This window comes from Microcebus murinus, chromosome 2 (genome assembly GCF_040939455.1).
Source record: "Microcebus murinus isolate Inina chromosome 2, M.murinus_Inina_mat1.0, whole genome shotgun sequence".
Lineage (NCBI taxonomy): Eukaryota > Metazoa > Chordata > Mammalia > Primates > Cheirogaleidae > Microcebus > Microcebus murinus.
The window spans coordinates 107,314,934-107,387,022 of NC_134105.1; the positions used below are offsets into that span (position 1 = coordinate 107,314,934).

A 72,089-nucleotide genomic window follows, 5' to 3' on the forward strand; every position below is an offset into this window, starting at 1 on the left:
CATAAAAGATAATTATAACAACAATGCATATGAGCAAGAAAATCATTCTTATCAAATTTGCAACTTGAACAGGTGAAAAGAAACACTTGTGATTTCATACTCCTGACTAAATGAAAATTTAATTACTAATAAAAACAATGAGAATGAAAAAGAAAATTATTCAAATCAAAACTGCAATTTGGAAACATCAAATGCAATTTTGACCTGCCCATTGAAAGAAGAAGAGAGTTAAAGATATTTGAAAATGGCCGTCACATCATTTTGACATCATACGATTAGTTTAAGCAAAACAAAATTCAATTCAAATTAATGTATTTATGCCAGAATTTTAGTAAAAAACTCAGCAGGCTTTTTTGGTGCCGTAACATTGAATAGTTTGAATTTATCACTAAAAGACATAGACCCGGCTGTGCAAATGAATATGGCATTCTTTGGAACAATTCAAAGATCATATACAATATTTTTTAGATCTTCCAAAGATGGAATATTTGATGAAAGGCATACCAAATTTGATCTTACAACCACTGTTGGACACGTGATAGGAATGCCAACCAAATGGTGTTTAAAAACTATTGAATTTAGATTAAACAAGGTGAGAGAAATAAGAGAAGATCCTTACATAAACAGAGAAACATTGTCCTCAGTAGCAAATAAAATTAAGCTTAATTTGTGTTATCCACACACGGTCATGTTAAGCAACGTTACTTGCCATTAATACTGTTTGCAAAAGCTTATGAACAACACCGCCAACATCAGACAAATAATTCTTTAAAAGAGGAAAGAAATATTGCTCAAAATGTTAGAGAAAATATCTTTCCTAAGTTAAAAGATACTGCACGTGAGATATGCAACAAAAACGATATTCCAATAACACAGAAGAAATTCAAGAAAGGAAAAAAGCATTTTCCTAACTCTGAAGGAAATGATGCATACATAAACATTTATGGTATTAATTTCTAAACAGACTATTTTTAAGTCCATTAGAAGTATTGGTACAATCTCAAAGAGAGATAACTAGATATTGCCATTTTTGGTTTTCTTTATAATAGTCCAGCACTGAAATTTTTAAAGAAGAACTTAAGTAATACTGTGTTACTAGATACTGCTTCTAGAGACAGTAAATAATTGTGATATAGGTGATAGTAATTTATATGATGAAATTTAAATATTTTGTAACATGCTCTGTGATAAAGATAATTTCTTATATTTTACTCCATTACAATGTTTGAATGTAACATGTAAAATTTATGTTATGGTTCATTTCCAACTTTAAACATTACTTTTAACATTTTCTTGTCAGCTCCAATTGCTACTGCCACAGAAAAGCAAATTTTCTACAAACTGAAAATAACAAAAACTATTCAAAAACCACAATAACTCAAGAGAAATTACCTAATTTGGCATTGCTCTCAATAAGAAAAATATTATGTGAAAGTATCGATTAAAAGAACACAGCTAGTGATTTTTCTGAAATGAAGGCAAGAAAAATAAACTTCTTGGAATAAACATATATTTTATGAATTATGTGTCCATTTTATTTCTTATCCAAACATAACCAATTTATAAACAGAATAGTAAGACATATGAAATAATAGATAATTTCAGACATCTTTGATGTTTTGCCAACTTTCAGTCCTATCAAAACCATAACTTTATACATATTTTTAGTTTTGATACTATGAAGACATATTTGCCTAGGTAAGATTTTTGACCATATTATTATTTACCATTTTTTTTCTCTTGATTTACAACTTTTATTTATTGGTTCAAACATGCTTCATTTGTGCCTTCCCACAATTCTCACTTGTCATTGCTGGTATAACCAAGTATTTAGCTGGGGTAACACGTCTTTCAAAAAAATGTTCTCAACCTCCATCTAACAACTTAAAAGCCTGCCCATGATTTCTTTGAATTCTCAGTGGTTTATAGTCTTATACCTTTGGCTCCTGCTGCATCACTTCAGTTTCTAGATTGCTTCATGTCCTACACATGCTTCCTCATTCATGTGTTCCTCTTGGTGTGGCATCTGCATTTTTTCTGCTTAAAATTTCTTCCATGTGGTGTACATCAACCTTTACTAAGTGAAGTTTGAAATGATGATGTGGAGGGGTGTGAGATACAGAAGTCACTGCAGAGATGTGCCCTTACAAATGAATGCTGTCACCCCTGCCCTGCGTTATTGTAGCCACACTCCCATGAAGTGCTTCAGCTTTGTGGCACCTAATAGACTACACAGGTTTCTGGTCATCTTCTTGGCTGCTTTGCCCTCTCGTCTTTCTTCCCATCTTTTCCTCGCGCCCACTTCTCTCCCATATCCACTCACTCCCTGTGAACTCTGAATCCTTTTCATACTATAATACAGAACAAAGCTCTCTCCAGTCCTTACTCCAAAGCTCAATTCCAGGCCCCATTGACTGCACCAAAATCCATTAAGGTGCTTGGCAAAGGGGCAAACTAAGTACATTATCAGCACAAAACCATGCAGAGTCCCTGAGATTATTTTTAACAAGATTGATCCCCTACTCCTCTTTAAAGGCAGCTGTTGTTTTAAATAGCAATATTCTTTTCTTTCTTTCTTTCCTTTTTTTTTTTTTTTTTTTTTTAGTTTCAACAAAAATAGTTTCATAATAGCAAAAGAATATAGGCCTGTGACCCATCAGGACCTAAGCATCACAGCATGGCTGCTGCTGGTGGGTGTTGTATTCATTCAGCATCACACAATAATTAGACGGATAGCATAGCTTTATTTAGAGTGAAACCTAGCACAGAAGAATGATCAAAACTAAAATAGAGGTACTATTGTGGATCTGAAAAACAGCTTTTTGGGGCCAGTCCCTGGGAAATAGCCACCAGGAGGGGGCGCACTGACTCAAGTGTTAGAGCAGTGCGACTCTTCATTTCGTCCCAGGGGGCTGCTAAAGATAAGGACTTGGGTGAGGGAGAAGCTAATTGCCTCAACTTACTAAGTGTATCTCCATGAAGGAACACCTGGCTACTGGCAGACAAGATTACCGTGGAAACAACAGGTCTCCCCCACTCATCCACACAATCGCTAGGAAAGGCTGGAATTAGCTGGGGACCATGCATCTGTCCTGCTATCCCCTCCGTCATCAACAAGACTCTAACTTGCCCTCGTATTAAAGTGCTCCCTTGCTCTTGGTGCAGAAAGGCCTCTGTAGTTATTTGTTCCTGGTATCCTCTGGTTCCTGCTCACCCTCAGGAGTCAGAGTCGGGAGCTAGTCAGTAGTTCATGCAAGGCCTCAGTATGGCCCAGCCAGTGCATGCTTCTGAGGAGCTCTTCTCCTACTATGTTATGGATCCCATGACCTTCCCAACCCTGAGCACAAGGGGTGCTCCAAGGAAGCTGGGTGGTCCAAGGAAGTGGTGCAAGTGCAGCATCAAAAGACTGGCCAATCACCTTTTTACCCTTCGTACTCAACCAGTCCTGAGACCTAACAATTACATTTTCTAAATATTTCTCCCTCCTTTCTGTTCTCTTTTCTTCTTTCTCATTGCCCCATCATCTCTTACTTAGATTGTTAGAACAGCTCAATAGCTAGTCACTTTATGTCAAGGGTTACTCCTCTTCTCTCAGCTGTTAACAGAGTGATATTTCCAAAATGCCAATTGGATCATGTTATTTCCATGGTTGAAAGCCTCCAGTGTCTTCTCTCCTGGGACATTTAGGGTAAAGTTCACACTTATTGACATGATGAAAATGTCTTAATAAACTGGACCCTGGTTATCCTTAAGACATTATCTTTCTGTATTTCTAGCAGATCCTCCCCACTTACCCTTCATCCTATATTCTACACTCCAGTTATTCCAAACTACTTTCTGTTTTCTAAACACTATAGAATCTCTCTAGCCTTTTGTACATATTATCCCTTTCGTGTGTGTAACAAGGACTCACCATAATCACCCTGATGACAAATTCTTCATTTTCACTTGTTTCTCATTTTGGGTGTTATTTCCTACCAGAAGCTTTTCCGACCCACTAGACTGGATTAAATGCTTCTTCAATGTGTTCACATAATTCTTAACTTGTCTCTCTTGATGGGCTATAAGTTCTCCACAGAAACAGTATATTTTTGCTCCCTTTATCCCCAAAGTCTTGCTGAAGACCTAGCACACAGGGAGTGCTCATTAAATCTTTTTTTAAATTGATTTTTATTAGCTATTGACTAATTAACATGTCCATCACCTTAAATACTTATTCCTCCTGTCTAACAAATATTGCTCCCTTTGACCATTGCCCCCTCTCCCCAGCCTCTGGTAACCACTACTCTGCTTTCTGCTTCTATATGTTTGATCTTTTCTAAGTTTTTCTTATGAATAAGAACATGTGGTAATTTGTCTTTTGGTGCCTGGCTTATTTCACTTAGCATAATGTACTGAAGGTTCATCCATGTTGTTGCAAATGATACTTTTCCTCTTTGTAAAGGCTAAATAGTATTCCATTGTGTATATAGACGACATTTTCTTCATCCGTTCATTCATTGATGGACACTTAGATTGAGTCCATATCTCAGCTATTGTGAACAATGCTGCAATAAACACAAGAGTACAGATATCTCTACAACATACTGATTTCAAATCCTTTGAATATATTACCAGAAGTGATATTACTAGATAACATGGTAACTCCATTTTTAGTTTCAAAGGAACCTCCATATCATTTTCTGTAATGGCTGGAAATAATGTATTAGGCTACATTCCTACCAACAGTGTACTAGGGTTTCCTTTTCTCTACATGCTGTCCAACATTTATCATCTCTCATTGTTCTGAAAATAGCCATTCTGACAGGGGTGAGGTTATATCTCACTGTGGTTTTAATTGGAATTTCCCTAGTGACTTGTGTTTAGTATTTTTTTTTTTTTTATGTATCTGTTGGCCATATCTATGTCTCCTTTGGAGAAATGTCTAAAATCAGATTATTTTCTTGCTATTGGGTTGTTTGAGTTCCTTATGTATTTTAAAAATTAACCCCTTATCAGATGTATGGCTTGCAACTATTTTCTCTCATTCTATAGGTTGCCTCTTTATTAATTGTTTACTTTTCTGTGCAGAATCTTTTTAGCTTTTTAGCTCTCTTTTAGCTTTGTTGCCTAAGTTTTTGGGGTCATATTCAAAAAATCATTGCCTAGACAAATGCTATGTAGTTCCCTCCACTCCACACTTTCTTCTAGTAGTTTTAGAGTTTTGAGTCTTACATTTAAGTCTTTAATTCATTTTGATGTGATTTTTGTATATGGTGTGAGATGATGGTCCAATTTTATTCTTTTGCATATGGATATCCAGTTTTCTCAATACCCTTTATTGAAGAGACTGTCCTTTTTTACATTGTGTATTCTTGGCACCTTTGTGAAAAATCAATTGGCTGTAAATGCATGGATTGATTTTTGGGCTGTTTATTCTGTACTATTGGTTGATGTGTTTATTTTTATGACAGTATCATGCTATTTTAATTACTATAGCTTTGTAATATAGCTTGAAACCTGGTAGTGTGATGCCTCTAGCTTTGTTCTTTTTGTGCAAGATTGCTATTTGTGAATGTTTTGTGATTTAAACAATTTTAGGATTTTTTTTTCTATTTCTGTGAAAAATGACTTTGGAATTTTGATAGAGAGTACATTAAATCTGTAGATCACTATGGGTAATATAGAGATTTTAATAACATTAATTCTTCCAATCCATGTCTTTCCATTTATTTGTGTCCTATTCAATTTCTTGCTTCAAAGTTTTGTAAATTACAATGTACAGAACTTTTACGTCAATAATTTAATTTATTACTAAGTGTTATATTTTTTGTAGCTACTATACATGGGTTTGTTTTCTTCATTTCTTTTTCAGATAGTTTGTTGTTAGTGTATAGAAGTGCATTGAATTTTGTGTGCTGATTTTGTGTCTTGCAACTTTACTGTATTTGTTTATTACAATTAAAAATTGTAACAATTTTTTTGTAGAGTTTTCTATATTTTGTAGAGTTTTCTATATATAAAATTATGTCATCAACAGTGACAACTTCCTTTCCAATTTGGTTGCTTTTTCTTTCTCTTACCTAATTGCTCTGGCAAAGACTTCCAGTACTACATTAAATAGAAATGGTGAGAGTGAACATCCTAATTTTATTCCTGATCTTAGAGGAGAAGTTTTTCACTTTCACTGTTGAGTACAATGTTAAGTGTTGGCTTGTAATTTATAGCTTTATTGTGTTGAGGCGCATTCTTTCTATATCTAATCTTTTGAGGGTTTTTATTATGAAAGGATGTTGAATTTTCTTTCACTACTGCTGTCTTATGTTTTGATTTTGCAGTTTTTATAAGTTTTTCTTGTCTATCGATATTTGCTAGTTGAACTTTCTGTGGGGATTAGTGGAGCCTAGAACCTCCTATTATGCCATCTTGCTGGTGTTAGCAGCTAAACCATTATTAAATAAGTGAAATAATCCATGAATTAACATATGAAGGGCTAGAAAAGGGGTAATCAAGCAGAAAGTAGGTAGCAAGGGGAAAAGCAGAGATGGAGGAGTTTAGTCACTTACATGGAGGACTTGCAGAACTCCTATTAGTTCATTGCACCTAGTTTGAAATGAATACATTTATTGATATATTTTGATCTGATAATGAATGATGTGCCAGCCAAAGTCTGGCTGCTTTGCCCTCTCCACCTTCCTTCCCATCTAGTACAATAAACCTCTATAAACTGTGGTGACTTGGGCATAACTCTGTCTTGAAAACCTAATGGAGCCTCACTAACACCAAAATAAAAGAAAAAAATAATAATACAAATCCTGGACTATCCTAAGCATTTAATTTAATATTTCACATATGCTTAATATACACTCATGATAGCACAACTAGAGATATAATAGTTGTATAAAATATTTCCCTTCCCATAAAAAAGCTTATATTTAAAGAGGCACTTGATCCATCTAAAAAAAAAAAATCATACATCACTAGGAAGTTTGTAAGTGCAAATTGAGAGAAAAAGACAAAAAATAAAAAAAGGATTTAGATTCAAATAAAGTTGAGCTCAGTGTGAGCTGAAAGCTTTAAATAAAGCTTCAAGAAAGGTATAATATTAAAAAAAACCTCTGAAATATTTGTTTTATTCTTATGGACTTGATATTTCTACTTAGTGTTCATCCTGAAAAAAAGTCAGCCTGTGCCAACCACCCTTTTTAAGGGTGCCCTTAAAAAGCTGGTAAGAAAAAATCTAGTCTTTAAAATTAGATTAGATGGTTTTCAGTTCCAACATATAAAGAGCTTAGAAGTTATCACTCCCATTCTGACAACAAAATAATAAACAAACAAAAGTAACAACTTTTCCCGGATGCATCAGAGTCATGAGATTGCAGAGCAAACTGTTACTCCCAAATCTGGAAAAACAGGTGAATCCAGAGAGTCACATGCAGATAAATCTGCTTACTATTGGAGAAGCCCTGAAGCCATAAAGTGGAACACTTAAATGATAATTTTTTATGAATTTCAGGAGGTTGAATGAGGACTATCCTGAGAGTGAGAAACCCCTAGAGGCTGCAGTCTTAGACCCCTACCTACCCCACCTCATCCCGACTTCTGTGGGTTTTACCTCCAGGCACTACACAGTGTTCTTACAGAAGTCCTAGACAGCATCTTCTTCCAATATAAGGCTATTTTGTCCACACTGAAAATCTGTTTAGTGTAGCCACCCTCATCAATTATCTTAGCTAAATTTTCTGGATAACTTGCTGCAGCTTCTACATGAGCACTTGTTGCTTCACCTTGCCCTTTTGTGTCGTGGAGAGGGCTTCTTTCTTTAAACTTCATAAACCAACCTCTGCTAGCTTCAGACTTTTCTTCTGCAGTTTCCTCACCTATCTCAGCCTTCACAGAATTGAAGAGAGTTAGGGCTTTGCTCTGGATCAGGATTTGGAGCAAGGGAGTGTTGTGACTCGTTTGATCTATGCCGACCACTGAAAGTTTCTTTATATTGTCAGTAAATTGCTTTTTTTTTTTTTTTTATCATTTGTATGTTCTCTGAAGTAGCATTTTTGATTTGCTTAAGGAACTTTTTCTTTGCATTCACAACTTAGCTGGTTGGCATGAGAGGCATGGCTTTTGGCCTTCTTGACTTTCAAAAATGCCTTCTTCACTAAGCTAAATCATTTTTAGCTTTTGATTTACAGTGAGAGATGTGTAGCTCTTCCTTTCACTTGAACACTTAGAAGCCATTGTAGGGTTATCAATTGGCCTAATTTCAATATCATTGTGTCTTGGGGAATAGGAAGGCCAAAGAAGGAGGAGAGAGACGAGGGAATAGCCATTTGGGGGAACAGTCAGAACACAACATTTATTAAGTTTGCTGTCTTATGTAGGCACATTTTGTGGTGCCTCAAAACAATTACAATAGTAAACATCAAAAATCACCGATCACAGATCACCATAACAGATGTAATAATAAGAACAATGAAAAAATTTGAAATATTGTGGGAATTACCAAAACGTGACACAGAGACAGCAAGTGAGCACACACTGTTGGAAAAATGGCACTGATAGACTTACTCAATGGGATGCCATAAACCTTTAATTTGTAAAAAAAAAAAATACAGTATCTGCAAGGCGAACACAATAAAGCAAAGTATGCCTATAATAAATAGGGCCCTTTTCTAAAGGTAATAAAGATCCTAATCTAGTAAGCATATTATCTATATTTTGCTACCAACAGTTAATGCCTAACTCTTGTCAGTCTAAGCAAATAGAAGGGAACTCCCACTAAAACAAACAGGCACCTCATATAATGGGAGTCGCTTTATCTCAACTGCAAACATGAATGGAAGAATGTGTGTTTAATCAGCACTTACTAGGAATTTTGTTCTTACATATGGGAAGCCATAAGCAGTGTGCTCATTTTGGATAGTCTCTGATCCTTTTCATTACTCTACCCAACCAAAGCCAATGAACTCATTTGAAGCAAAAAATTGGGTTAGGAGTTCTGGATATTCGAGAGAAATAGTTATCTCCAAGGTTTGGTACACCTCTCCTTCAATGGCACTTGATGGCAACAGGTATTTCTACTTAGGCCTTAATTAGGATGAAGAATCAGCCAGGCATGGTGCCTCACACCTGTAATCCTAGCACTTTGGGAGGCCAAGGCAGGAGGATCGCTTGAGGCCAGTTCAAGACCAACATGGGTGACACAGTGAGACCCTGTTTCTACAAAAAATTTTTAAAAAAAATTAGCCAGGTGTAGTGGCACATGGCTATAGTCCTAGCTATTTGGGAGGCTGAGGCAGGAGGATCTCTTGAGCCCAGGAGTTCGAGGCTACAGAGGCTGCTGTGACCTGTGCACTCCAGCCTGGGCAACAGAACAAGACCTTGTCTCTAGGGAAAAAAAGACCATCAAGAAGATCCTGAAGAATGATTATTCTGTCTGGATAGAGAGGAAAGTCCTGTTGAGGGTAATCAAGGAGAATTCTATTCAGGGAAGAAAGACAATATTTTGTGAATGACAAAAAAAGTGAGTGTCATATGCAGTCAGGAAGCCATACCTATGATCAAAAGCACTTGTTGATGACTGAGAAATAATAGACCATCTACCCAAAGCAAAATAAAATAGAAGAAAAATGATGTCCTATAAGAAAGAGAAACGGGAGGGCTCAGTTCTAAAGGACTGGCCAGCATTTGAGAAATCCTGGTTTGAATGGCTTGTATGTAAAGAATTTAAAAAATAAACTGCTTCCCAGAGTCACGTTGAATTAAAGGAAGAGCTGGCACTTGAAGCAAGGTTCCCCAGCTCTTTGCCTGGCTCTCCTTACACTGCCCATTCCCTTGCTCCATGCTGTGGCCACTTTCTATCCTTCTCAGGAGGAAGACCATTTAGTGGCACATATAGATTCAGGATTATGAGCTTCTCTTACCTCTAGTGGTCACTGGTTTCTTCTCCAATCCCCCAGGAAAGGTAATCTCGACACCTACGACACCTTCTGGTTGTCAAATGTCTCTTTCACCTAGTCATCTTGGATGTCAGTTGGGATCAGCCTGTCTGTTGACACACACATATAATTGCTTAAAATTGGTTCAAACCTATTTTATGTCTGATGGGAAGTCCAACACCCTCCCTCTTATAATTTTTGCAAATTCACTAGAATTTTTATTTTTATGCTTGTTTCTAATTCTGATTTCTTGATTCTACTTCATCTCCCTTGACCTTACTCTCTGTGGCTATTGTCATTTCTTGATCCCACATCAACATAATAGAGTAACTCAGCCCATTTTGCTTGTTTGCCTCAAAGTAGCAGTGAGTCAGACACTTGTTTTTAATGCCAGAACTTGCAGTAGGAAGGAATGGAGAAAGGTAATATTATAGCGCCACACTGCAAACTATTTCAGTGTTAATCTCTGATAATCTTCTTAGATAAATTCTTCAACTATCTCTATTCATTATCTCTCATTGCACCACATTTCTTCACAGGTTGTCCCTATGCCAGTTTGCTCAGCCTCTTTATACACCTTCTTCTCTATTCTCTCCACTACTTCCAGAGCACCACCAAAAACTAGATTTTTTTATGCAAAGCAGCTTAAAATCTCTTTGCTTATTTATCCCTCTACAGACAATGGTTTTGGGTGTGCAGGAAGGAAGAAGTGAGAGCTCAACATTGTGACTCGGTTGCCTAAAAAGACATTTTGTTACAGAAAAGACCGTTTGCTCCAGAGAAGATAGAGATGTGGCTGAAGAGAGAAATTGCTTCAGATGGCATTGCTTTCATGACATGTTTTATTTGCTATATGTTATATTTGCTATATGTCATAAAATTCTGAGACAAGAGCCAGAGATGAGATCCTAAAACCACAATATTTTTTTTTTTCTCATCAAGTGAAATAGGCAGACCAGAATTTGAGTTCAGTTCTCTGTACAAGTACATAACTAGGGGCAAATTCAGGTTTTGAATATGTGAAAATGAATGTTTAGTTAGAATGAGAAAAGATGGTTTTTTTTATAAGGGTTCTGTGCAAATGAGAGAGAAGCTTAAGTTTCATTAGCTTCTCAGTAAATCCACCTCTGAGCTTCACCAGAACCTTAATGCTATAAGCTCTTCCCAGTTTGTTTAGGGCCCAGCCAGGAACAGACACTTAACTGTAATAGAAAGAAGGTGTCTTCTAAACTGGCCTAACCCAGGGCACCCAAATGCCCTATTTTACTTACAGAAAACTATTGTGCGTGCAGCTTTGACATTCACTAATTTTTTACAAAAATAATAATAAATTAAAAGTTGGCATAGTTGGAATAGAATTCAATATTAGTGCCAACTTCCTCCCTATGCTGGCCTTGCTTTTCTTTTTTATGAGACAGGGTCTTGCTCTGTCTCCCTGGGTAGAGTGGAATGGCGTCACACAGCTCACCGCAACCTCAAACTCCTGGGCTCAAGCGATCCTTTTGCCTGAACCTCCTGAGTAGCTGGGACCACAGTCCCATGCCACAATACCCAGCTAATTTTTCTATTTTTAGTAGAGATGGGGTCTTGCTCTTGCTCAGGTTGGTCTCAAACTCCTGAGCTCAAGTGATCCTCCTGCCTCGGCCTCCCAGACTGCTAGGATTATAGGCATGAGCCACCGTGCCCGGCCATATGCTGCTTTTGATTTTATTGATGTTTCCTTTACTGTGCTGAAGGTTTTTACATTTTTTGTAGTCTCACTTGTTTATACTTTCTTTTGTTGCCTATACTTTTGACGTGATACCAAAACATCATTGCCAAGGCCAATATCAAGGAGCTTTTCCCTGTGTTTTCTTCTAGGAGTTTTATGTTTTCATATTTAGGAATTTAACCATTTTGAGTTGATTTTTGACTATGATGTAAGCTAAGGGCCCAGTCTCATTCTTCTGTATGTGGAGATCCAGTTATCCTAACAACAGTCATAGTAAGATTCTTAAGGATACTCCTTATATAAAGATGAAACCAGCTCCTCTTATCTCCCAAAACTAGATCATCATGAGTGGGATTTTCAGAGCACTCTATTTTTTATGTTACTAATTATTTCTTCATAGATTTTTGTGCTCTGGTTAGAACTCACATTTGAAGGAAAGCCAGAAAATGTGGTTGTTTTGGGAAACTTACTATGAGGGAGGAGAGTAGCTCATTTCTGAGATGATAGTACAGAAATATTAAAAACTATTTTTATAACATTTTAAATATTGAATCTTAGAACCAATCTCATTAGATATTTATAACAACTCTATGAGGTACCTAATATTTGTTAAAATTCCCATTTTACAAATGAGGAAATTGAGGCTCATGAGAGTATATAACCTCCTGAAGATCACATAACTAGAAAGTGGCTAGCCAAGGCTGTTACCCCACCACATCTTCTTTGCTTCTAGAAAATAGGCCTCAGACCATTTCCCATTCTCTTGAATGAAAGGTGGTGGTATTCCCATCAAAGTGCCCAAGCCAGCTCTTCTTTCTTTGGCCCTAGAGATCCTTGGCATGTGAAAAATCATTTCCACCACTCTTTCCTATTCCCACCCTAACTCTCTCCTTCTGTAAATAATCCTCTAGTCTACTTCTACCCCTGTTTTCTTAGGTTAAGAGCTTCCACCTAACTGTAATCAGTACCTACTTGGCTGTGCCATCCCTCTCAAGTGAGTATGGACAGCTCAGAGGATCCTCAGGGACTGCAGAAGTCTAAGTGAGGAAGAAACACTCACTGCCTGGCTTTCTACACTCTTCTTTCAAGGCAAAGTCTTTGTTCCAGCTAGCAGGGTTCAAGTTTAGATGATAATTATATATAGAAATGAATAGAAATGCCTTTTCCTCCTTGAGGTCTTGTTTCAAGAGTTATGACTACCCCATTTCCTACTTCCTCCTGAGGGAGGCTCTGGGCTCTATGTCTTCATGAGAATACAGCCTCTCTGACACTTACTATCTGTATTTTTGGGTTTGGGGAAAGTGTGGAAATATGAAGGATTAATATCTTATTAGAAAACTAACATCATCCACTATGTAGGTCAACTATAGGCTTTGAAATGGAGGAAAAAGAGAAGGGCCTCCATTTCTTGACCTTGTTCCTTTAAAATGGAACCTAACAAAGACCTCCAAGTAAATATCAGTGAACAATCTGTTACTGGCGATCAGAAGCACCTGCCCATAACTCAGCCACTCGGAGAGTTTATCACAGCAAAGCAGTTTTGATCATTATACTATTTTACATGGTTTTTATTTCTAATCATACACTTATTTTGTATATATGCATAATAAGTCACTGGTTAAGATATGGCTCAATCATGAGGAGCATTCATGTTGAAATATAATAAGTCAATGAGGAACAGAAAATGATCACTCAGAAAATCCATGTGAAGGTTATTTTTAAAATTAAAAGTAATAATTGCGAAAAATTTTAATTGACAAAAAAAGTACTCAAAAGTTCTAAAGTTATATCTCAAATACCATATATTTGCCAGGCCATATTCATCATAACTGTTTTCTACCTCTTTGTTATAAGTAGTAATATTTATCAATATAGCCAGTATATTTATCAATATACCAATATACCCCTTCCTCTCCCCTTCCTTATTTCCTCCTTTCTCAGAAATAACCACTGTACTAAGTGTATGTGGATTATTCTTTTGCATGTTTATACCTTAGTACATATGTCTGTGTCTATAAATATATGATATTATCTTACATTTACTTATGTATTCTATTTTTGAAACATAACCATAATGATTGTCAAAAATATTCTAATTTACTAAATATTCTTTAGTACATCAAGATGTCTTTAACACTTAACTAAGCCCTTGGAAAGTAAACACTTGAAAACTAAGCATGAATATTATTTTTTTTAAAGTTACTTTTTGAGGGCTCTAAATGTCAAAACAGATATTATTAATAAAATCCTCAAAGAAATTTTTGTATATTTCTGATGTAGTAAAAAGTACTTAAATTTTAATATTAATTTTAATCCATATATTTTTATCCTCAAACTAAATGTGATATGTAAAATATCATTTTGAATCTGCCCATAAATTATGCTCTTTCTTTCATAATTAATTTAAAGTTAATTCAACATTGTTTATGTTATTTAATGTAGATAAAGTCAAATTTTTCTTTTTAGATATGTACTATGAATATTATTTAAGGCTTTAACAAAATTAACTTACAATATAATCTTTAATTGTAATATGTTGAACTAAAGTAACATTTTATGGAAAATAACATTTTTACTCTATTATGCAAAAACATACTGTGAAAAAATTATTTTCAAAATTCTTTAGGGAATTCTTAATAGTATTTGGTACTATGAATGCAGTTTTTGGAATTAAAAGGGAGAAAGCATGATTGATTTGGATCAATTTAAAATTATAAAAACAAGACAACGTCCTTAAAATGCTTTAATTCTAATCACCTCATTCCTGACTCATATGCTATTATTATTATATGAGCTCACTTCCTGCTAATTAACCAGCTAAGACCAAAAGAGTTACTAAACCCAAATCACCAACCCACAGTCATGAATTAAATAAATGTTTATTGTTTTAAAAACCATATTTTAATGTGTTTTTTTGCACAGCATAATTAAGTAGAAATAGGCTGTTACAACTAACTATAGTGGCTTCTGTCGTTTGCAACTGAGTGCCTTAACTCATATAACATTTTAAAATTCTTAAAGTTGTTCATTCCTCATGTATTAATAGTTTTAGGGCTTTTATTATAAGTTTATCCATAGTGATAAGAGCAGGAAATTGAGCTGTGGAGGAAAACATACATGATCAATATGTTCTAGGATTTTAAAGTTTTATAATGTGTGATAAATAAAAATAGGAGAATAAATAAAACAACTTACAAAATATTTTTATTGAATACAAGGAAACAAATGCCAGGATAAAGCATTTGTAAATAGGCTTGTAAATCACAGATTTAGATCATACCATAATTACATTATTTCCAGTATACAAGCACTAACTATTCCATGCCATCTTGAGATAAGCTCAGTCTGTCCAACTTCACAGACACCAAATGTGAGTCCCTGATTTCCTAGCTGATGGCCTAATTCCAGGGGAAGAGCACCATTTCAATACTCAGCAACCAGGAATTCCCTTATTGCCAACTTCTTCATCAGAACCACAAGAGCTAGATCTCCGTTCTGCCATGAGCCAAGGGGTCCCCATCTCACAACTATGTTGAACTCTGCAGCCATTGAATCAGTGAATGTCCTTATTCAACTGGTGATACACTACCCTCTAAACACATGATGGTTTGGAGGACAGGGGAAGCATTCCTTTTGCCTGAAAGTTTCACTGAAAAATCAACTCACAATAAGGCAGATTAATAAGACAAAGAGATTTATGTACCAAGCACACAGGAAGAATCACAGAGCGATAACCCAGTATCCCAATGGGGTCTACAAATTTATATTACCCTTGTTTTAGAGGGAGATGGGAGAAGAAGGATATAGGTAATTTAGCTAAGGGGCAATAAATGGTTACCAGGGAGGATGGATAGATACCTGGGAGAATGAATGAATGAGGGAAACAGATTGACTTGTAAATTATTTTCTCTGGAAATTAAATTAACCCAAGAGACAGGTGTTACCATTAAAATGATTTGGGCCAGGTCTGGTTGCATTCTTGATTTTCTTTTCTGTAATATATTGAGATAATATGGAGGGGAAGGGAATTCAATTGTTCTTTTTGATGGTTCCTTTTGGTTTTATGCGGATAGAGGGAAAGCCCCTTCCAACACCCATTGATCTCTATGGGCCTTAAATTTAAAATACTCTTTATATATAAAAAAAAAAAACCGAAACAAAACAAAATACTCTTTATACCATGAAAGTCATATTTTGGGGTGTAATTTCCTGAGCTCCTTCATTACCCCTGTCTGGAACTTCCCTAGATGGTTCACACATTTAAAAGCCGAGTCAGTGGCTGTGAAGAGAGAGATTGGGTGAGTAGCCAAGTAAACAAAAGATTTGAAAAGAGAGAGGACATAGATTTGAATAAATAAGAATAAATAAGTACAAAAGAAGAGATCTAAGCACATTTCCCCATACCCCATTAAGCCACTCTCCCATTCCTGGGAATAGTCAGACCAACAGACTGGTTTGACTTCATTAATCTGATGTAGAATATTTATCTTGTCTTTTCAGTGGTCTGGATCAGTCTCTACTTGCCCTGAGTAGTTTACATAGAAGTAACGTTTTTGATGAATAATTGCATAAGGTCCTCCCTTTGGGGATGTCACAGCATCCAGGAGGCAAAAGTTTTGAAATACATACAACTGAGTAACCTCAGTAGGCTATTGACCTCTAAATGAAGTGCTCCAACTGGTGGTATTGAACTCTTTTACCATGGAGAGAGTCAAAACTGACTTTTCAATCTCATGAGTTCCAAATGCTGGGGAGAGTCCTGAGCACCAAAAATAACTTAGAATTGTGAAGCACAAGTTTGTTTGTTTGTTTGTTTTCTTTAATAAAATTCCATCTAATACATTTGTGTAATATCACTTTATGAACAAAAGAGCCCAAATTTGTAATTTGGCTGGCAATTGAAATGGAGTACCTGGTAACAGAGGGTGTCAGATAACCATGTCTACACTGTCCTGACCACCTAGGTGGAAACCATTTGTATACCTTATTGCCACACACGACAAAAATACCAGTGTTATTCACAGAAAGGATCAAGTTGCAATCTATGACCTCCCAGCCTAGAGTTTTCTGTGTCTTTTCTTCCTCATTGGGACTTGCACATCTCCTGTTTCCATGTGCCCCTGCCATTTTGTGGGAACAGAACAGGTTGTGAAATATTTGATATAAATGTTTGTTATAATATTTGATATCTTATCTCTTCCTGGAAGTTATAGGGCTTAGTTTTGTCACCTAACCAGGTCAGTCCAGACTTTTGGTCTATCCATATGTTATCTTTAGTGTGTGGCAACATGACAAAGGGAACAAGTCAGCTACCCCAAGTCACACAGGCCTGGCTTGTGAGCCGTCCATGACAGCTGGTGATTTGACAAGTGTTGACACCATGAAGGTTACCGTCAGCACCATCTAAGAAGTGTGAGAATGTTATCTGTGGAATCAAACCATAAGGTTTGATCGCAGTATTGCCCTAGTATGACACTCACTAAAGATAAAAGATAAAAATTTTCTTTGTAGTAACTTTACCTGAGCAAGAGACAGTTCTTAAGCTTCCACAGAGAGGTTTTTCTGTGTCCAGTTGACTCACCAACAGGAGAAGCATCACGGTGTTTTTTGTCTGGCTGTGGGTGCCACGTCTTGTCACACACCCATCTTCTGGACTGGTTCCACCAGGCACTCACATTTGCAGAAACAAAAATGAGTCCAGGTTCCTTTGCACGCTCTAGATGTTTGCATAACCAGCAATTGGATTGATTAGTTAATGGGGCCAGATTTGAAAGACTGGTGCAAAGGGATGCTGATCTGTGCCTGACCTGCTTGTAAAACATTAAGGGTTAATAAAAGCATGGCATAGTTTGCAAGAAGAGTCAAAATGGAAGATTAAAAGAGAAATGGGATAGATTAAGGTAGTCTTCGGTCTGCTTGCAATGTGTAGTCTTCAAAGGGGGAGACTTAAAAGAGGAAGTGTTTAAAAAGGGCCCTTTTTGGGAAGAGAAAAAGGGGAAAAATACAAAAAGGAATTTTTAGATGAAAAATGGGATTTCTTAATCCACAATGTTGGGAAACTGTCTACTTCATCAATATGTCTGCTTCAGGTGCCTGAGAACGGGCCTTGGAAATCCTTACTTTCAGGTCTCCTGCAGCAGCGGTTCTCCAATTGTCTCAGTGTGGTTTGGCTTGGCTCACATCAATCTAGGAGGAAGACATAGATGAACCCATTTTGAAATAGTTTTCAGTCACCTCATGCCTACTGATACCTCTAAACCTCCTATTCCTGGGCTTACTGAACATCACGAGGATTTAAGTAAACGATTCAGTGCCATCACTAGCTACATGCAGATGTTAACTAATATGCTTAGAGTGTATCATTAACAGGATGATAGGAGCATGGCCTTGGCCAACTGACAAGACTTGCTACCCTTTTTGACCAAGAGATCTCATGTGTACATCAAAGTTTTTAGGAGAAATATGTTGTCACCTCGCTGGGAAGGCCTTTCTAAAGTACTGTTTTAACCACATACGGTGCCATCAAAACAAGGAATAGTCTCAGTTGCTAATTTCTTTACCACTATTATACTATCAGCACCCCTAGTTGGATAGCATCAGTCCATCCACTAAACATGCAAGCAATAACTACAGAGTGAGAAGAGCCTAAAACTGAAAGTAAATTTATAAAATCAATTTTGAATGCCTGAAGGGGCATTTGGGGGCTTCCTGTAGAGTGTTGGTTTTCTCCAGACATTTGGTGAGATTTATAAACAGTGCACTGGGAAATAATTTGGTTAGGGATTTTGTAGATCCCAGGGCAGTACTGACTATCTATCTATCTAATATATTTAATTATTCCTCATTCCTCATTCCACGTCTCATCTGATGGAAGACAAGTTTAAGTAAAAAAAAGTTAAAAGAAAAGAGGCAAGGAGTTTGTTTAGCTCAATATATAATCTGTCTTATAACTGCTTAGCACCCTTTTGCATCCACTTATCCTTTTTCCACTGTGGGGCAATTAGCCTGATGATCAATAATATCAGACAGGGATAAGAACAGTGTAATAAATTGAGTGGAAAAAGAATAGGGAGGGCCACTTTGACCACATATTGAGCAGCCTTATCTGTTCCATCATTTCCTAGGGATACAGTATTTATTTCTTTAGTGTGGGCTGGGCAATGAACAATAGCAATCTTGGAAGGAAAGTGAATAGCTTTTAATAGGACAGCAATTATACGCCTATTGGCAATAGGAGTGTTAGCAGAAGTTAAGAAACTGAGATTTCCAACTTGTGCCAACTGCGTGGCAGACTCAAAAGGCATATTTGGAGTCTGTGTAAATAGTGGCAGCTTTTCCTTTTGCCAATGTGCAAGCTCTAGTGAAAGCTATGACAAAATTGACTCAAGGAGTTTTGGGGTGAGCTTTGGAGTGCCCTAAGACATTTTGTGTCCCAAGTAAGTAACAGTTGTTTGTACCCACTGGAGTTCACACCTAGAAGCTTTATGACCTCATTCAGCTAGAGTCTTTAAAAAAATAATGGAGTCTAAGAGGGCACCCTGTTCACAGAGCAAAAGATCATCAACATATGAATAAGAGTCGATCCTTGAGTAAGGATTATAGAGTTTAAATCAGCTTTGAGAATTTCAGAACATGCTCACAGTATTTCTGAGATATGTGGATCCATGTTAATTGACCCTTCTGAAGATGAATGTAAAGAGAAACTGTAAATCAGGGTGCAACAGAATCAAAAAGAAAGTTGAGCAGAGGTCATTACTTTATTATTAAAGCTACATGAGCTAAAAGGCATTTGTGTTAGTTTCTATCTTCTTGATAAAATATTTGATTTAAGCACTTATTTCTTAAGCTAATCAATTAATATTATATATTTTGGTGGTGAAATATCACATACACATGACATATATAGAAACATAGACATAGAGACAAACAGACAGAAGCAAATCTGATAGCTCTTATAAATATTTTTTATTTGCTGGCTTTTAAATATTATTATTTTCTTTTATTCAGATTATCAGTCTTTTAATTACCTATTGTATTGTTTTAAGCAATTATTAACTAGGCAAGAATTTGCCTGTAGTAAGATCTTGCCATTTCTATAAGCATTTGCTGTTTCCAGGGCCTAATATTTATACATGTATAGGTAGTCGTAGCCAGAAAGTACTCAGTTCTTCAGAAATTAAGGATACTATTTTTACTTTGAATCTTGGCTTTGGCTATCAGATTTCCAGGATCAACTTAGGCAATAATTTTTCCTTACTCAAGCACACAAAAAAGGGAACAAAGGGATAGAACACAGAAATCTCTGTGAATTACTGGAAGCTGGAATTCATACTCCCTGCAGTATTGCCATTTACTGTTAGTTCTTGTCTGGCCCAGTCTGAAATTTCAGGTCTCTAATTGAATATAAGCTTGTTAATTATGGGATCCACAACCTAGTTTAGTTCCTGTCATTACTTCTGAACTCAGTTAGGATCAAAACTTTGCACAAACTCAGAGAATGAAAAACACAAATCTGCAGAGCTTTGGAATCTGAGACAGAACTTACTCATGACTCCCAGTTGTGATAAAAGAGCAATGGACACAATGTGCCCAGTGAGTAACTCACTTGGATTCTCAGTGCCCCTAGGGGTCTCCAGGAACTCTATTTTGGAATCCATGGACAAATGAAATTTAACAGAGTTTAGCTGAGCAAAGAGTGATTCACAAATTGGGCAGCTGAACCAGAACAGAGAGAGACTTTAACACTGCCACGTGGTTGAAGAGGGTTCACGGACAGAAAAGAGAAAATGATGTTCAGAAAACAGAAGTGAGGTTTAGAAACAGCTGGATTCGTTCGTTACAGCTCAGTTTTTGTTACACTGAAACACAGTTGGAGCAGTTGGCCAACTTTGATTGGTCAAAACTCCATGATTGGCAAAAAAGGAAGGAACAGGGAGAAGTGACCATGAATGGAGAAGACTTTAGCCGAGACCAACAGCTGACATTTTTGCTTTTGAACTTTTTATTTAAAGTACCCTTTTAAGTGAAACCAATAAGCCTTAACCAAGGTTATAACTTAAGGAAGCAAGAGGTGTCTCCAAATATGTGGAGGGCAGTTTTTACGAGATCCAAAACAGCCACAGAAACAGCTCAAAGAAAGTCTCAATAGCCATAAACAAGGTTGAACCCACATTTTTGGTCCAGTCATATTTTCTAGGGCTCCAGCTTTCGAGCTGACCATGTATGCATAAATGTCTAAAAGCTCCATGTGCCCCCACAGAATACAGGAAGTCAAAAGCTGTGCATGGAAGGAAAAAGAATCAATAAATGGTGAAAGTTGCACAAATATCAAACCAGAACAAGCATTACCTGCCTGGAATCAAAGCTAGGCTGTTGAGGTAAAAGCATAGAACATTAACCAGTAGGCTACAAAGTGAATTCGCCTTTTTTTTTCCTCCAGAGAAAGTGGATTTTATTATAAGTTGAGTATCTTTTTTTCTTTAATATTCAAAATTAAGTGAAATGTATTTCTTCATTATTAATTATTGCTCCTTCTGGAGAAGTATATAGTGATTTTTTTTTCCCTTTTAGGTAATATTTTACTCTTTAATTTTGTCAAGAGAATTTTTAAAGCTACCCACAACATGTGTCTTTCTTTTAATCTAATTCCTCTATTAATACAAATAAGACAACTGTTTAGAAGAAGAGATCTCTAAAATTTATTTTTTTTTAAAATATAGAAGACTTTTCATTTAAAGGTCCATCTTTTGATCATTAATAATTAGAATTCTCAATGGTATATTTATTCCAAAAGTGACTCAGTCCAATATCCTTCTTCATAGGAATCCCAGCTGCTAATTTTTCAGGTTCAGTACACAGAAGGCAGTTTGGCAGTTCCCATGATTCCCAAAAATTCACCCACAGAAACAGACTTTAGAGACACAAAGAGGCTAGGACCTTTTAAGACAAAGACTCTCCAGAGCTTGAACCATTCGGTACAAAGAGTGTGCTGCTTAGAATCTGACATGTCTCAGACCCCCAATCTTTTCAGATGGGCTGCCTGGTGTGTTCCTAAAAAGCACACCTTCTGGATGGTGGAAACTGAGGCGAAAATTCCCCCTCATTCACAAGACAAGTTCAGGGACATGTAACAGGATGAGAGGGGAATATCATACTTTTTTTTTTTCCAGGGACCTACACAGCAAAGTTTGCCTTTAATGGATGCTATTCTAGTTTCAGCCATAAAACTGGCAAGCCTGCAGGGCTGGCTGGAAGAGTGGGCTTACATGGGAGCTTATATGGGACATGTTCTACCCTCTGGTAACCCTCTTTATAACAGAATGACACAGAAAGACAATGACAAAGAAAAGCAACAACAAAAGGTTATTTCTGAGAGGAGAGGGGTCGGACAATATAAAGAGTCATGGCACAAAAAGTACCAAATAAATGAATAAGTAAATAAATAAAACCAGAGTCACTATACCAAGACTAGACACTTATGAAAAAATTTTCTCTCATTAAATTTAAAATTGGAAAGGCAAAATAGATAATAATATTTATTGTCTGCTTAACCAGAGACCACAGAGAGACAGAGGAGAGTCAGGAATCTAACTGGTATGTAAGGTATCTTACCATGTCATCAGCTGGTCAGAGTCCAGATTCTCTTCACTGCAGCTTGCAAAAGAGCAGAGTGGCTTTGAAAATTCCGCTGACTGTCCCACACTGTGGGGATGACGAGAAATTTCCCCTTTACACTGGAAGGTTTGCTGAAAGATCAACTCACAATAATGCAGATTAATAAGACTAAGAGATTTATTTACTGTGCCACAGGGAGAATCACAGAGTGATTATTCAATATGCCAACGAGGTCCAGAAATTTATATTACCCTCATTTTAGAGGGGAGTGGGAAATGAAAAATATAGGTACTTCAGCTTAGGGGCAATAAATGGTTATTAGGGAAGATAGATACTTGGGAGTATAAATACATGGAAGAAACAGGTTGATTTGTAAATGATTCTTTTTGGAAATTAAATTAACCTGAGAGACAAGTGTTATCATTAAAATGACTCTGGTCAAGTCTGGTTGCATTCGTTTGTTTTTATTTCAAATTAATATATTGGGGGTACAAATATTTTTGGTTCTATGGATCACTTTTAAAATGCTTGAGTCATGCTTATAAGTGTGCCCAACACCCAGATAGTGTTCATTGTACCATTCTTGATCTTCTTTCCTATAATATATTGAAATAACATAGAAGGGAAGGGAATTTGATTGTTCTTTTTGATGGGTACTCCAGGCTTTATGCAGATAGAGGGAAATCCCCTTTGAATACCTATTGATATCTAGGGGCCTTAAGTTTAAAATACTCTTTATACCAAGGAGTCATATATGGGGGTATAATTTTCTGAGCTCCTTCATTACCCCCGTCTGGAACTTCTCTAGATGTTTCACACATTTAAAAGCTGAGTCAGTGGCTGTGGAGAGAGAGGTTGAGTTAGTAGCCAAGTAGCAAAAGATCTGAAAAGGGAAAGAAGAACATAGATTTGCATAAGAAGATATAAGAACAAAGAACCGATCTAAGAAAATTTCCCCATACCCCATTAAGCCACTCTCCCATTCCTGGCAATAGTCGGACCAACAGACTAGTTTGACTTCATTAATCTGATGGAGAATATTTATCGTGTCTTTTCAGTGGTGTACATCAATCTCTACTTGCCCTGAGCATTTTGCATAGAAGTAGCATTTTTGACCAATTGCACAAGCTCCTCCCTTTTGGGGTGTCAGAGCACCCAAGAGGCAGAAGTTTTGAAATACATATAACCAAAGCTAGGCTGTTGACTTCTAACAGAAGTGCTCCAAATGCTTGCAGGGTGATATTGAACTCTTGTTCTATTACCATGGAAAGAGTTAAAACTGGCTTTTCAATCTCATGAGTTCCAAATGCTGGGAAAAGAATCCTGAACATCAAAAAGAACTTAGAATTGTGATACACAAGTGTTTTCTTTTGTTTTTAATAAAATTCCATCTTGTACATTTGTGTAGTACCACTTTATGAACAAAAGAGCCCAGCGTTGTTATTTAGCTGGTAACAGAGGGTGTCAGATAACCAAGTCCGCATTGTCCTGACTATCTAGGTGGGACCCACTTGTATACTTTATTGCCACATGTGATAAAAAGACCAGTGCTATTTACAGATAGGATCAAGTTGCAACCCATGGCCTCCCAGCCTGGAGTTTTCGGTGTCTTTTCTTCCTCATTGGGACTTGCCCATCTCCTGTTTCCGTATGCCCCTGCCATTTTGTGGGAACAGAACAGGTTGTGAAATATTTGATATAAATTTTTGTTATAATATTTGATATCTTATCTCTTCCTGGAAGTTATAGGGCTTAGTTTTGTCACCTAACCAGGTCAGTCCAGACCTTTGGTCTATCCATATGTCATCTTTAGTATATGGCAACATGACAAAGGGAACAAGTCAGCTACCCCAAGTCACACAGGCCTGGCTTGTGAGCCGTCCATAACAGCTGGTGATTTGACAAGTGTTGACATCATGAGGGTTACCGTCAGCACCATCTAAGAAGTGTGAGAATGTCATCTGTGGAATCAAGCCATAGGGTTTGATCACAGTAGTGCCCTAGTATGACACTCACTAAAGATAAAAGATAAAAATTTTCTTTGTAGTAACTTTACCTGAGCAAGAGACAGTTCTTAAGCTTCCACAGAGAGGTTTTTCTGTGTCCAGTTGACTCACCAACAGGAGAAGCAGCACGGTGTTTTTTGTCTGGCTGTGGGTGCCACGTCTCGTCACACATCCATCTTCTGGACTGGTTCCACCAGGCACTCACATTTGCAGAAACAAAAATGAGTCCAGGTTCCTTTTGCATGCTCTAGATGTTTGCATAACCAGCAATTGGATTGGTTAGTTAATGGGGTCAGGATTTGAAAGACTGGTGCAAAGGGATGCTGATCTGTGCCTGACCTGCTTGCAAAACATTAAGGGTTAATAAAAGCATGGCATAGTTTGCGAGAAGAGTCATAGTGTAACACTAAAAGAGAATGTGTCACCATCTAATTGGTATTAACTGATCAACACTTAAGTGCACATGTAGCAATAACATTCATCAGGTGTCGGGCAGATGGGAGGGGGTGGAGGGGACGGGTATATACACACCTAATGGGTGCAGTGCGTACTCTCTGGGGGATGGACACGCTTGAAGCTCTGATTCTGGTGGGACAAGGGCAATATATCTAGCCTAAACATTTGTACCCCTGTAATATGCTTAAATAAAAAAAATTTTAAAAAGAGAGAATGTAGGGGTGAGGGAAAATTTCCTCGTTGCCCCAGAAGTTTCACTGAAAAATCAACACAAAATTAAGGCAGATTAATAAAGGAAAGAGATTTATTTACTGTGGGCATGGGGAGAATCATAGAGTGATTATCCAATATCCCATTGGGGTCCAGAAATTTGTATACTCTCATTTTATAGGGGAAGGGGAGATGAGAAATATAGGTAATTCTTTCTAGAAGCAATAAATAGTTATGAGGGAGGATGGATAGATATAATATTTAAGAGAATGGATGAGGGAAACAGAATGACTTGTAAATTATTATCTTTGGAAATTAAATTAACCTGAGAGACAGGTATTATCTTTAAAATTATTTGGGCCAGGTCTGGTTGCATTCTTGATCTTCTTTCCTATAATATATTGAGATAACATGAATGGGAAGGGAAGTCAACTGTTCTTTATGATGGGTCCTTCTTTTTTTTTTTTTTTTTTGCAGAAAGAGAGAATATTCCTTCCAACACCTCTTGATCTTTATGGAATTTTAATTCAAAATACTCTTTATAACAGAGTAATATTTTGGGGTGAAATATCCTGAGCTCCTTTAATAGAGAATGCTTCCTCAGGCAGATCTACAAGTATGCTCATTTTATAGTCCTGACATTAGACTGCCACAATATCCTTACATAGATAAGGTAATAAAATTTCCCTTGACAAGGAAATAGAGTCTCTTTCCTTGGAAAAGTAGGGGAGGACTTGCACAAGATAGCTCAGCAGGAGATAGAACAGTTAGAAGGAAAAAACTCAATAACACAAACAATAGGTTGAAAAGTAAACAAATTAGTTTTTAAACTACTTCCTGGATCAGTTAATATTTACCATTTGCAACTTTTTTTTTCTATCGGTAGAACAGAGGCTTTGCCCCTAAGAGCACGATATAAGGAGCCAAATACCCAGCATCTCTCCATTGTGACAACTGCAGCTTTCCTTGTCACTACTCTGGAAGTCTCAAGGAGAGCATGATGGAGAAGATTCTTCTGGGTGTCCTACTCCTTACCACTGTCACAGGAAGCGTGACCCGTAATTCAGGTAGGTGTTGAGCCTAACTGGGAGGTTTCCCGCAAGTTTCAGGGGAACTAGAGTATACCACATTTTAGTGTTTTTTCTGTTGCTGCTACTGCCGGTGTTTCAGGAAGGTACGAGTGTGTAAGGATGGTGTATACGTTATCCACTCCTGCACAGCAAGCAATCTGCCTCAAAACTCAGCAGCTTGAAGCGGCAAACGTTTATTGACTTGTACTCTCTGGGTATCAAGAAATAGGGAGTGGCTAAGATGGTGGTTCCGACCCAGAGTCTCCGATGAGGTTGAAGTCACTCAGTCAGGACTGTAGTCTCTTCTGAAGGCTCGGCTTAGAAGAGGATCTGCTCCTAAGCTCACTTCCACGGTTACTGTCAGGATTCAGCTCCTTACAGGTGAGGGCCTTGGTTCCTCACTGGCTATTGGCCATACCTCCCTTAGCTCCCTGCCGTGTGGCCCACAACTTGGCAGTGCTGTCTTCCCCAGAAGTGAGTGATGTGACACGGGGAGAGAAAGGGCCCAGTGCAGATGCCACAGCCCTATTCATAATCTATTCTTAGGAATAGCACGCTTCACACCTGCTGTATTCTATTCATTAGGAGTGAGTCAGGTCACACCCAAGGGGAGGAGAATTATTTTGGGGCGTATTTTTAAAACCACCACAGATGCTGATGAATAAGGATATACCTAGCGTAAGGAAGTCTTAGGGCTAGAGAACAGACTTTGCTTGTTGAAGAGAAACATCGTTCCCTCTCACCTGAGAGAATAAGAAGTGATGTGTGGTTTTTGCTAGAAAAAGAGCAGTCGTTACAAGGGTTGGGGTGTTCTCTCCCTGATACCCTTCAAGCCCTTTGTCTCCGTAACATGAGAGAAAATAAGAAATCTTGGAAGTAGCTTGGACTTTAAACCAAACCTGTGAACCTTAAATCAAACCTGTGAACCTGTTTCTCCCAACCTAATTGAATTACTTTTGTGAAGTTGCACAACTCTGATCCTCAGTTTCTTCATCTGTACAATGGGGATAAAAACAACATTTATCTAGCAAAGAGTTGCTATGAAGATCGCGTGAGATCAGTGAAAGGCAATATGTACTTTGTGATGTGTAACTGTTACAAAAAAAAATTTTTTTTTAAATTAGCCATAAAAAAAATTAATGTTTTGGCACCATCTTTTTCCTTGTTATCACTGCCACTAAGGACAGTCTCATCTCCTGACTTTCGAGACAGCATTTCTCTGCAGTCTTACCACCAGGAATAAGTTTTTCAAAATCTTACTCTTTTACTAAGCACTCTGTTTTGGTTCAGGTTTGTATACTGACAGGGTTACAAATCACAAATAGGGAGATAATTAGATCACAGGGCATGAATGCATAGTTTACTTTTCTGTCCTCCTAGTTCCTATCGTATTAATTGATGTTCTCTCTCTTTCTCTCTGTATTAAAGTCTGTAATCTCTCCCTTAGTTTCCTCTCCCTAAGTTCCCTGTTTCTATTCTTTGTCCAGGGTGAGCATTTAAGAAGCCCTGAATCTAGGGAACAGGAATTCATGCTGTTTTTCTATTTCCTGCTATGAAGCAAAACTAACTCAATTCAAGACTTCATAGCACTTTTAGGCTATGTCTCCCTTGATTCAGTTAGCCATTATTCTCTAACTTATTTTCCAGACCATAGCATTTATTAAATTTGCTTTCCTAAGCAAGAAAAAATAGTTGATTTTATAATGATTAAACCCTCCCCTTCTCTTGTGGATCTTAAGAAGGAATAAGTCAATGGTAAGTCATACCACGATCCTGATATTGCAGCCACAGGGAAAAAAACAATGGAAAATTGGGATACAATTTAAGAGCAATTGGCACCCCTGCAAAAAGGGGGCAGAGAGGAAAGCAAGGATGCTATAAAGGTCTGGGCCGTGTGGTTTGCACACTACTCTATTCCTTGGACTTAGCACTAGCCACAATGTTGGTCCATCACAGCTAAGCCAAGGTTCAAGATGAACCATTGAAAGTATACCTAACCTCAGCCACAGATATCTGTCCCCTGGGAGAAATCTCAGAATCTGATCAGTGGTGGGAGGATGAGGTGTTCATGACTGTGTTCTTGGTTTATCTATTACGCTCCATGTGTTAAGCTGTGTTTCATTTTCTGTGACTGGTGCTTGCTATTTTATCTGTATGAAATCTGCAAAAAAAAAAAAAAAAAATGGAGTTGGGGGCTGACATAGGACATATTTAATTTAGCTTTCTAAGAGGACAGCTGAACCAAAGGCCACCTTTTAACATTGACAGTTTGCTTATATGTCACTGAGATAATGTGGTTACAAGCACTTCATAAACTCCGGTGTGCTGTGTATACCCTGTCAGGAGGCGGCCTAGAGTCCACAGTGAGAGCGGATGACATAAGAGGGTTGACCAAATTTTTGCCTCATTATCTTTTCTCCGCAGACATGAGAGGGAAGGTGTTCATTTTTCCTGAAGAATCTGCCACAGCCTACGTGTCCTTGATTCCCAGCGTGAAGAAGCCACTGGAGAACTTCACGCTGTGCCTGAAGGCCTTCACAGACCTCACCCGCTCTTACAGCCTCTTCTCCTACAGCACTCCTTCCAAGGACAATGAAATTCTTCTCTTTGTCAACAAAATGGGAGTGTACTCGTTGTCCATCGGGAATTCTGAGATCATTTTCAATGGCCCCCCATCTCCCTACACCCCAACCCATGCCTGTGCAAGCTGGGAGTCCGCCTCTGGGATTGCTGAGCTCTGGGTGAATGGAAAACTCCTGGGGAGGAAGGGAGTGAGGAAGGGGTACTCTGTGGGGTCAGAGGCTAAGATTATCCTGGGACAAGAGCAGGATTCCTACGGGGGAAATTTTGATGTAAATCAATGCCTTCTTGGGGAGATATGGGATGTTTCCTTGTGGGACCATGTGCTCCCTCTAACGGACATGGGTGACTTGTGTAGCAGTGGCAACATCCTGAGCTGGCGGGCCCTGACTTACAAAGATAACGGCTATGTGGTGACGAAGCCCAAGGTGTGGGCTTAGGTGTCATTCTCTTCGGGCATGATTTATGTTTAGTGATAATCACATACTCTTTGAAATTAAATGCATTGACTCTATTGTCTTTTTCTGGCTCTGTTAAGATGCTGGGAACTACACCAAAAAAAGACAAGGTAGAACGTTGATATACACGATTTATTGTTACAAAAATTTATTGAAACCTTAAAATCTATACCCCCATAATATGTCAAAATAAAAAAAAATTATTTTGGGTGAATTGTGCCACAATTTTCTTTTTCATCAAACTACAGGAACTCAGGGGAACACATTGCTTCAGTATTGGTCACCAATCTTACAGAACCCTGTAGGACTGTGGGAGGCTCTATGGGGGTTCTGCGTATCTAAATCTCCAAATTCAGCAATCGATAAAAATGATGGGACTATTGGCAGAAGCTTTCCAAAATGGGAGAAGCTACTAGAATGAGCAAGAGTTTTCACAAGAACAGGGTTGTGGCAATGTTTCCCTTGTACCTACCCTGCTCTGGGAACACTCAGATAAGGGCAAAGATAAACTGCCCTGGAGTTCCTCTTCACATTCAACTTTCATGTTGCTCTCTTGGAGGGAGCTGCTTTGAGGAGCCAAATCCTTTGTTCTTGAAGGCAAAGTTTCATGAACATAGGGCCCTTCGTGGCTCTTCCATCATTAGGGATTCCCAGGTCCTTTGTTTGACCTGTACTTTCAATGCATTTTCAGTGAGGACACTTGGACAGTTTGGGTGGGTAAGAGATACAGATTGATTTTTATTATTTTTTTTTCAACATCAGCCCTTTATAGACTGGAAGACATTTGGCAATTTCTGCCTCTTTTTTCTGTAGGTCAAACAATTCTAAAATCTTAAACCTTTCTCACAAATCAAGATAGCCTTTCCCTTTAGAAGGCAATAACAATAAGAGTTGGGAGACCCCCAGACTCTTGTTTAGACAAGTGTTTAAACTTAGAGTTTAAACTAGGTACCCAACTATTCACAGAAAATAAGCCCATCAATGTCTAAATCAAAAGGGTACAGGCAAGACATGGGTATCAGGTTATGTTCTACACAGAGAAAAATGAAAGTCATGGGTTAATTTCCAGATATGAGATAATAAGAGTTAGTTGAGAGGTGGTATTAATAAATTTAATTTCAAAAAAATATCTTCATGCATCAATATACTTGTGAATTCAGTATAGCATGTGTTACCCCACAGAGGGCAGATATAAGTGCAGTGAGATTGAGAGGCGAGATGTAACCATGTTATTAACACTGAACATATTGGTCATCGAGACATACTGAGGGAATAGTTTTAATGTGAGCCTCAACAAAACTGGAAAACAACCTCATGGGTCTCCAAGGCAGATGAGAACGTTCAAAGCTAATAACATCTCTTCTGAATGTCAGGATCTGTTGCTTTTGTCACTGCCCAGAGGAGAAAGTGATGACATGTAGAACAGGTAGTTTTGACTGTGTTTCCAATACATCCTGTACACCAACTGTGTCCTTTTTGAAGTTTAGGTTGAACTTTCAACCAATTACTTCAAAATAGGCATTATGCAGTCCACTTTTCTGCCGTCAACAAACCGAGAATAGTCAGCTGCCCCTTTCTTATGATTTCCTGCCAGCTTCCCACCTGCAGGCAGCCTCTGCCCATTCCCGGGTGGTAACCTATGTGATTAGTAGAAGGTTTAGGCGAATGACGGTAAAAACAAGAGTCAAGTAAAGGAGACTCTTGATTCTTTAATGCAGGCTTACCACCAAATTGTGCAACTCTCTCTGGGTGGAGGAAGAATGATAGGATCAAATTTTTTGAGCTTACAAAAAATACCCAGGCTATGATAGGTTATATGTCAAACTGCCAAAGATCCTAGGCAAGAGGTTTTTTGCCAATAGCGCGGTGAAGGGCATCTTGGACCTCCTTGTTCCTCAAAGTGTACACAACAGGATTAAGGAGTGGAGTGAAAATGGTGTAGGTCACAGAGATCAGCTGGTCCTGATCCCTGGTGTTCTCTGACTTGGGCTTGAGGTAGGCAATGGAGGCACAGCCATAGTGGACAATGACCACAGTGAGGTGGGAGGCACAAGTTGCAAAAGCCTTCTTCCGGCCCTCAGCTGAGGCAATCTTGAGGATGGTGGAGATGATAAGAATGTAGGAGATGAAGACCAAAGCCATGGGTACTACAATAACCAGAGAGCTGACAATAAAATTAACTATGTCATGTAGAGTTGTGTCAGCACAGGAGAGTTTCATAACCGGGCGGATGTCACAGAAATAATGGGCCACCTCTCTATCACAAAAAGGCAGCCTGAACACAGATGAAATCTGAATTATGGCCACAAGCAACCCAATGCTACAGGCCCCACATGCTAGCTGGGCACACACCTTCGCATTCATGATGACCGAGTACCTCAAGGGGTTGCAGATGGCTACATACCGGTCATACCCCATTGCCGTGAGCAGGAAGCAGTTGTTGATGGCCAAAGTAATAAAAAAGAACATCTGGGTGGCACAGCCAGCCAAGGAGATGGGTTGGCTTAGACCTATGAGGCTGGAGAGCATTCGTGGTACAATGACTAATGTGTACAGAGTCTCTGAAGTAGAAAGCATACTAAGAAAGAAGTACATGGGGGTGTGCAGGTGACGATCAACGCTGATAATTGTCACGATGATGACATTGCCAGCCAGGGTTAAAAGGTACAAGGTAAGAAATATCACAAAGAGGGTGAGTTTGTGTTCGTGAAAGCTAGAGAAACCCTGGAAAACAAACTCACTCACCGCTGTGTGGTTTTCTTTCTTCATTGAACAAATCCCAGATCAAAAGTATGGAGACTTGGGGCAATCAGTCAGAACACGTCAGTGCCCAATCCTTTGAGCCAGGGAACCCCAGGAGAAAGAGTTGATAAGGATTCTGCTCCTGGATGGATGCCAAGTTGCTGGGGATTACTGTTTACCTATAAGTATAGATAGGAAAACACAATCAGGAAATAATTCCACACAAGGCAGTTTAAGTATGAAGGTATGGAAGAATAGGTAGGGATGGGAAAGGATAGAAAGAAAGTCACTTGCGGCAAATTTGGAAAAGATTTTCTGGTGAGTTAGAACATAGGTGTTAGGGGAAAACTAAGCTAAAGAAATAGGAAATGCAGGGTTAAATTTGAAAGCAATTTTCTTTTAGATTACAGTTTCAGATTTTGTTTACCTAAAACAAATTTTTCAACCACTTCCACTTTGTTTAAACCACAGTTTGGATCTTCTTAAAGATCTTCCTCTCTGGATTTTCAAAGAGGACAATGGTCTCTGCTTACATAGCATAAATGTTTACTTTCTGTCTGTTATACTTGTCATGAACAGTTTTCACAAGTCATTCAATAACTTCAAACCTGACTGTCCCCCCATATTTTTTTAAATCAGGAAATGTTCCCTCCTTCTTCAATACTTGACTCAAGTCTCCTCTGCCTTAGAAAGTTTTCCTTGGACTAAATACAACCTGTCAATCCAAACTCCCTACAGTGTTGCTAAATGTTGCCCAGTAACTTTTTCTCATGGACAGTGTGTATTTCTATGCATTTTCTACCTTGTACTTAGATGTGACTTTTCACAAATACTCTGCTCACTACTAGACTAAACTGTCTTTTCTAATTTCTTCAGAATTACAAACTGGGAAATTTTAGGGAATCCAGTTCACACATCTCTCCCTCTATTCCATATCTTGGGAGTTATTGGGGGATCAAAAGCTCTCAATTTCAAAAAAAGTACAATAATAAAAGTCTCTTATGGCACTTTTTGGTTTATAGAGAGTTTTTATGTATATTATTTAACATCATAACAATCCCACATGTTATTATTATCCCCATTTTACTGAGATATTTAGGGTTAGGTCATTTGCCCAAATTAATTCAATATTTTAATTCCAAGGCTAGTGTGATTTGTCCTACACCACAACTGCCTAAGAAGCATTAGGACCACAAAATCGATGAGGAAGAAGATATATTTGTATTGCTTTTGTTGGAATCAATTAATGTATTTTTCCTTACTCTGGGAATGAGATACATTGGGAAAAAATGAAAAAACTGGAAAAAATTGAGAAAACTTGAAAAATGTTAGAATGTTTCATCTAGATAAATAGAAGAAATATTAGTATATTAGTGACAACCTATGTCCATTCTCATTGGCTTCATATTTCCATTTCTAATTATTTATTTTAAGAAAATAATCAGAGGTATATATCAGGTTGTATGTACAAAGAATATTTCATGATATTATTTATAACAATGAAGATCAGAAAAAATGTAAATTAATAAAGGAATAAATCAATTATAAAATATCCATCTGATGGGAACTATGTAGCCATTATAAATCTAAAAAGTGTTGATATGAAAGAATATGATAGATAACTAGGTAGATGGATTGAGTGATTAATGGATAGGCCCTGATTTTATAAAAAGAAAAAGAAAAGAAATGGAGAAGAGAGTAATAAACAAAGGTAGGAAACACATACAATGACATACTTATCATTAAAAAATTAAATGTACCAAAATGCTAAAAATAAGTTTTCTGGGTAATGTATGGAGAACCTAGCTAGCTAGCTAACATCTTCACTATTATACATAATATTAAAAATACTTTTTTACACACACATTCTGATATGTCATGAATCTAATATTTAATGCATTATTTTAAAAATTAAATTAATGTAAAAATCCATGACAAACCAAATAATATAAGACAAGATCAATGCTGACCATTAATTACTGCAGTGGGATGCACCTACTTGAATAAAGGCAGATTTTGGAATTTTCTTTCTAAAGATTTTGATAAACAGAAAAATATAAAATAATTTCAAAATATTGAGAAAAATGTATTGCAAAATATGTGTTAATTTTCCTTGGAGATGTGGAGATGGGCTAGTCCTTAACCACTCCTATGTAACTGAGATTTACAATGTATTACTCAACCAGATGAAACTCAAATGTTTACGTAACTAGAAAATCAATCCTACCTACACTAAGGAGAATGCAAAACATAAATAAGTTAGGTTATGGAAGGGAAGATTGCACTGAGCTTGTGCATTCCTGCCATTCCATCTCCCCTCTCATCATCTCCTCAGGAAAATGATGCTTCATTAAGATGGCAAAGACCCCCATGAATAACACTAGATTAGTAGGATCATGATAGCTGAAATAAAATGTCCACTGCCTTCTGGGGAATCCTTGTCACTGGGAAAAGCAACATTTTACATCACTTTCTATTTCTTGGATTATGGATCCTTAGCCCAAAATCTCTCTCCACCCCTTAAAAAATTCAAAAAATTTCCTTTCAGAGAAATAATTTTCTGCCTAGACCCGACAACCAATTCTGGGCAAGAAGTTAATCTTTTTCATTTCATTGTTTGAGTCTTTCCGATTGCAGACAAGCTGGAAAAGCTCATGTGCTTGGTAGTTTTTTAAGTCCTTTCAATATAACTGAATCACAGGACCTTACAGTTAAGAAATGATTTTACAAGCACAGCATTCCTTATGAACAGTCCCTCAAATTTTGTTTCAGTGCTTCCAATGATTGAAATTCATTATAAATTAGCATAACCTCTCTCTCTCTTTTTTTTTTTTTTTGGTAAGATACCAACTTCACTAAAAAAAATAAATAAAACTAGTCTTTTTAAATTATGATAATGCTCATGGTAAGGAAAAACCATCTGTACAGAAAGATATAAATTGAAAAGTTAGTTTTCTCCTTTTCTACATTTTCTTGTCTAGAGGTAAACATGATTCATAGTTTGCTGTTGTTGTTTATTTTTGTCCAGAAATTTTCTGTGTACGATCATACATACTTTTGTATCATTTCAATTTTAAATAAATCAAATCAGACTGCACATACCAATTCACCACTAGCTTTTTTCATTTAATATTTTATTTTGAACATTTTCCATAACAGTACTGTAGCTCTCTCATTTTTTTATGTTTCCGATGGTGTATACTATTTCATTATATGGATTCATATAGATGTACTGTCATCGATTCTATTTTTGATTGATTTTAATTCTTATAAAATGTTACTTTCTATTAACTCGGTATCTATCTCCTTGAAACGTACCCCCTCCCCATCATTCCACCTTCTATTTCCTCTTCAACATGATAGTATTTCAAATATTTGAAGACCATTATTATGTCTCTGCTAAATTTCATGTCCTTCAATCCATTACCACAGCAAGACAAGCATGAAGAAATATAATATTAATGGACATGAGATTCAATATGACCAACCACATACTGGAAACCATAGAGGGAAAACAGTAAGATTTTGAAAAATGCACATGGTATTCCATTTTTAATTACCCTACCAACAGCCACTCACTGCTTCTGACCTTGGCAATAGGAAGGAGACAGTTTCCAGATAGTGATCTTTAGAAGGCATTGAAGAAACTGAGTCTTTTCAGAGGAAGCAGGTGAAAAAACCTTGTGTTCAAGAGGCATTTACCAGGGAAGCTAAAACCCACAAAGTGAGGAAAATCCAGCACTCTCTGGTATCAAGAAGAACCTCAAATTATTGCTGTGTTCCTTAAGGCTAGGGACATTGTTTCTTTTGTCCTGGAAAGTAGCCCAGGAACAAAATACAGTCTCTTAAACTGCAGATTTCAGGAGCTCTGGATATTTATTTTCCCCAAGGAGGAGCAAATCCCTTTGTCCCAAGTCTCCTGGGACCATCCCTTTGAGAATTTCTCCAGGGCACTAAGAGCTACGGAAGATAGAACCTGAAAGCTGGTCTCAAAGGCTTCATTAGTAACTTGTGTCACAGATAAAGGATATGTTTTCACTTGTTTACTGACTTTTGAGGTTTGCTGGGGTTTCAGACACTAACACTGTGTTGAGTTTTAGTCAAGTAAACCACATGAATACTGGGTAGGCTTACAAAGGGAAGATCCTAAATTTTAGTTTCTCAGTACTAGAGAGCAGCTAGCTTCCTGAAACGTATTCGAATAAATAAGATCAGGGCAAGCAGAATGTTATAGGGGCCATAGCTTCTCCTGTCCTGCTTCACCTTATAGCCAATTTCCTTATATCTTTTCGACATACATCTCAGCCTTACTCTCCCGTTTAGTGACATGCATCACCCATGCTTGTAAAGGGCAGAAGACAGTCAGAGCCCTTTTTTGTGCTCCCTTTGGTTCATTCTCTGCTGTTCCTGGAGAGAATGAAACAGCAGTGGACCTCCAGTGAGTTTAGGTTCTGGCTCAGCAGGACTCTCTCCATTAAGACAGTCTTTGTACCCATGGGGGACTTTTCAGGGGCCATGCCAGCTACTGTGTAAAACGGGATTACCGTAAGGATCTTCAACCTAGACTAAGAATTTGCTTTCTGAAATAACCCGTTTGTTTTTTTTTTTTCTGATTACCAAAGTAATGCATGTTCATTATAAAACATACAGAAAAGGAAAAATAAGATAACATGTGATTCGCAACTTAGACATCAACACCTTTAACATACTGATGAACAGTTTTCTAATCTTTCTTCTATAAATTTATATGTATGTATCTGTTTACACACACATTTACGGTAGAAGTGAATGATTATTATTTTTGTAGCCATTCCTTTTTAATACTATGAGATCACGGTAGACAAACTTCTTGATGTCATGTTTGTTTTTTTCTCTTAGCAATGTATTGTGAACCTTTCCCATATCAACAAGCATTTTTCCACATTATACTGTTTAAATAGCTACCTTGCCTTCTGTTATTAGAATGCTCTTTATTATGATATGGTCTACTTAAATCAAGATTCAAGTGAGTACACATTGCACTTGATTGTTAAGTCTTTAAAGTCTGTAGGTCTAGACCAGAGTTTCTCAAGAGTGGCACTGTTGACATTTTAGATCTGATAATTCTTTGCTGTATGTAGCAGGTGCGGTGGGAATGAGGAGAGGTTGTCCTGCGTGTTATAAGATGTTTAGCAGCAACCTTGGCCTCTACCCACCAGATGCCCAATGCCAATAGCATTCTTCCCCTTTCCCCCACTGTACTAGAAAAAATTTAAAAATGTTCCTAAACATTACCAAATATTTCCTAAAGAGCAAGAGTATTCCACTATCGCCTCCACACCTTTTTTTAAAAAAAATCTCATTGACATGTTAAAAAACCAGGTCAAAGTCTTATCTTCTGGATGTCATTTATTCATTGTATCATGAAATTTGTTCTATCTCTTGTCTTTCTTATAAATTGGAAGTTAGTTCTAAAAGCTTAATTAGTTTCAGGTTCAACTTGCTAAACTATATGAACCATATTAAAGTAAATACACTACAAGCTGTATTACAGTATATTAAACTATGGACTGTATTAAACTATAATATATATAAACATGCATATATAGAATTGATATATATATATAGATAACTGATATATATCAGTTTTTCTTAATATATATAATAAACCTGAAAAGTAAGATTGTCTGATTTTTAAGTACAGGATACCTAGCTAACTTCGAATTTTAAATAAACAACAAATAATATTTTACAATAAGTAAATCCCAAATATTGCATGGAGAATACTTATACTAAAAATTATTTGTTTATCTGAAATTCAAATTTAACTAGGCATTTTATTTGGCAACCCTAATTAGGAGGCATGTATTGTCTGCTTGTCCTACTCTAAGCAAAGCTAATTTAAAATTATTAAATTGTATTCCATAAATATAAACAATTATTATTTGTCAATTAAATAATAAAATAAAATTCAAATACACACAGAGAAAAGTGCATTGGTCAGTGTTTCAGGTGTTGACAGCCTCATTCTCCATTTAGATTGATCCTATCAACCTTTTATCATTTAATCTGTTGATAACCTTTGTCCAAACCAATTTTTTTATTAGGATCTCAAAACAGTGCTTTATTATCATGTCATTTCTTTTACATTTATTCAATGAAATTGTTTTGTACAGAAGATGTTTCTTTCATCAATTAGGTCAGGGGTGCAAGCTAGGAATGAGTAGAATTGAAATTTAAATCTGGGTTCTCTAATTCTGAGTCTGGTGTAAATTCTATTACATCCAGTGGGGGAAAAAAAAAAAACATTCACTTTTGACTTGTTAATGGTACGTGAATACAAATAGTCATAATCCAGCAAGCCTGTGTCTTCTAATTAATAGAAATGTGAGATAGCAGAAATATGCCATTGGGGGAGGAGGCAGTACTTGCAAACTAAAGGAATTTTATCAATAATTCCCTAAGCAGAAAAAACAAAAGCTCTAGAAATAAGGGGTAAATGATAGTGTGCAGAAGAGGAAAGAATGATGCACAATGAAAGAAATTGCTTGTGGGTTCTAAAGGACTAGTTTTTGTTCGCAAAGACATTGTAAAAGTCAGGGCAAAAAGGACTCTGTCTTCTTCAGCCATGTGACGGGGGTGAAGGGTATCTACAGATAAGAATTTTGTGGCACGAGGAATTTCAGCTTCCTTTTCAATTTGCTGACTTTATTGTACTGTATTTCTAGTTAATTAAATCTATAGTTCAATATCTTGTGGTTAAGATAGTAGAAAGAGAATTAGAAGGCCATATCTTTCCCATATTTTGCATATTCTCAAAAGGCCATCGATCAGAAAAGAAAATATTCTGTGATACTAATTGCCATAGAAATTGATTAAAGAGTATGTCCTAGGTGCTGGTTTTCCTAAGCACAAATGCAAAGACAAGATAGCTGGTTCCCACAACAAATACATAATTGGAGATGAAGAGTTGTCCAGCATTCTCTAGTGCTCTTTAAGATATACATATATATAAATCCAATATATTATATATATAATATATATATTTTGGAAAAACTTACCTCTAAGGAAGGGAAGGATGATATATGAAGCTGCAACATCTTGTTAGAATAATCAATGAGATAATTGCTTATCTACTGCTCTAATAAATACTTATTAAAGATCTAACATGCCCTTTACTATGCTAAGAACCAGGTAAAAAGCAATGAATCAAACACATATTGTCATTGACTTCAATAAGCATGTGACAAGGAATCAGACAAGAAAGGATGCAATTTTCATGTATTGTGATGTATGTTATGATAAAGTAAGAACGGGGTAGTACAGAAACAATAAGTAAACTTCTGGCATGCATTTTGATGTGCTAATTGCTTACATCCACCAGAAAGCAAAAGCCATATGGAAATGACTGGTCTGGTACATTTACCATTATAAATGAATGTGTTAGCATCCTGAGTTATTTTGTGAGTTTGACTAACGTCTCAGAGACTGGTCATCTCTAGCGAGTTTACCATAGAGATCTGGGGCTTGCATGGTGGACACACATACCCTGGTTTATGGGGACCACAACAAGAATTTTCTAGTTACCAGATCCACTGGGCTGTTTTTGGTTCTTTTCCTACTTAATAAGGGGTACATTTAATGCTGTTAATCATTCTTCTTCTTGAAACTAGCTTTAGCTTTGATTTTGTGACTCTACTCTATCCCAGCATTTCTACTAGAAAGGAGCTTACCAGATGTGGTCCTTTAGCATTTAATATACATCTATCAGTCTCTTCTGCAGAGGGATTGGTGAGTGTCATTTAATTTGGTGATTCAGTGAACTTGGGGTTGTCAAGACAGCTTCTACTGCACTGTTATCATTTCAGCATATGATTAACCTAAATATTTAAATTAGCCACCCATTCACTCTTTATCATGTCACTCTAATTTACTTCCTTGTGTGTTACTATCTGGTATGTTTTGTTCAGTCATTTGTTCACTCTTTATTGTCTTTCCCCCCACATTGTACTATATAATCCTTAAAAGTGCTTGGTCTCTCATCCTTTCCTCAGTCCTAAGTCTTCAACCAGAGTGTTGGCATCATCCACAATGGCAACAATAACAGCAACAACAGGAGCTGCATAATTGAGTTCTGCATTTCCCACTGATTAACTGCTCATATATATAATGCACGTAAGCTGTTCTGTGGGGTTAGGTTTCTCAATCCCAAAAATGAAGGAAGTTAAATTGTTTATGTCTAAGAGCCTTTCCTATTTTAAGATTTATCTATACTTTAGGACTTATGATAAAAACTCATTAGGAAACTGGAAATAACTTCTCTCCCCCAAGTCACTTCTAACAAATGTCCCATGGTTACCATCACTCCTACTTTCACTACTCTGCTTTCAATTCCTTTCTTTCTCTGACTTCCACTTTCAAATCTATCACCTCCTGCTGCTTTTTCTTTTCATCTCTGCCAGCTTTGAGTCAGAGGCACAGAAGGCAAGGTTACTGTAGATCCTGAACTGTCAACCTGACAGGCCAGATGGGAGAATGAAGGACTCCTCAAGTGGGCAGCAGGAGTCACTGCTCTTTGGGAACCACCTCAGGGCCAAATTGTTCAAGTAACTGAGCTGTTATCTTCTGGAACTCCTACAATCCTAATTGCCAGAAAATGCTCAGATGTTGGACCTGTAGAGGACCTTAGCGCACATGTAGTCCAACCTTTCCATTTCATACACACCGCTGTTTTGAAAGGAGTCTCAACTTGTGAGGTATAAATGTGAAATCGTCAATTTTTTTAAGGAACTACTACTACTGTGGCTCCATTCTTCTTGGACAGTAGGTTCCTTTAATGACTTCTTAGACCATTTCCATAAACTTTTGATCATTTTGTATTACTAAAAAAGTCTCATTGGAGTTCTTAAACATAATCCTCTTCTTTTCAAAATTTAATTTTATATTCTACTAAAGATTCTCACCAGTCTCCAGCATTCACTATGCCTACACCTGCCGCCTAACATAGAATAGGTTTGTGGCTCAAGTGGCTTAGTGTGTGCTGGGAGGTAAAGGTTGGTGATCTTCTGGTCTCCCGACTTTTGGAACTGTCTATTTAGAACAAATATTTAGATAAAATAAAGACATTTCCAACTAAAACATCTCCAAACTAGAACACTTAGTTTTCCTCCCTAAGTCTGGTACTTCCCCTAGATCTGGTACTTCCTCAATCTTAACCATGTAGTAAGTGGTATCACCATTTACCCAGTTATTAAAGCCAGAAATTTAGGAACCATTTTTATGCTTTCCTTGCCTTCCAATCTTCGTCCTATTAGTACTGTCTGCAATATAGACCGTAAACCCACTGATTTTTCTTTATCTTCACTGGCACCTCTCTAGGCCAGTCCACCAACATATTTTATTGTCTCCTAACCATCTCCCAATATCTAGTCAAAAAATCCATATCCCTCATTGCCGGGATATCCCTCCATATCCCTACAATCCCTGCAAATTGATGTGTGTGTGTGTCATATATAACATACATATACATGTATATACTGTACGCATACATGGTTTGAATGTTTGTCCCCTCCAAAACTCATGTTGAAACTTACTCCCAATGTGGCAGTATTGAAAGGTGGGGCCTTTAAGAGATGATTTGGTCATGAGGGCTCTGGCCTCATAAGTGGATTAATCCATTCATGGGTTAATGGATTAATGGGTTATCATGAGAGTGGGACAGGGGGCTTTATAAGAAGAGAAAGAGAGACCTGAGTTATCACGTTCAGTGCCTCTCACTATGTCATGCCCTGTGCAGCCTTAAGGCTCTGGAGAGGGTGTCCACCAGCAGGAAGTCCCTCTCAAGGTATGGTCCCTTGACTTTGGGCTTCCCAGCCTCCAGAACTATAAGAAATAAATTTCTTTTCTTTATAAATTACACAGTCCCAGGTATTCAGTTATAGCAACAGAAAATGGACTAGGACATACATGAACAGGCTTCAAACTGTTTTAAGAAAGGTGACATACATTTGTGTGGATGTACACACACACATGCACACTGCGCATTCCCTTGCTTGAAACAGTTTGATGGCTTTTCCTTACCCTTCGAATAAATCCCAACACTTTACCATGCTCTACCAGGCCTTCACGGTAGCCTCTATATGCATCTCCAATCTCACTTTATGCTCTATATCTTTTGCTCACTATGCTTCAGTTAGACTTTTCTTCTCTTAATTCCCAGAAGTCTTTCTTATTATGAGGACTTTGACCTTCCCACTGCTTGAAATATTCTTGTCCCAGCTTTCATGCTTTAAATCTCTGTTTAAATATCATTTTCATTGAAAGCCCTTCCTTAACCATCCTATCTAAAATAGGTTACCCTTGTACTTGCATGGAGCAACACTATTTACTTTTTACAAACTTTAGTCAAAAGCTGTTGCTACTCTATTTGTTTACTTATTTATTGTCTGTCTCCTTCAATATAGAGTTTACTGCCCAAGGGAAAAGATCATTGTCTACCTATTTCTCTTGTATGGTTAGCAAATAACAGAGTGCTTGCCACATAAGTACTTGCTGAGCAAATAAATAAATGAATATATATGATGAATAATGCTATTGTGCTGAAAATAAATTTTTGTGTTGGGGTTAATGCTAGAAAAATTAAGTAAGTAGTAGGTCTGTATTTACATTTAAACCATTTTTATATTGGGCCATAATAATTCAAATTCAGGGATTGCCTATTTCAAAAAGTATGCTGTACAGAATGTTATTAATAAACTTCAAGCTTAGATTGTTCATTTTTGAAAAAATTAGGAGATGTAATTAACCAAAACTCTATCAGCAAATTATGTTCAAATGCTAACTTTAATGAGGCAGCCCTTGATAATTCTGTATAGTTCTATTTTTCTTTTAAAGATAATATTAGCATCATGACATTATTGAAATATATAGTTAATTTTTATAAGTCTAATTTAGGAATTGAGAATATGAAAATTGTTTATTTCATATTTACTATTATGTATTTCTTCTAATTAACTATTTTCCCTCAGTCATGTGAAGAGAGGATTTTCTTCATATATCTTTTTGCAACATGACTGTGGGATTAGCTGTGATAAAGATGATGGTTTTGGCCAGGTGCGGTGGCTCACACCTGTAATCCTAGCACTCTGGGTGGCTGAGGCAGTTGGATTGCTAGAGGTCAGGAGTTCCGAAACCAGCCTGAGCAAGAGCGAGACCTCGTCTCTACTATAAATAGAAAGAAATTAATTGGCCAACTAATATATATAGAAAAAAATAGCCGGGCATGGTGGCACATGCCTGTAGTCCCAGCTACTTGGGAGGCTGAGGCAGCAGGAATGCTTGAGCCCAGGAGTTTGAGGTTGCTGTGAGCTAGGCTGACGTCACGGCACTCACTCTAGCCAGGGCAACAAAGCGAGACTCTGTCTCAAAAAAAAAAAAAAAAAAAAGATGATGGTTTTGTGTTTGGCAGCCTGTAGTATGGTGGGCCTTCTTCTCTTCTGAAAGACGGAAATGTAGGTGATGAAATCAAGGGGAAATTTTGGGTTATGAAATGGTCATCTGAATGATCCATAATATTTATATTAGTTTATTTATTTTATCTCCAATGAAATATACACATATTTTCTCATTAAAAAATTTACAAATCCCTGATTATGAGAAACACTGGCCTATAGGAATGACCACCAAAATGTCCTGAATTTTCCTATACTGCATCTATTTCTAATACCCAATCCAATGTTCAAATCACAGACACTCAATTTTCATCTGTTTTCTTGAACATCTATGGCAATCTGCATATGTTGCCTGTTTTGGACGAGGGAAAAGAAATGCTTTGATGACCATCACTGGAAACTGCCTATGTTCAGGGCCCCCCTTTTCCACTTTCCTGTGGTCTTTTTTCCTAATCTAGACCAATGGTTTTCCATCCTGTTAGATCTTATTTGAGAACACACATTTTATTTTATTTTATTTTTTCTTTTAGCGTATTATGGGGGTACAAGTGTTAAGGTTACATATATTGCCCTTGCCCTCCTCCCCCCTCGAGTAAGAGCTTCAAGCATGTCCATCCCCCAAATGTTGCACATCTTACTCGTGATAACACATATTTTATAACACTCTTTACTGTCCTGATAGGAAATCCACAGAGTATGAACTGACTCGGCAGAGATGAAGTAAGGCTGACGAAAGTTGAGTTTCAAAGCTACTCAAATGAAAAGGCTTCTTCAAGACCCTGGAAGAAGTCATATATTTTTGTCAAATTTGCAAAAATAAGAGATTTTAGCCACATTTGGGTGAGACTACTGTCTTTTCTCATTCAGTCCTCTTCTCCCCTTCTCCACTCATCCTTTCTTTCCTATTGGTGGCATGAGAGTAGCTGCAGGCAGTATTTGCGATCTGGCTAAGGAGAATGTCAGTTGAGAATAGTTTACTTGAGGATCAGTTTAGTGCTGGTTTAGTATAATAGATATATGTGGCTTACAGTTGCTTCCAGGTATAGTAAGATACTGCAAGCCATCCTGGGGCAGGAATGGAATCCAGAAAAACTCCACTAAACAGCTGGCTCTCCTGGCTTCGTAATACAAAAGTGAAGGGCCAAAGGACATGTTCGGTATGAATGCATCTTCCAGTGAGTGGCACTGAAAATTTGTAGGCAGTGAAGGAAAACATAGGCTAAAATATCTAGAGTCAGAAGCTAATTTTGTCAAAAATTTGTTTTCAAGTGTCAGATGTGTGTGAAGTTGTTAGCAGAGGATATGGTTTGTTTCCATGTCTAATGAGAATGGAAGTTCTCTCCTATCAGGAATATACACAATAACCCAGAATACAAAGCTATAAACACACCACAGTGTTTTTGCCATTTGTGGTGGGAATCAAACACTTTAAATTTATCAGAATTACTGTGTTTTTAAGGCACAAATCTGTAGTCGTACTCCAAACAGTGAAACTGCATGAAATTGTGTGAAATTGCCTTTTCTATGTATCCCAGCTACCAAAAATAGAAAATAAATACTGATCAACATTGCTAGAGGAAAGAATGAATTATATTTCTAGTTTTTCCATAAAAAAATGATATTACAATATCACCATCTGATGAAGAGGAGATCAAATAGTGTGTAGCAAAGATATGTAGGAAAATATTATGGTGAAGTGTCTGGCAGCAAAGTAATTGTTTTTTCCTAAATTTTATAATGTAATGTCATTGGTCAGCTTTTATACTTTGTAATATTTTGTGATTTATTTCTTTCTAAATAACTAGTCATTCTAATACCTAATGTTGTTTTAATTTAATTAATAATTTTCTATTCAATTTTATTTATTTATTTATTTATTCATTTATTTTTTTGAGACAGAGTCTCACTTTTGTTACCCAGGCTAGAGTGAGTGCCGTGGCGTCAGCCTAGCTCACAGCAACCTCACACTCCTGGGCTCAAGCGATCCTCCTGCCTCAGCCTCCCAAGTAGCTGTTACTACAGGCATGTGCCACCATGCCCGGCTAATTTTTTGTATATATATTTTTAGTTGGTCAATTAATTTCTTTCTATTTTTTAGTAGAGACGGGATCTCGCTCAGGATGGTTTCGAACTCCCAACCTCGAGCAATCCGCCCGCCTCGGCCTCCCAGAGTGCTAGGATTACAGGCGTGAGCCACCTCGCCCGGCCCAATTTTATTTATTTTTTTAGCATATTATGGAGGTACAAAAGATAAGGTTATGTATATTGCCCTTGCCCTCCCACCCCCCTCTATTCAATTTTTAAAGGAAGATCTTTTAAATTATGTAAGTTTCCAGTCCCTGAAACTGGATCCACCTCTGCTACCTACACATACACATATATTTTAAATCAATAACATTGTAATGTAAAAAAGTACAATGAAATTGCTTCATAATAATAAGATATATCCATGATGAGTGTGAGTGTTACAAAAGCAGTCTCATAGGAGGGTGAGGTATTGGCGACACAATTATCAGGAGAAGTGTAACCGTAGGTGATCAGATTTTCCGAAACAGGGAAAAACTCAAGAATGCCGTTCCAGGAAAAGCAAAATATATATATTTATATATATGTATATATATAATATATACTTATATATATATAATTATATATACACATATATATGTATATATATGTGTATATATAAATATATGTATATTTATATATATGTATATATATATATATATACATGGTAGTTTCTTTCCAGTAAAATCCAGTATATATGAAAAGTACAAAAGATATATTTACATTTATTTGTCAGTCATGTTCAAGGCTCAAATAATTATAAAATATCTGGCTAGGCATTCCATGGATGGGCAGAAGCAGGGCAATTCTTTAGTATGTAAGGCTGCCTGGGTACTGTAGGGAGTTTGGTTGCTTGTCCTCACTAAAAATGTCTTTTGTATACCCATCGTTGAAGTAAGAAACCTCACATTGCGTATACACACACACACACACACACAAACACACACAGGCTCTCTCTCTCACTCTCACTTTTCCTAAAGGCCTTCAGCAGGTGCTAACACACACACTGAGTACAATTGGAAAGGTTCAGAAGGACTCCCTCCCCCTTCCCATCTCCCCAACCTCCCCCTACAAACTCACCCTCACCCTCTACAAACACACTGGTCACAGTACTATTTAGCCAGGGTCCTGCAAGATTAGGGCTTCAAAAGTTACCTATTAAAATGCAAATATCCCAGGCAAGGCTAAGACCTCTTGTCCTTATCTGCTAACAGCCTAAAGGGATTCCTTTAAGGGAAAGCTGTTTTCATTTTTTAACTGTGTAATTCCCTAAGGAAGCATAAAATAAACCTGGCCTACACTACCTTTGGCTTAAGGCTGACTCTACAAAACTGGTATTTGTCTAGAACCACACCTAGAAATGATCTTCAAAGCCCCTGGGCTTACTCCTGCAGGGGGATGTGTTCGTGTGAAAGGGAGTCTGTCTCGCTGACTCAATTGCTACTGTGTGATCCAGGATGCCTCCTCTGAGGACAAAGTTGTGCCTTCTGGGCTTGCCAGTGGCCTTTTCAGTTCTTTTCCCAAAGGACAGACCAGGAAAATGGGGAAGGAGGCTCTTTTTCTTCTGTTCTTCAATCTGACCAAAAGCTCTGTGCAAAACAGTCGCAATCACAGTAATAACTAACATATACAGTGCCAAGATCTGTTCTGACCACTGCACCATATTAACTCACTTAACCCTGACAGCCCCCCAGAAGGCAGGGACTACCACCGTCTCCGCTGTACTGGGTGAGGGCGCTGAGGCAGAGAGCCGAGGAGTGCTCTGAGCTGAGACTCAAAACTCCAGAGCCTGTTCACAGCCTGGACTCTTAACCTGGCACTTAATTTCTTTGAAAATATGCATAGCTAAAGGTTTATTTTTATTCTTTTAATTTTTAAAATTTAATATAAATTCTGACATTTTAAAAACCTTTTTTTACACCACCGCTTCCCTTAAGAATCTTCCTCAGCAGGCTTGTAATACTGTTCTCCCCATTCTGAAGAAAAGGTCAGCTCACTTAACACCTGTATCAGCGGGGAGACATGAAGGGAATTCTGAAGCCGGTTGGGTCTCTTGGCTGGGACATGGTGTTTTAAGGTAGAGGTCATGCTCAATTTGCTTGAGGGCACTGATGGTTCAGACTCTGCCTTTACTACAAGATGACAGACACAAACATGCCTCATCTGCAAAGGAGGAGTGGCTGATTGCACATCTGGAAGACAGGCAGCTTGATATCCCGATGCCTACATCTATATATACCCTGCAAAACAGTATAGATTATGCTCAGTCAGTGGTCCAGCCCTGAGAAACTTTAGGGAACTTATAGAAGGGTTTTCACTGTATTTTTATAGTTTTAGGGAATACCCAAGTACTATGACACTGAGGAAATCTTTTCCTAGTCTGTAGAGTTTTTATGTCCACTGAGAAAATGACCATGCACCTGACCCTTTAACCTCTTGGCTTCTACTGACAATGTTTAATTGATATAACTGGTAGGACCCGCTATAAACAGTCTGTAGTATATTAGCCCCGACTATATCAATCTTTTTTTTTTTTTTTTTTTTTTTTTTGAGACAGAGTCTCACTTTGTTGCCCAGGCTAGAGTGAGTGCCGTGGCGTCAGCCTGGCTCACAGCAACCTCAATCTCCTGGGCTCAGCGATCCTACTGCCTCAGCCTCCCGAGTAGCTGGGACTACAGGCATGCGCCACCATGCCCGGCTAATGTTTTGAATATATATATATTTTAGTTGGTCAATTAATTTCTTTCTATTTTTGGTAGAGACGGGGTCTCGCTCAGGCTGGTTTCGAACTCCTGACCTTGAGCGATCCGCCCGCCTCAGCCTCCCAAAGTGCTAGGATTACAGGTGTGAGCCACCGCGCCCGGCTATATCAATCTTTAATATCCAAATAATATAGTCACTGTTAGATTTGAGCAATAGCATTATTTTGATATTAAAATCAAGTGCTAGAAATATATTTTGCAGCTAGTCTCTGTTCAAATTCTATTTCTGAGAAAAAAAATCCACTTGATTCTTCCTTCTGTACTAGAGAGAAATTAGTCTAAAAATGGAAGGGAAAGGATCCTTCTTGGCATTATTTCCTAAAGTCTCATTTTTCTTTTCTAGGGGAAAGAATCTCTGTTCGTATTCAAGGCTACAGCTTGTATAACCCCTGCCTCCATCTCTCTTTCTGAGTATTTTCTTTGGGAGTCCTGGGAGTTTCCATTTATTTCTTTTGGATTTATTTATTTTGGACCCAAGGTAGGTAACCATTCAGGTCAAGACAAGAAGTAAAAAGTATTAAAGCCACTGACTTTATTGTGAAAACCCACCAGGCAGCCAGCACTTGCTACTGAGTGCTCTTTCCTGTGAAGACTCATGTTCAAGGTGGCAGAAGGAAGTACAGAGAGATGGTGCCCTCCTGGCCTTAATAATGTAGAGAAAAAGGGCAAGAATTCCTTTCTCTTCTCTCTTCTTTTTAGGCATGTTTATGAAATACACGTAACTAACATGCAAACAGTGCAAACACTGCCTGGCAGTGGATTGAGAAGTCACCCCCTAAATCAAGAAAAGGAACTTGTAGACTAGGTCGTGGGACTAAATCGATGATTTCCTATTTGTGAATTATGGACTCCTGGGAATGCAAGGAATTTTTGCATGAGGACTATGAATCCATGTGCATTTCAATCACAATGTGTAGGTTAAGTGAATAAAGATATCTCAAAATATATAAAATATACACATATAATACATATAATGTCTATATCAAAATAAATAAGACATGTTGTATACTTAGCCTTGTACCCGGTCCTCAGGGAGAATTCAATATTTTTTAGGTGCATACACACCATGAGCAGACAGGTATTTTGCTCTTTCATTATTTCATATCCAATTTTATATGGACCTTGCCTGGTTTTAGGAAACTTAGAGATTGGAAGAAGCCAATAGATTGATTCTTCCTTCTGCTCTGCAATTTTGGAGAAAGGCACAAAGGCCAATGCACTGTATGGGCTGGGCTCCGATACACCCTCTGCTCGCCATGTCCCAGAGCACTGAAATTCCTGTCAAAAGCCTCTCATTCTGGATCCAGCTTCAGGACACTTCACAGTCCACAGGCCCTATATTTCATGCCTCCCCATTTGAATTTCATTTCCCCATTGCTACAAAGTGAAATACAGATTAAGCCTTCTAAGAACCAATAACAGGTCAAGAATTGGATATAGTGGTGCTGGTTATGTACGGAACATGTGTCCCCAGACTAAAAGCATGTAGTAAAAAGTGAAATTAAGACACATTCTACTGATTTCAGTGAGCACATGTTCTTGATGTAGAGAGGCTAGGTGTAAGAAATTAGTAGCACACCCAAACCTAATAATGGATATAAAACTTGAAGGACTTCCTTTTGAATAAGATAAAAGATATGTGCACTTCAACTGGTGCATCAAGCAGTTCTGCCAGGATGGAGTAGAGCTGTTGTTTAATCCTGGTGTTTTTGTGTTCCTTCTGAATTCTTGTTTTGTTCCTTTGGGTACCTGTAGTTACAGCCTATGAGAATTAGGGTACGGTTTATTCTTTCTGATGTTGATGTTAATGGTGGTGGTCATTTTTTATTTTTTCAGGGAGGGAAGTTAGGTAGGTGGGTGGTTTGGTTTGTTTTTTCAAGCTTTAATGAACTGCTTTGTTGAGCATGCTAAATGTTTGTTGTTACTGCTGCCAAAACACTTCCTTCATTTCAAAGCTGGACCAGTAAGGGAAAGCTTTAGAAATGAAAGTGGCCTCTTTAACTCCAAAGCTCATACTCTCCAAATGAGGACTAGTACCTCTCAGTGAGCCCCACTCCATCTCTCATCTAAGTAGAAGCTACTTAGACAATGTGGAGACTTTTGAAGAAGTCTTTAAATAGACTATTTGAGTCACAGTAAAATGGCTGTCTTTGAAAGACAATTTGATTGTAGTATCATTGTCCTAAGAAAAAAGAAATCAAAATATCCCCTGGACAAACTCTCAACAAAGCAAGAAAGTAGGCTCTGTCCCTATCTCTTCCAGAATCTAGGGATTCAAACATCACCCTCTGACCACACCTCAAAAATTGCATCTTTCCCAATTCCTCCTCCTTCTCTTCCTCGACTTCATTAAACAACTTTCTGTGTTCTTTACTGATTATGCTTTCTTCTTTGTGATTATGGAGAAGATTGAGACAATTATACTAGCATAAGGTACTGGTTATCGAATAAAGCATCCTATGTAGGATGCCAATTGCCTTAACCCAGTTGAAATTCATATTTCTCGTATGTCTTTAATAAGTAATAAAGATGAAAGAAGATATATTTATTGACCATATTTTTACATGCCAGGTGTTATGCAATGCATTTTACCTGTTTATTACCTTATTAAGTCTCTTATAAGCCCATGATATGGATATTATTATTGTCCCTATTTTACAGGTAAACCTCAATCACATAAAGATTAGGAATACTTGAATTCAGATCTCCAAATACAAAATACTTGTACTTTTCAAAATAACTTGCAGCTCCTTTTAAGATGTGAATATAAAACATAGCATGCCCTGGGACAAGTTGCTAATTTTTCTTTTCTGAAACTTTATATTTATGACCCCATTGAGCTCCATATTCTCTAATTCCATGGAAGGCTGGCAGTTTTGGTTAGATTTCCATGTGGAGTGACTCTGTGTTTAATGCAATAGTCTATGAGGAAGAGCACTGCATGACAGAATGGTGCTTCAGACAATTCAGCTGTGAAATGGGTTTAAACACATTGTTCTTGCCTACTTGAGAGTTCTGGCAAAGATAATATATAATACTGCTTATAAAAAATTTTTGTAAATGGCAAACCACTATAGACGTTTATGGAGTTATCTTTTCCAGTATCATCGTCAATTATCAGACACTTGAAGAAGGTAAGCAACCCTGTCCTAGAGCTGAAAAACAGAAGCATTAGTCAAAGGGGTCCTAGAGAGGGGTCCTGATGATTATTTAAAAGAGAAAGCGTGATCATGCTGGTGGATTATAACATTAAAAATGGACAAAAGCTGGGAAACAAAATAAAATAAAATTTATGGTCTAGATCTTTATGAGTGATGGTTTAACATATGCCTTCTTGTGTTCTGAGCCAGAGCAGGGCCCACTAGAGGAAAAGGAGTCTCTGACAATATTTCCAATTTAGTGGGTCAGTTAGTGGATCATCAGCAAATCAGATGAAAATTTGTGAATTAAATCATCAGCAGGAGATGAACAAAAGGATTGGTAGCTCAGGCAAACCCAAGAACTTCAGCAATTGCCGGCCACACTCCTGAACCTGCACAAACAGTATATAAAAATGATTGAGAGTTTGACTCTGGGGTTAGAGTTTATGTATTTGAACCCCAAATTAGTTATTTACTATCTGGTACCCTAAGACAAGTTACTTAACCTTGCTAACATCCAGTTTTCCTATCTATAAAATGTGGATTGTCATGGTACCTACTTCATAAGATTATTGTGAGAAATGAATGAAATATCAAATCTATTTAGCATAGTACTTAGCATACATTAGGTATTCAGTAATTAATTGCTATTGTTTCATTCTGCTCTTGCCTGCATCTCACTTTGAGATGTTGCAAACTAAATAGTTGTAGATTGATTAACAGGTTAATAAAGCCCTGTGACGATGTCTAGACCTATGCCTCTCTCCCACCAGATTCCAGGTATATATATGGAGGTAGAATGAGGGGTGGGGTAAAGGGGTCAACATAAAATTGCCAAGTTTGGCACAACCCTGAATATTATCTCTAGAGAAAGAGGCAAACCCAGGCATAGCTGATGAGTTAATCAGATATGATGTAGAAAACATTTCCTTCTGCTTTTTGGTTTCACATCTATTTTTGAAGCCATAGAGCTCTTGAGCCCAGTCAGTACCTGGAGGCAATGAAGGAGATGCCTACTCCCATGCGAGGCCCTGCCCTGCTGTGGATAGTTTTGCTGCTCTTCAGTAAGTAGAGGTTTAGTTACCCCTCCTGGGGGATCCAAAATGAATCTGAGGAGAACCTGGGGTAGGAATGTTGACAGTTTTGGTGGTGACTTTTTCTAGGACATGTGCAAACCATGTGGCATTTCCCAGACACTCTGTAGTGGAGGCAAGCTGGACAACAGAGGAAACTGGGCTGAGCTACACCTATGGGGAAGCCTGACGAAAAGCCTAGTTTCCTGTAGTCACTCTGGCATCTCCCAGAGTGCAAGATCCCTCCCAAGCAGGGGAGGATAGGGGAGGGGAGAAGCTCCCTCTCCCCCTGGGTCAGATTCTTGAGAAGATGGTTGGTCCTTCAAATTCCACGAATGTAGATCTCATCCCCATACCCAGATCCCAGTTCCCTGAAATTCCGGAAGACTGGGCATAGACACTAACTTACCCTCTCTGGACTTTTGCAGCTCTGGATGGCATGTCAATAGGTGAGTCCTCTGTGTTTGTTCCCTCAGTGTTTCAGTGTGTCTGGGCATTGCTTCCTTCATCCCATCTCTCCTGTTCTCTAATGAGTATGAATCTACTCCTCCCTGGCCAACCTACTTCCTAGCCCCATTTTGCCTTGTCTTCCCTTTCTTTTCTCCAATTCAAAAGTTTCTCACATGTATCATTTTTTTTCAAGTTAGCCCCTCCTCTGTATAAGTCCACATTCATGTCTGTTGCACATATACATGTCTCAGCCTCTCTCCTAGGCACGTTCACCTAATCTCATTAAATTCTTGCATTATTATTATTATTATTACCATTTTATAATTGAGGATGCTGAAAGATTAGTGGTTTGCTGGACATTACACAGATGACAACGGACTGGATTCCAACATAAGTCCCTTGGATTCAAGTCCAGTTCTCTTTTGACTATATTAAAAGTCACTCTTTTGTCATCACCATCTAGACACTTCTCTGGTCTCTGTGCAGATTTTTACCACATCCTTTTGTTCCTGGAAGCCATTTAAGACTATCTTGGTGGTTCTGAGTAGCTTCCAGAATTGACATATATTTTGCACTCTGTGTACACTCACAATTAAAATAGTCAAAATTATTTAGAGCTTGGAAAGACCTCATATTTCATCTTGTTCAATACCTTTATCCATCTATAATTCACTCATTCGTTTACTCAACAAATATTTAATGAACACTTACTATGTACCAGCCATTGTCATGAGCAATGGTTTAGCATGACAGACATCATCACTGCCTAAAAAGAGATTGCAGTCCTCATGGACAGATACTGAAATTGAAGTTGAGAGAATTAGAGTGAATTGTCCCAAATCATATAGTAAATTGGTTTGTTTGTTCATGTTTAAATCTCCTGCATTTGTGTCCTGTCTTTCTCCCTAGGTTGGGAGCTCCCTAGGGCCACAACACTGCTTTGTTCACCCTTTAATCCTTCCCCTAGAAATCAGGACAGGGTCTTATCACCAGTAAAACAGGGATAGACTGGCCATTGATTGTATAAATATTGGTATGTTCGTACTTTTGAACCTGGGCAGTTTTCAATGATTTTTTTTCCCCCTCCACATCTCTTTCCATAATTTTATCTTCTAGGAATCATCCAGAAATCTTCATTGTCCATGACACCCCAGTGGAATAGAATATTTAAAGGAGAAAATGTGACTCTTTCATGTAGCAGGAACAGTCCCTCTAACGTCAACTCCACCAAGTGGACCCACAATGGCACAGTTTCACCAGTGACAACTTCAAGTTGGAATATCGTGAATGCCAACTTTGAGGACAGTGGGGAATATACATGTCAGCACAGAAATCTTGGGCAGAGTAAAACTGTGTACCTGGAAGTCTTCAGTGGTAAGTTCCAGAGACATGGAAATACGGATCTCCCATGTGAGGAATGGCTCATCTGGCGGTGGGAAGAAAGCAGATTATTCCAAGGCTTAGGGCACTAGGATGGGACTCAGGGCCTCTCATTCAAGACCTCTCCACCTCTCTCCTGGTACCCCACTCCTTCTGCCTACACGTGTGCCTTCTTTCAATATCCTGGTCATCTCTCAATATTATTCCTCTATTCTATTTTTCTCTATCTTTTCTTCCTGTATACAGATGCATATTATGTGGTCAAATGACATGATAGATATGTAAACACTGCAAAGTGCATCTGGAATAAGATTAAAAGGTTTGATTTAAAGATTTGCTATGCATAATTCATGTGCTATGATCTGAATATTAGGTTGTACTCTTCATTTTGAAAGATATCTGTGTACATTGCTTGTGTCTTCTGTTGTTACTTAAGAACAAATCTCATGTTTGTTTCACTTTTATCCCCTCTCCTACAGCCAAAAATTAGCACAGCATGCTTAAGCATATAGTGAGTTAATCAGTAAATGCTGAATAAACAAGCTAATGATTTCCAATAGTGTCCAATAGGTCACTGTTATGTGTCATATTTTTCTCTTGAGTGAAAAGAGATGTTTCAACATCCATGTGCAAATTCCAAATACAAACTAAAGCAATATAGATAGAATAGCTTCTTTATCCTCAAGGATTGGTCCTAAATAAAATATGCTTGCCGTATAAGTTAGCCATATTTCCATTCAAAATTCTTGTTTTTTGACTGCTTTTCAATTTTTACAATGGCATTAACCATAGAACCTGATTCTTGTCTTTTATGGATTCATTATTGATGAATATTTGCTGAGTACCTACCAACTCTTAGGTACTGTGTGAAGCACTTGAAATATCGTGTAGAACCAAACGGCCCCTGACCTCCTGGAGCATAGAGCTAAATGGGAAGAGGACATTAAATGAAGAATTACACAGCTAATTAAAATAATTAAGTCAATTAACTTCAATTGTGAGACATGTCTTGAGGAAGTTTTTGAGCCAACTAGGATTGACAGTAGAACTGGGAAGGTCCTGTGAAGAGAGGACAAAATAGACAATCTTCTAAGCAGGGTGTGTTTATTTTCTCATTAGTGACTAGAACTAGCAGGAATAGATCTGAAAGGAATTCTAGGTTTCAGGTCTTCCACATATGGGCTCAGCAGAAAGGTCCAAGAGACTTTATGGCTTCAGACTGGCTTTTTGGGAGAAGAAGTATTTATCAATATAGAAGACAGGCTCTAAGCGTTATTTTGTATTTCCTTTTTATTGACCTTATGAGCCAAGAAGTGGGTTAATGATAATTCATGGTTTCTGGCACACACTCTATGCATTACCCCTTTTATATTAATTTTATCTACCTATGCCTCCCCCCACCCCCATTGATTGTTAAATAACATGATGAATGCTTTTCAGACTGGCTGCTCCTTCAGACTTCTGCAGAGGCTATAGAGGGCAAGTCCCTCCTCCTCAGGTGTCACGGTTGGAAGGACCGGAATGTCTACAAGGTGACCTACTACAAAGATGGCAAAGCCCTCCAGTACTGGTATGAGAACCACAACATCTCCATTCCAAGTGCCACCACTGAAGACAGTGGCATCTATCAATGCAACGGCACCCTTTGGAAACTTCCTTACAACTCTGAGCCCCTCAATATTACAGTTATAAAAGGTGAGTTGGTAAAGGAAAGAGGAAAAGTCCATATGAGGGGAAGGAAAAAGAGGACATCTCACCCTTAAGTGGCTACACCTCGTAGAATAGGAACATGTGATACACTGGAAAGGCTACTAGATTTGCCAGAGAAAAGACTTGGGTTATAGTACCTATCTCTGTCTCTGTCTTAGGGTCCTTATTTATTTATTTGATGGTGACAGTAATACCTGCTCATGCTATAAAATTTTTATGAAGATTAATGTGGCAATATTTGTGAAATGGCTTTGTGAACTGTTAAGCACTACTCGAGCATAACAGATTACGATTACTATTTTGATCCCAAAGTCTTCCGTTGCTTCTGGGGAGAATGCTTACATTTGTCAAATTAAAAGAAAGTTTCAGAGTTGAAAGAACCAAGTGTGTGAACAACTTAAATAGTCTACTCCAGCTTAGGAGGGCTTGAAAGGAAACCAAGTCAGTAAGCTGAGGGCCAGTGTATTGTGGGATGAGGAAATGGGCTTGGTCAGGAGAGGGCAGCCCTCTATGGCCTACTAAAAAACCTGTTCTTTCCAAACTCCATGTGAGACAGGGAGACTTTGTAATATTTGCTCTGCAAGGAGAAAATCAGACCTTTTTTATTGGCTTACTTTGTTCATACTAATGTTTAAAAGAGCATAAGGCCAAAATTTAGAATTAAGCCCTAAATGGCAGTTTTCTGTTAATTAATTTGAGACCAAAATGCTACTTAATTTTCTTTAGAGTTCTAGTATCTTCATCTGTAAAACAGAGAGTTTGGTCTAGACTCCCTTAGAATCACTTCAGGAACTTAACAAACTATTGATGTCCATGTCTCATCTCTTGAGATTCTGATATAATTGGTTTGGAGCATGGCCTGGTCATCAGTGTTTTTTAAAAGCTATTTCAGGTAATGGTAATGTATAGCCAGTGTGAGAACCACTTGTCTTGGTGATCCTAAGTGATTTCGAGTTTTAATATTCTTCTGGTGCTTTATAATTCTAGAATACTCACAAAAAACCAGTACAGTATAAACAGAATAACACAATCACAAAATAATAGAACTGAAAGGCAACTTAGCTGGTCTAATATCTTCATATCACCTAATAGGCATGCAAGAGATGATGATTGATTGAGAAAGAAGGCACTGGTAATCCCCGGGCCTCACTCTGTCTCCTTTCCACACCCAAATCATATGTAGTGCTGGTTTTGTAAGCTTCAAGAAGGGGGCCATCTTCCCTATGACCTTACCCCTTGGGCACACTGGCTAGAGAAACTGCTAGACAGAGATTTTGGGGGAATGCTCAGGACTTCCCAGGGCTCCAGGTAGTGCCAACTGAGGAACTCAATCTGCATGCTCCTGGTTGCCTAACCATGCTACAAATGGAGGACACTTGGTCCTTCCCTTAGGGAGGATGAAGCTCTGAAACTCATTCTTCAAATACTAATATGAATTATGTTTCTTGCTGTATTTGTGTTTCACTGTAGCTCCCCAAAGCCAGTATTACCATCTACAATATTTTATCCCATCGTTGGTGGTGATTCTGTTTGCCTTGGACACATGCTTATTTATCTCCACCCAGCGGCAGTTCACATTTCTCTTGAAGATTAAGAAGATTAAAAAAGAAAAGGCAAAAAATTTCTGAACCCACATCCTAAGCCCAGACCCCAAAAAGGACCGATGTCATTACTCAAGAAACATTTGCAGCATCAATTTTTTTCCAGCATCAGCAATTACTTCTCAATTGTCAAACACAACTTACAACGTACGTAGAAAATCCTGTGCTCAAGGATTTGTAGAACTGCTTCATTAAACCAACTGAAACTGGTTAAGTGGCATGTAATAGTAAGTGCTCAATAAACATTGGTTGAATAAGTGAAAGATTGAATAGATTCATTTAGTAGCTTTTGTAAAAGAGAAGTTCAATTTGAATAAAATAAGTATGAAACCATATAACAGGACATGTCTGCAAATTCAAGGCTAGTTTGTTTTCTTCTAGAGGCATGAACATGAAGTTCTAGATTAGAAATGTCTTCTCTTGAATATTGTAAGTATTGTAGGAATGAGAAGACATGGCATGGTGGCAGTGAGGTTGATAATTTTTATGCTCTCTCTTCACCTTACTATGAGCTTTTGGTTCTTAGCAGAATCAGAGGCAGTCTTGAACCATAGGTCTCTAAAAATGAAGTCTATTCTAGAATTCCCCTATGATTTTTTTCTTCCCTCTAACATCTCCCAAACTTACATCTCAAACTTATATCTTGTATCTCTATATAGCATTGAACTAAGCATTTTAGAGAAATTCCAAAAAATTATAATAATCAGATCCATCATTTTTGAAAAGGGTTAATTTTGGTTTGTGTATTTTCCCCTTTCATTTTATGTTTTCATGACATTCAGGCTTCTATCATGGAGTAAATGGGGTTAAGTTTCTCCTATTATAAAGCCATACATTAGAAAGAGACTCAACCATGCAGAAGAATACATAGGTTCAAATCCCGACTCTCCCACTTTCAAAGTTTGTTGTTTGGAAGAATCTTCCTAAATATCCATTGGCTTTAGTATTTCATTTGTAAAATAAGAATGATAGTACTCATCCTTTCTACCTCCTAAGGTTCTTCTAAGAACGGTAAAAAGCTATATCTAAAAGTTCTTCATAAATTGCAAATATTTATAAACTTTTAGCACCAATATGAGGCCCAGTCTTTGCTACTACTGCCCCCCATGCCCCTGCCAATGGAGGTAGTTATCCTGGGGGCTTAGCTAAAGCACTAGGGAAGAGAGGGAACATATTACCAGTGCTGACCATGAGTTCATGGCAGCCAATGAGAAATCAGAGTGCTCGTGCTTTAGAAGAGTTAATAACCCAAGGAAGTATACCTAGGGAAGAAATTTGTAGATATCCATGAGTTCTATTTTTTCCAAGGAATTTTTCTGGGCCACAAAGCAGAAAGAAATTACTGAAAATTTTCTTTTTATTATATTGTTTTCTTTTCTTTTTGATTTTTAAAAATTGAAACAGGTATGACCCTTCTTCGTACTCTCCTAAATCTTAAAAAAAATTATTTCAAGGAGATGAGAAATGGCCTGATTCCGAGCAAAGAGCCTTGTCACTTACCTTCATGTAGTAAATAAGTCTGATGAATGAAGAGCTTTCTTCAGCAACAGCAGTCCAGGAAAAGTTCCCATAGGATACTCCCTGGTATTGTTCCAGGACACCTCCTCTCCTATCTCCCCGCCGCCTATTTTGGGTTATAGCCTTGGGACCGGTGTTGCCATCACGTTCATTAATCACACCTGACTCCACAGTGTTCTATACGGTGCATCAGCATCACAGGCATCGGGCTAGGGAGCAAATTTCTCTCTTATTTCAGACAAAGGTCTGAGGCCAAATGACTCAGAATGAAGAATGGGTACTTGGCATGGGTAGAAAGTCCAGGCTTTGTCAGCTTGAGATGCATTTTCTGAGAGATTTTCTAGTTTCTTGAGTAACACAATTCACTTTTACCTCCCCATTTATCCTCACTCCAAGCTTGAGGAAGCTACGGATAGAGCACAGATCTGGGAGTTCCAGCTGCTAACTGGCTGTGTGATTGAGCCAAGTTACTTGCCAGTCTCTGAGATTCTATTTCGCAGGTCCCGTGGAGCCCAGGCATTTTGTCATTTATTGCCTTGTCATTCTGTTCCTATGTGGTGATTACCCAGGCACAAAGGCTCAGAATGCTTTCCCCAAGAAGCTCCAGTGTGATGTTTCCTTCATCCTCCATGCATTGTTCTCTCCCTTCACAGTGCTCTTCCATCTTCCATGCATCTAAATTCCATATTTTTTAGACAGAGTCTCACTCTGTCACCCTGGCTAGAGTGCAGTGGCATCAGCACAGCTCACTGCAATGTCAAACTCCTGGGCTCAAGTGATCCTCCTGCCTCAGCCTCCTGAATAGCTGGGACTACAGGCGTGTGCCACCATGCCCAGCTAATTTTTTCTATATATTTTCAGTTGTCCAGCTAATTTCTTTCTATTTTTAGTGGAGACAGGGTCTCACTCTTGCTCAGGCTGGTCTCAAACTCCTAGCCTCAAACAATCCTCCCGCCTCCACCTCCCAGAGTGCTAGAATTACAGGTGCAAGCCACCACACCCAGTCCATAATTTCTTTTTGATAGTCATACATCTCCTGCTCCCAAAGGAATGGGGAACATGAAGTTAGAGCCTGGGTATTTTGTAAATTCCAAAAATATGGCATTTATAAAGATGTCTTTATCTATTAATGTATAGGAAATATTTTCTACTATGTCAGAGGGGGAGTACATATAAAGATGATTGGAATAGAAATAATTCACCCTAGATTCACCCATGAGGATGCCTCCATCGCCTCTGATCTCTTACCAAATTGGTCTAGGCCAGCCCATAGAGCAGATTTTGCTCTAGACATACAAAAATCATCATGAATTTGCAATAGTCAGGGGTCGGTTTTCTGAAAGTCAAGTTAGTAGCTCCATATGGACTTGACAAAGTCCCATGGCCACCTCTAAAGTGAAGGCTCAGATAAATGATCCACCTTTTCAGTATGCTAGGGAGTTGAGAACTTGAAGAAAGGCTCTCCTCTTTCCCTCTTCTCATTAAATGGGAAATGTGACAATAGGAGTGGTTCCTTGAACATAGAGATGGAAGCTTTATGTTGAGGATGTCAGAGGCACCTGCCAGCCTCGGTCCCTAGACAACCTCTGACAGGGGAGCTGTCTTCCTGCCATAGATCATCTGACTAGCTCTAGACAGTTACTCACCAAGCCCAGGTCCCCATCTGGTGCTTCAGCTTTCCCACCACGAACATTTAACTCTATAAATGGGCCCAGGATCACAATCAAATTCACTTGAATATTTCATTTATGGCACCGATTCTCTTTCCCTTCATGAAAATCGGAATGACATAGTCCCCCTTTCAGTCTTTCCTGTTATTTTCAATTTTTCAAATACCACTGACAGTGATCAGCAATCTCACTGCAAGGTAGTGGCATCAGGCTGCAGTGAAACTGAAGTTGTTCACAGAGAAATTTTTGAAGAGAAAAAAGTGATGTCCTGTGGATTCTGAGAGAAATTCAGATTTTAATTTTTTAACCAGTTTCCAAGAAGGTAATACTACACGTCTGCTAAGTAAATTGAGTCACATTAAATACAGCTCAATAAATAGGATGAAACTAATTTTTAAATTAAAATATAGGCCACTGATCTGCCTTTATTAGAATATATCAAGGGTGGAAATTTGGGTTCTCTGCTATGTGAATTGCAGTTCTAGAAATGGGACCTTAAAATGTGGCAGGTTAGAATCCCCAGAAAACAGACTCTGAGACAGAGATTTGAACATGGTAAGTTTATTAAGGAGTGATCTCCCCCCTCCAGCATCTACACCTGTGAGGGAATGAAGGAAGTAGGATTAGGCAGAGAGAGAAGTGGAAATGTGATGCAGTCACAGCAAAAACTGTGACCATCTCACAAATGAGAGCTAGGAAGCTGGGAGAGTCCTTCATAATTATCTTAAAGTGATGCAATAACCTGAAACAGACATATCACTGGAGGCTGTGTATCCCGAGAAAGGGAATGTGACCTTTCCTTTGGAAGAAGCAGCTCTTTATAAGGACAATTCCTGAAGAGGGACTCAACTGAGAGCTGTCAGCCCAAGGCACTCCCAGAAGCTGGGGGAATGGGTGTGGGGGTCCGGAAGGGGTACCATCCAGTGATGTGCCACAGCACCCATGAAGTACAACTTCAGATAAAAGACAGAGTGGCACTGGCTGTCAGACATTTACACAACGGCTTCTACCTAGAACTGCTAAGTACATCTTATAAAATTGTTTTTTTTTTTCTTTCCAGCTTCACGGAAATGCACTGTCACTATCATTTCTAGAAATCTGGACACTAAATCAAAGATATCTTTTATCCCCAGACTTCACATGACAGTGTTTTTTTTGCAAAGCAAGACATGTTAACTTGACCTAAAGGATGTGTTCATTTCCACCGACTTGCCCCACCCTTCAGGCCCCAGCAGACTTCATGACACTCTCACAGAGGTGATATCTTGCCTCTGAAGGATCACTCCATTGGATCGGATGGATTCTGGATACTGCAGGAGCTAGGTTTCAGACTCAGGGCCTGCTTGTTCCTCACTATTGAAGGCCAGAGTGGAGTGAAAAGATGAGAGGGTATCCTTCCTTGCACCAGAACATACACTTTTACCTTTGGTGAGGCTCAGTCATGAAGTGCTGTTTTAAAGCCAAGTGTAGAGTTGGGAGTACACAAGAAGAAATTTCTAAAAATTTAGTCCAACAGCCTTAGGAACTCACTGGAAAATGTTTAAGTCACTCTTCAGACTTCTGTTGATTAAAATTTTTTTCCAGAAGTTGTAGTCAAAGTGCTTATGTTTATAACACTATTTCAGAGAGTATTATGTCTACCCTGCAAAAGGAACTGTACTTTTACTTGGCCCCTTCCAACATCCATCCTCTTCACATTTGTGTTGAATATCTGAGATGTTTTGAGCTTTTCATCATGATCTCTTTTCCAATCTGAGTTTTCTCATCTGGGCATCTCAGAACTGTGGACAACCCACCTCTGTGTTCTCTGTAGCTGATGCTTTTTTGCTCTCCCACTTTTGCATTTCTTATTCCCAACTCAGGTGGGGCAGTTCCATCTATCTGGAAGATGTTCCTCCAGCATTTTAAAGCTCCTCCAAGCTGTGATGGGTCTATTAACAAGCAGCATAGACAGATTACAAGAAAGAGCATCAGTGTCCACAAAAATGTATATGCATGTGTGTGTCTCCTCACTAACTTGTAAAAAGTTGAACAAATTACTCCAAAACCCTTAACAACAACAGAAACGTTTTTCTGAGGTGGTTTTCAAACCCTTTGTTCATTAGCCTTTTAGAACCCTGCTGGACTTTGTGTCTTAATGGACTTGTATGACTCAAAGTATTCTAAGAGTGTGTGTACCTGTGTGCATCTGAGTATGAATGCACCAGGAACACATAACCCAAACATGCATATTTTTTTCTACATTCTTAAGTATATGCCAAGTCATTTTCCAACTGCTCTAGAGGAAGGCACAGAGAAGCATGACTACCTCAAAAGGAAACCTCCAGTTTTGTCACCCAATTTAATTTAGTCTAGTATTCTATCCTGCATTTAAAAGCATCATTGAAACGGCATTAAAAAGTAATACATATTTATAAACTCAAGGAAAAAGCCTTCACAACCTCTCTTCATTAAGGGGAGAGGGGCTTTTGCCCCATGGCTCTGCGCAGAGCATCCTTGACCTCCTTGTTCCTCAGGCTGTACACGACAGGGTTCAGCAGGGGAGTGATGATGGTGTAGGTTACTGAGATGAGTCTGTCCTGCTCCAGGGAAGCCTGGGACTTAGGCTTAAGGTAGATGATGGAGGCGCAGCCATAGTGGATGATGACCACTGTGAGGTGGGAGGCACAGGTGGCAAAGGCCTTCTTCCGACCTTCAGCTGAAGCAATCTTAAGGATGGTGGAGATGATGAGGACATAGGAGATGAAGACCAGACCCATGGGTAAGACGAGGACACAGACACTGACAACGAAGTTGATGATCTCATTGGCAGTGGTGTCTGTGCAGGCCAGCTTCAGCAGGGGTCTCACATCGCAGAAGAAGTGGGAGATGACAAAGGCGTCACAGAATGGAAGGCCAAACACGGATGTTACTTGCACAATGGCCATGCCCAGGCCAATTCCCAGTGACCCAGATGCCAACTGGACACAGGTCTTCTTACCCATGATGACTGAATACCGTAGGGGGTTGCAGATGGCCACATAGCGATCGTACCCCATGGCCGTGAGCAGGAAGCAGTTGTTGATGCCAAAAGTGAGATAGAAGAAGAGCTGAGTGGCACAGCTTTGGGTGGCAATGGGCTGCTGAGGATTCAGGAGGCCAGAAAGCATACGGGGAATGATGGCCACCGTGTAGCAGGTCTCAGAGATGGATAACATGCTCAGGAAGAAGTACATGGGGGTGTGGAGGTGACGGTCCAGGTGAATGATGGTCACAATAATCACATTTCCAGAGAAAGTCAGTAGGTACAAAGTTAGAAAGACAACAAAGAAGACAAGTCTTTGGTGCCACTCAAAGCCAGAGAAACCTTCAAAGAGGAACTCAGCCACAAAAGTGGAATTTGGCTTTGGCATCGAGGGAAGTCTAGGTTTGAAAGAACTGGACAAAGGAAAGAAAGATATGATGAGTCAACCAAGAAACAAAGTAGGCTGGACCAAGGCTTTCAGTAAAGAGTGTGTCCATCCTCTGAGCAAGGCCCAGACCCCAGGGGGCCCCAGTGTTCAGCTCTTGGACAATTGCTCAGAGTCTTCACCTTGGCCCACCCTCGACCCTGGTATTATAGAAGGCTACCTTAGGATCCTGGGATTGAGAACCGAAAGAGATGAGAGGGAAAGTAGAAACATATTAAAAGAGATTTGTAGGAACAACTACCTGATTTTAATTTTTTAATTATATACCCAGAAGTGTGATTGCTGGATCATACGCTAGCTCTTCTTTTAACTTTTTGAGAAACCTCCATACTTTTCCATAGAGGCTACACAATTTTTCATTCTCATCAACAGTGTACAAGAGTTATAATTTCTCCACATGCTTGCTAGTACTTTTTTAACTTTTAATAGTAGTTTTTCTGATACTAGGCATTCTAACTGTTGTAAGGTGATGTCTCATTGTGGCTGTGATTTGTGTTTTCCTGATAATTAGTGATGTTGTGCATCTTTTCATCTACCTGAGTGAAATCTAGAATCTCAAAGACATATTTGCACTCCCATGTTCATTGCAGCACTATTCACAATAGCCAAGTTATGAAAATAGCCCAGATATCCATTGAAAGATGAATGGATAAAGAAGATGTGCTATATATGTAGAATGGAATATAATTCAGCCTTTAAAAAGAAGGAAATCCTGCCACTTGCAGCAACATGGATGAACATGAAAGACCCTATGCTAAGTGAAATAAGCCAGTCACAGAAGGACAAATATTGTATGATTTTCACTTATATGAGATACCTAAAATAGTCAAATTCATAGAAGCAGAAAATAGAATGGTGGTTACCAGGGAACAGGGAGGGGAAAACAGGGAACTGTCGTGCAACTGGTATAAAGTTTCAATTATGCAAGATGAACTAGTTCTAATGATCTGCTGTACAGCATAATGCATATAGGCAACATTACTGTATTATGCACCTAAACACTTGTTAATTTTTAACAGGGTAGTTCTCATGTTAAGTGTCTTACCACAAAACAAAACACAAAACAAAGGGACACGTGGAAACTTATAAAGGTGATAGATATGTCTATTACCTTAATTGTTGTGATGGTTTCATTAATTAAGGTGATGATGTATGCATATGGCCAAACTCATCACATTGTACATATTATATATATGCAGCGGATTGCATATCAATTCTATTTCAATAAAGCTGTTTAAAGAAAGAAAGAAACAACTACCTGGCCATTGAAGAGGTGGGTCTGGTTCAGGGAAGAAGTAGGTGATGCATGGAGTGTGCCCAGCTCTATAGTTCCTCCTCAACACACTCTCCAATTAGTCCCCAAGGATCCACTGGGGAACAGCGACCTAGTAAAAGGTAAAAGATCTGAGTCTGATATCCTTTCAATACTGTCAGCGGCATTCAGTACCAAATACCCTGTGAGAGTCCTTAGACGGAGTTCTCCTCCCCAGAACACTAGGTCCTAGTCTTTACTTCTCTAAGCCCTGCACTCATGTCATCATGAAAGACTAGAAAAGGGAGCACTTCTACTGTCTATTCTTCCTGGAGTTCCTGCAACATATATCCTCTAAGATCATGAAAATGGATTTGATAAAGCACTACAGTGTTTAGCTTACCTCCTTGAATCTTAGGCAGAGGCAGGAAAGATGACAAAATGAATTTGAAGCTGTCTCTTCAAACAGGGAATAGGTTTTCCTAGTGTGAGAGCAAAGATAAAATTCATTTAATCAGAGAGGGACAAAACATCCTATTTTTTACTTCCATCATGCATATTCCAAGGTGTGTTGAAGATAGAAATGAGCTGGCCCACCTTCTTTTTGCCTTATGCCAAGTGAACCCAGCATGGGAGATTGTACTGGGGCAGATTTAACCTTGCCCCTTAAGCCCATGTCTACCTCTGATAATACCCATCACATTTAACCATTGCCTACATCCAGAAAACCAAGAGCCATGCTAATTACCTCCCTTCCCTTTTCTACCAAAAGACAATGCCTCCCCCAATACTCTCCTCTCTGTCCCTACTGTCCATGCTTTCTACCAATGCCCAACTTTAACCACCAATACCATCCTCTGCAGTGGCATTCTAAATAATCTCCCTCATTTTGAATGACCTTAGTGTAAGGCTTCCTCCTGAATGTTGTCATTATGCTTTTTCCAAAATCCTGCTCATGAGGAGCTTTCCTGCATACACTCTGTCCGTTCTTCCTCAGAATTTTAAGCATAATATTTACTCAAACTCATTTGTAAATTGAGTATGGTAATATGCCATAGAGTTGCCATGAGAATTATGGGTTAATGTATTTGAATGGTTCAATCTAGCACTTGGCTCATAGGAAATAATAAATAATAATTTTATTGATAGTTATTCCTTTTTATTTTTCACAAATGAGCCAGTTTAAGTTACTAAGAAGAGAAGGGTAGGGGTGGAGGTGCTTCAGTTTAACATTCCTGGCTTTGTAAACAGGGGTGTGATTATACCAGCTTCGACTTTATATGTTATTATTTCCCTTCCAATTGCTCACATGGACTTTTTTATTCTCTTTAAAAATATTTCTTGAAGTGTATTGACCACATCCATGTACTGCTACCTTACCACAGGTGTGGATTAGATAGAATATGATTTTCAATTTGCTTCTAATCCTCTTACTGAAGATGCATAATATTTTACCTCTCCATTGGGTCATAGTAGCTCATCCAACTAATATATCTAGGAAAATCAGCAATGACATCTAGATCCCTTTTCCGGGCTGTAATTGATAGTTTGAAGTCCATCACTATAAAAATCGCAGTTTCCATTACATAATTACTTGCATATATTAAAATTCATTCATATTATTCTTATAACTTAATTTCACTTTATTAACCAGAATTTCTTACTCATTCCTGTGGCCTAGAATATTTGCTTCCTTTCTCCTCCAAACCATTAACCAACTCTAAATTGCTAATGCCCTAAAAAACTCTATTGCGACACCATTGTACAGGAGACTCTAACAGAATAATCTACTGAGTGGGATGGGGACATTGAAAACATAGGCAAGAGGAGGATTACGCCTCCACAGTCTAGGAAATGTAGGTGAGATGGGAAAGCTGAGAAATAAAAAAGTAGAGAGGATACAGATGGACAGAAACCTCAAAATTCAGATAATGTTTTTGACCTTGGAGATTCTATTGCCTTTCCTTTCTTTCAAAAAAATGACAAAAAAAAAGTGAAACAAGGTTTGTCTCTTACTCAATCCCAGATTAGTGTACTGTTTACATTTTTTCCCTATAGAAGAAAACTTATTTATCTTGTCTCCTGAATTTTAAAAAATGTCTTATACATTTTCATTCTATGCATGCATTAAATATCACATGTACCCCATAAATCTGTACAAATATTATGCATTAAATTAAAAAAAGAAATAAGCTGAACGCAGAAAGACAAATATCACATGTTCTCACTCATATGTGGGAGCTAAAAGAGTTGAGCTCATGAGGTAAAGAGTAGAAATAGGGGATGAAGGAATAGAAGTAAGTTAATAGGTGCAAATATACAATTAGATAGAAGGAATAAGTTCTAGTATTCAATATAGCACAGTAGGGTGACTATAGTTAACAATAATTTTTTTCATTTCAAAATAGCTAGGAAAGAAGTTTGAAATGTTCTCAACACAAAGAAATGATAAACATTTGAGGAGATGGATATCCTCATTACCCTGATTTGATCATTACACACTGTATGCATGCCTCAAAAATCATAAACACCTCACAAGTATGTACAATTTTTTGTTATCAATAAAGCAGCTTTTGGGTATTGGGCAGGGGGGAGGAGGGAGGGGGCGGGTATATACATACATAATGAGTGAGATGTGCACCATCTGGGGGATGGTCATGCTGGAAACTCAGACTTGTGCGGGGGGGGGGAAGGGCATTTATTGAAACCTTAAAATCTGTGCCCCCATAATATGCCAAAATAAAAAAAATAAATTAAAAAAAAATAAAGCAGCTTTTGAAATCTCAAAAAGAAAAATCCCCCATGCATTTTTATTTGCTTAACCAGTAGTTCAATGTGTTGGGTAATCACAAAGTATAAGTACCGTGTCAATGCTAGGGAGACAGAGATGACCAAGATGGTTTTTGTTCTCATGAAGCTTAGATTCTTGAGCAGCCTTTGGTATAGGATCTAATTACAGGCCCTTCAAGTGTTTTATGTCCCTCCTTGCTAGCCTATTCATCCATGTTTCCCAAACTGTAGAAATCACATTCTTCCTTATGAGAGTCCATGTCTCCACTACATCTACAGACTATCACTGGGTATTTGATAACAATATATTCTATAATAAGCACTCCCATCCCAGCAGGTAATGAAGTGAAACTCACCAAGTAGCCCATTTGTCGGGTGTTATAGAGAGTTGTGCTCATGCCTGAATCACATTCATCACTCTGGAAATTTGACTGCAACAAAAGAGTATGGATTTCTACTAATAGTTGTAAAATGGTTTCCAAATTTTTTGTCAATGGCTTTCCTAAAATCGTTTAAAACACATTGGTTATTTAACTTTAGATCACCTTATAGAACTATGCTATTTTACTGAGTAGTCTATGAATTTCCTTATCAGAGGGTCACTAATATGGTGAGCAGAACTGTGATTTAATAGGAATTTCCCTTTCACTGACAAATCTTTAGACACCACCTGGAACGCAATACCTAAAAGAAACTATTTTGAAAGGAAGGAAACAATGCCTTTCTCAATCTCCCTGTGTCCGAAACCAGAAGTGAAGTACAGAAGAAGTCATATTAAATTCCCCTAGATTCTCATAGCCCTACCTACTGAAAGAAGATCGTCTTTGGCTCACAAAGCAGTAACTCTGCCTTGCGTGTTCTTAATAAGGGACCAAATTGTCTGTCCCAAATGTTGGGTATTTTTCTTACCAAAATAGTACTTACTACTCCCAAGTGATCAATGGTAGAAGACACAATCCAAACAGCAGAGTGCCTGGAGACCTCATTAGGTAACTCATTTCCTAATCCTGAGAATAACACCTTGGAAGTGAAGTTGGCTTGCCTGTTAGGAACAATCTCTGGGGTGAAAAGATTGATTTCCCTTGTTAGGGTGGGCCATAGTCCTGCTAAGATCCATGTTATATTTTCTGTCTATTTCTCTGGTGCCAAGGGAGAGGAGCTTAAGGCACCTTATGGAATGACTTTTCTATGTGAGGGAATAGAAGCAATAGTTGTGAGGTAGGGTGTACACATGCATGCCTGCTGCCAGGTACAGAGAGGGCTGACCTTCAGGTACTCTCACACTTGAAGCCAGTGTAAAGTCTCTACATAAAATCATCAATCCTGCCCCTAAATTCTATTGTATGAGCTTTTAATACTTTTACACTGATCTTCCTCATCTTTGCACTGCTTGTCACAGACCCTCTGTCCATTTTGGAGCCCTTGGCTCACCTTGGCCCAAGGCCTCAGCCTTGCCAGCTCATCTTTCACATAATAAATCCATCCCATCATCCATAGCCCAAATCAATGTTAATGAGTGTCTGCAGTCTTAAAATATGTAAAAGTTGGCACTCAATTATCATCTTTTTAAAATTTCAAAATATTAAAGGGGTACAAATATTTTTATCACATGGATACACTGTATAATGCTTAAGTTGGACTTTAGGTGTGTCTATCACTAGTGTTCATTGTACATGATGGGTAAGTTTTTACTGCTCATCACCTCCCCCCTTCTTGTTTTCCAATGTCTTTTGCATCTCTTTGTGCCTGTGTATGCCCATCATGTAGCTCTCAATTATTACAGAGTACATGTGGTTTTTGTTTTTCCATTCCTGAGATACTTTGCTTAGGATAATTGTCTCTACCTCCATCCAAGTTGCTGCAAAAGACATTATTTTATTCCTTTTTATGGTAGAGTAGTAGTACTCCATGCCATATTTTCTTAATCCTCTCATGAATTAATGGATACTTAGGTTGATTCCATATCTTTGTGATTGGGAATTGTGCTACAATAAACTTCAAGTGCAGGTTTCTTTTTGATAAAATGACTTCTTTTCCTTTGGGAAGGTGCTCAGTAGTGGGATTGCTGGGTTGAATGGTACATCTACATTGACTTCTTTGAGGAATCTCCATATTGTTTTCCACTAATTTGTAGTCCTACAAACAATGTATAAGCATTCCTTTCTCTCTGCATCTGTGCCAGATCTATTGTTTTTTGACATTTTATTAATGGTCAGGCTGATAGGGGTAAGGTGGCATCCCATTGTGGTTTTAATTTGCATTTCCCTGATGATTAGTGATGTTGAGCATTTTTCATATGCTTTTTGGCCATTTGTCTATCTTTTGGAAAATTTCTGTCCATGCCTTTTGCCCAAGTTTTAATGCTTGTTTTCTTCTTGCTGATTTATTTGAGTTCTTTGTAAATTCTGTATATTAGCCCTTTATCAGATGTATAGTTTGTGAATACTTTCTCCCATTGTATGGGCTGTCTGTTTACTCTGCTGATTATTTTCTTTGCTGTGCAGAAACTTTTTGGATTAATTAAGTACCATTTATTTATTTTTGTTGTTGCTGTGATTGCTTTTGGGATCATTTTCATAAATTCTTTTCCTAGACCAATGTCTAAAAGAGTTTTTCCCATGCTTTCTTCTAGAATTTTTATGGTTTCATGCCTTGCATGTAAGTCTTTTATCCATATTGAATTAATTTTTGTATATAGAAAGAGATAGGGGTACTATTTTCAATTGTCACATATTTTTTAACTCCATCATTTCTTTGGATTGATTTTATATTGCTAACTCAATTGCAAGCACCTTAAGAGACTCCCTCTCATTCATCTTTTGCTTTTTTGGTGTACCTATAGTTACTACTTCTACAAAAAAATAATTGATAACAATATATGTTCTTCTTATATGCTAGTTACTAAACTATGCAATGTACACATACTAACTCATTTAACTCTAATAATAATCCCATAAGATAGCACTATTATACTGTCTTTTTAGAAGAGAAAACAGGAACAGAGATGTTATATATCTTTTCCAAGGACACTGAGCTGATAAATGGGAAACCATGACTTAAACATGGGAAATCTAGCCTCATAGGTTGTTCTAGGTAGGTAAGATTGAATTTAGCTTGAAATTGTTTTCAGTGGTGGTACTCGTAGTGGTAGCAATCTAAGAAGGAAACTTGATACTGTTGGAAAAAACCCATTAGATTAGTGATTTGGTTTATCCAGATTTTAGTTCCAGGTTTGCCATTAACTTGATGAGTGTTTACATTGACACTTATCTGGGCCTTTGTTTATTCATCTGTGATTGATGATATGGTAGTATGGTGGTATTGGTGATGATGATGATAATCTACCAGATTTTGCCTTTTACTCTGCATCTTTCACATTGTTTTATGTCATCTCACCATAACATGATAAAGTAGACATATATGTAAATACTATTATCCCTGTTTTATAAAGAAGAAACTGAGGCCACATGAGAGAACTTCTCAGCCTCCATAACTGTGTGAGCCAATTTCTATAAAAAAATCTCATTTATCCTGCTGATTCCACTTCTCTGGAGAAATCTGACCAATACAGATAGAATTTCTGATTTTCTTCATTCTCTCCTGTGGATATAAGTTACTGAGAGCTGTTGTTTCCTTTCAGCCTGAAGAATTCCTCTAGTATTCCTTGGAGGGTAGGTATGTTAACAACAAATTCAATATTTGTTTATCTGGGTACAACTCTATTTTGCCTTCATTTTTGAAGGATATTATTCCTAGGGTTAGAATTCATTATTAAAAAGTTTTTTTCTCTTCAACATTATGAATGCTATTTTGCTATCTTTTGCTCTTATTATTATTTTTTTGTTGTTAAGAAGTTATCTGTTAATTATATTGTTTTTTCCCTGTACATGATGAGTCACTTTCTCTGGTTGTTTCCAAGATTTTATCTTTGTATAGTTTTCAGCAGTTTGATGTGTCTACATATGGCTCTCTTTGCATCAGGATTTGCTGAGCTTCTTGAATCTACTATGTTAATGTTTTTTCATCAGATTTAGGAA

At 38.0% G+C, this 72,089-nt stretch overlaps 4 protein-coding genes across 4 annotated transcripts; 2 read left to right on the plus strand and 2 right to left on the minus strand.

Moving 5' to 3' along the window:
• Positions 1-25,823: 25,823 nt before the first annotated feature.
• Positions 25,824-29,226, plus strand: LOC105864458 (mucosal pentraxin-like). The gene is made up of 2 exons (XM_012752344.2): positions 25,824-25,981; positions 28,409-29,226. The coding sequence occupies exons 1-2, from the start codon at positions 25,912-25,914 to the stop codon at positions 29,002-29,004; spliced, it is 666 nt and encodes a 221-aa protein (XP_012607798.1). The 5' UTR covers positions 25,824-25,911; the 3' UTR covers positions 29,005-29,226.
• Positions 29,227-30,858: 1,632 nt separating this feature from the next.
• Positions 30,859-31,791, minus strand: LOC105864473 (olfactory receptor 10J1-like). Its single transcript, XM_012752356.1, has one exon. The coding sequence runs from the start codon at positions 31,789-31,791 to the stop codon at positions 30,859-30,861; it is 933 nt and encodes a 310-aa protein (XP_012607810.1).
• Positions 31,792-52,129: 20,338 nt separating this feature from the next.
• FCER1A (Fc epsilon receptor Ia) lies at positions 52,130-57,688 on the plus strand. Its single transcript, XM_012752346.2, has 5 exons — positions 52,130-52,223; positions 52,661-52,681; positions 53,799-54,056; positions 55,503-55,757; positions 57,243-57,688. The coding sequence occupies exons 1-5, from the start codon at positions 52,160-52,162 to the stop codon at positions 57,398-57,400; spliced, it is 756 nt and encodes a 251-aa protein (XP_012607800.2). The 5' UTR covers positions 52,130-52,159; the 3' UTR covers positions 57,401-57,688.
• A 5,176-nt stretch (positions 57,689-62,864) lies between these two features.
• LOC105864469 (olfactory receptor 10J3-like) lies at positions 62,865-64,053 on the minus strand. Its single transcript, XM_012752353.3, has one exon. The coding sequence runs from the start codon at positions 63,951-63,953 to the stop codon at positions 63,012-63,014; it is 942 nt and encodes a 313-aa protein (XP_012607807.2). The 5' UTR covers positions 63,954-64,053; the 3' UTR covers positions 62,865-63,011.
• Between the last annotated feature and the right edge of the window lie 8,036 nt (positions 64,054-72,089).

What these genes read in the sequence shown, in the direction of transcription:
- LOC105864458 (XM_012752344.2), top strand. Translation starts at nt 25,912, where the DNA reads ATGATGGAGAAGATTCTTCTGGGTGTCCTACTCCTTACCACTGTCACA. An exon ending in AAGCGTGACCCGTAATTCAG is followed by an intron (nt 25,982 to 28,408) that starts GTAGGTGTTGAG and finishes TTTTCTCCGCAG; the next exon opens with ACATGAGAGGGAAGGTGTTC.
- LOC105864473 (XM_012752356.1), bottom strand. Translation starts at nt 31,791, where the DNA reads ATGAAGAAAGAAAACCACACAGCGGTGAGTGAGTTTGTTTTCCAGGGT.
- FCER1A (XM_012752346.2), top strand. Translation starts at nt 52,160, where the DNA reads ATGAAGGAGATGCCTACTCCCATGCGAGGCCCTGCCCTGCTGTGGATA. An exon ending in GATAGTTTTGCTGCTCTTCA is followed by an intron (nt 52,224 to 52,660) that starts GTAAGTAGAGGT and finishes GGACTTTTGCAG; the next exon opens with CTCTGGATGGCATGTCAATA. An exon ending in GTACCTGGAAGTCTTCAGTG is followed by an intron (nt 54,057 to 55,502) that starts GTAAGTTCCAGA and finishes AATGCTTTTCAG; the next exon opens with ACTGGCTGCTCCTTCAGACT.
- LOC105864469 (XM_012752353.3), bottom strand. Translation starts at nt 63,953, where the DNA reads ATGCCAAAGCCAAATTCCACTTTTGTGGCTGAGTTCCTCTTTGAAGGT.